This window comes from Apium graveolens, chromosome 10 (assembly GCF_009905375.1).
Source record: "Apium graveolens cultivar Ventura chromosome 10, ASM990537v1, whole genome shotgun sequence".
In the NCBI taxonomy this organism is placed as follows: Eukaryota; Viridiplantae; Streptophyta; class Magnoliopsida; order Apiales; family Apiaceae; genus Apium; species Apium graveolens.
This window is the reverse complement of record NC_133656.1, coordinates 177,560,941-177,633,029: the sequence shown is the minus strand read 5'-3', so window position 1 is coordinate 177,633,029 and position 72,089 is coordinate 177,560,941. Positions and strand designations below refer to the sequence as shown.

The following is a 72,089-nucleotide window of genomic DNA, read 5'->3' as shown; positions in this document are numbered from 1 at the left end:
CTTTGATAGCGCATCTGCTTTAGCATTTTCTTCCCTTGGAATGTGTTCAACATGGCATTCATTAAATTGGGTCATCACAGCCCTTACTAGGCGAACATACTTAGCCATCGTATCATCCCTTGCCTCAAATTCTCCCTTTACCTGGGATATGATCAGCTTCGAGTCTCCACGGACCTTTAAGTTTTTGACTCTAAGTGTCCCAGCTAGACCAAGGCCAGCAATCAGGGCTTCATACTCTGCCTCATTGTTTGTTGTTGGGAAGTCTAGCTTCATGGCATACTCAATTAAGAATCCATCAGGGCTTTGCAAAACCAACCCTGCTCCACTGGAATTTGTTTTTGATGCTCCATCAAAATAGAGAACCCAATATTCTTTCTCCTTGTCCCCATTGTCGACTCCCTTGTCTTGAGGTATGGTATCTTCCTGCCCCCCGACTTCTTGGTTGGGTATGGTACATTCCACCAGGAAGTCAGCTAGTGCCTGGGCTTTTATGGCCGTACGTGGCTTATACTTGAGATCGAACTCTCCCAACTCTATTGCCCACTTAATCAGTCTCCCACTTGCCTTGGGACTGTGAATGATATTTCTCAGTGGCTGATTTGTTAGCACTTCAATTTGGTGAGCTTGAAAATAAGGACGCAGCTTTCTTGAAGCCATTACCAAGGCTAAAGCGAACTTCTCAATGGGTGAATAATTCAACTCAGCACCATGCAAAATTTTGCTGACATAGTATACGGGTTTCTGGACTTTCAGTTCCTCCTTAACCAACACGGCGCTCAAGGCGCTCTCTGAAACAGCCAAGTACAAAAATAAAACTTCATTCAGAACTGGCTTGGCCAACAACGGGGCCTGGCCCATATACTTCTTTAACTCTTCAAATGCCTTCTGATTTTCCTCATTCCATACAAAGTCTTTGATGTTCTTCAGTGACTTGAAAAATGACAAGCACTTGTCTCCTGACTTGGAGATGAATCGTCCTAACGCAGCAACCCTTCCTGTGAGCTTCTGAACATCCTTGACATTTTTGGGGGGTTCCATGTCCAGGATCGCCTTTATTTTATCGGGATTTGCCTCAATTCCCCTCTTCGAGACCATCAATCCCAAGAATTTTCCAGATCCTACTCCGAAAGCACACTTCGTCGGATTCAACATCATCTTGTGGTACCTCAGGACCTCAAAAGCTTCCCTTAAATGGGCTATATGATCAGTCTTTACTAGACTCTTGACTAACATGTCATCAACATAGACTTCCATAGTCTTACCAATAAGATCCTTAAAAATTCTATTCACCAACCTTTGATAGGTGGCTCCTGCATTCTTGAGACCAAACGCCATAACAAGATAACAATAAACACCAAAGTCAGTGATAAATGATACCTTTGGAATGTCATCCTTATGCATTTTGATCTGGTTGTATCCGCTAAACCCATCCATGAAACTCAGCATCTCATGTCCAGCGGTAGCATCAATCAAAGTATCAATTCTAGGCAGCGGAAAACAGTCTTTGGGGCATGCATCATTCAGATCGGTGAAGTCTATACACATCCTCCACTTTCCATTAGCCTTCTTCACCATTACAGGGTTTGCTAACCACTCCGGAAATTGAATCTCCTCAATGAATCCAGCCTCTAAGAGCTTTTCCACTTCCTGCTTTATAGCCTCTTGTCTTTCCGGGGCAAAATTTCTTTTCTTTTGTTTCACTGTCTTCCGGCTTGGATCTACGTTTAGCTTGTGAGTAATTAACTTCGGGTCTATGCCTGGCATATCAGCTGCTGACCATGCAAACACATCACTATTTTCTTGCAAAAATTTCACTAACTTCCCTTTAAGGGGCTCCTCTAATGTGGCTCCAATGAAAGTCGTCCTCTCAGGATTCTCGGGGTATAAAGGAACCGAGACCAATTCTTCTGCTGGCCTTCCTCTATTTTCATCATTTTCTCGAACATCCATATCTTCAATAGGAAGAACCTGCCCCCCAACTCCATCTGCCCTCAAAGAGGCCACATAACAGCTTCTAGCCATTTTTTGATCTCCTCTCTCTTCTCCAATCCCGTTTCGGGTGGGAAACTTCATGACTGAATGGTAGGAAGAGGGGACTGCCTTGAAGGCATGTATCCCTGTTCTCCCCATGATAGCATTATAAGTTGAACTAGCCTTTACCACTACGAAATCCAGCATCTGCGTTGCTTGCCTTGGCTCCGTACCTATGGTGGTTGGCAACTTGATTATCCCTTCCACAGGACATTCTACTCCAGCAAATCCATATATCGGCATGTCGGTTGGTGTTAACTGGGAGTCGTTATACCCCATCCTTAGAAAGGTGTCGTGGAGCAAGATATCCACAGAAGCACCATTATCCACAAGGACCCTCTTAACCGGGCTATTTCCTATTATTGGTGTTATGACCAGCGGGTCGTCGTGGGGAAACTTCACACCCTCTAGGTCGGAATCATCAAAAGCCAATGTTACTTCTGTCCTGGCCCTCTTCGGGGCTTCTCCAATAATATGCATAACCTCTCTAGTATATGCCTTTCTGGAATTTTTGGACAATCCAGCAGCAGTTGGACCTCCAAAGATCGTGTTTATCACAGGCCCTCGAGGTCTCGGCCCTCCATAAATGGTGTTTATAACTGGTCCTCTAGGCTGGGGGTTTCGCCCCTGATCGTCTTGGTCCCTCCTACGATCTTCAAAGTTCTTCCTTCCATTATTATTTCTATCCCCTCCATCTCCAGTATACTTGTTCAATCTTCCTTTTCGAATCAAAAACTCAATTTCATCTTTCAATTGCCTACACTCATTGGTGTCATGGCCAACATCTTTGTGAAACCTGCAATACTTGCCCTTATCTAGCTTGGCGGGATCAGCCTTCAAGGGCTTAGGCCAGCGAATATCTCTGTCTTTCTCAATCTCCATCAAAATCTGACTTCTGGGAGCATTCAACTTAGCGTATTCAGTGAACTTTTGCCCAGGTCCTCCCTTCTTGGGGGTTGAATCAGGGTTTTGTTCGGTTCTAGGATATTTGTCCTTAGCGATATACTCCAAATCAGTTTTTCGTTTCTTGCCTCCAGTGGGCTCATTACTTACTACGGTCTTCCTCATACTTTCTTCAACCTTGATATACTTCCCTGCCCTCTCTTGGAGCTGCAACATGCTCTCAGGGGGTCGTTTGGCCAAAGACATCTTGAAAAACTCATCCCTAGTTCCTTGTTGCAGTGCTATCATGGCTACCTTATCATCAAGGTCTGGGACTTTTAAAGCCTCCTTTGTAAAACGATTCAGGTAATCTCTTAAGGATTCCTTAGCTCCCTGCACAAGACTCATAAGAGATGCTGAACTTTTCTCATGGACTCTTCCACTGATGAATTGCTTAATAAAAGCCTGACTTAATTCTCTGAATGATCCAATAGAATTTGGGGGTAGGCGACTGTACCATCTTTGAGCCATACCCGACAGGGTTTGAGGAAAGGCCCGACATTTTATAGCATCGTTCATGGGTTGCAGCAGCAGTGCATTAGAGAATGTCCTAACATGATTAGCGGGGTCTCCCGTGCCATCATAGTCTTTGATAGTGGGCATCTTGAATTTCCTTGAGATATGGGCATTCATTATCTCTTCTGTGAAGGGTGGAGTTGGATCATCAGGATCTCCAAGGGGAAGGAGATTGCTTGGATCAGTTCTTGGGACAGCAGCCCTTCTTCTTACCGGACCATCCAGGTCTATGATAGGAGGAGGATTTCTCCCCCTAGGAGGTATGTGGGTTCTGGTGGCTTGGTGAGCCTCCAAGTCACGCCTCAGCCTTTGGATTTCAGCCTCATGAGCCCTGATCTTTTCCTGCACTTCTTGGGGATTCGCCCCTGGGGTGCTTTGGGGGCGTTGCCTTCCATCGGCCATTGGCTCTTTTCCAGGACGCCTCCTTCTCGGGGCCACTTCATCATCCGAAGATTCGGAGTCTCTCTCAGTGTATGGACCAGAAAATTCCCGATCCTCAGGGATAGGATCCAAACCTCGTATATAGGGGGGCGACCGCCCTCGTGCTTCGCTTCGCCCAGCATATCCGCTTCCTCCAACCTCAGGATGAAGGGGCATCCCATAAGGGGGGTTAGTAGTAACAATAGTTGAATATTCATACCCGACGGGTCGAGAATTCACAGGTATATGTATTTGTTGAACTTGAGGATTCGTACCTTGAATAGTCGGGGGAGTTGTCCCTTGTGGCTGAGGATGAGTTGCCCCTGTCTGGGCTTCCCCCTGAGTAGATGCATAAGTTGAATGGGGAGGAACCTCCACGGTTGATGAAATCACCTGGGTTGCCTCTAATGGTGTTCCTTCCTCTAGAGCTCCAATTGTTCTCCGTGTTCTCGCCATGGTTGTTGTTGTGTTTCCCACAGACGGCGCCAAATGTTATGGATAAAAAACCAAGGTTATTACTTGCTGTATTTAATACTAAGATTCGGGAGCTCAAGGCCTTTAATGGCTGCTCTCGTGTTTCGTGACTCAATCTGCCTTTACGAGATGCCTACGTATCTCTGTGAATTAGAGAATCAAGCCAAAAAACGTAGTTCTGATTGGTGGGGGTGAGACCCCTTATATAGATGTTGGGAGTCCTTGAATTGGACTTGGTATAGGAGACTTGGTGGGCAAGTCTCATAATTAGAATGGACTTTGGAGTCCTAGATAGTAGGAAACTGATTCCTTATCCTTTTAGGTCCCTTTGAGGCTAATCTCCAAGGATTTATATCCTTATCGGGACTCTTTTCAACATCTGATTTGTCCCTTATTAATTAATTACGAAATTAATTAATAATCAGGGCTTTTGGGCCTTTTTTATTCCATCAGGCCTGATCTGGTCCATCAGGCTTAACCTTTCTGGTCTGAGTATCATATATCTTTTTATTGGGCCTGGCAGCCCACAGTTCGTAAAATTAATACAGTATTTAATTATACAAACATAATTTATTTATCCCTATCAGTACGCTCTTACGAGCAGTGCGCCTAAGCCTGGCCATCTTCTTGCTTAACTGCCATGGTTAGATTAAGACAAAACAAGTGAGTAGAAAACTCAGCAAGTAACTATACAGCAGTTCTACAATATCAATTCTCAATATACTTTGAACAAACTAGGGCATTCTACTTTAGCTAATCTAGGTGGCAGATTTCCATATATTTATTTTTGTTTTCTTTTAGATAAGGAAAGGGTATCTGAAGAATAGTCGGGCTTTCAAGAAACAAAGCTCGAAACAGGACAAAAGCCGACATTCACCACAATTCATTATAGGATCAAAATAGATCTTTCGATAGAGGAAAGCAACAGTATTTCAAGATATAGAATCATTCATATGATCAACAATTTCAGGAATCAGGGTTTTGAGCTTTAAGCTCCACAATAACATAATCAACTCTTTTCAAAACAGTATAAACCATTTTCATTTCCAAAATCAATTTACTGAATAAAAGTTTCAGTTCCCTTTTTAATTAATCATTTAGAACCCTTGATTGGATCACTTATCTTTCCATTTCATTATATATGGGTGATCAGCCCGTATCGACCTCCATTCCGGTCTTTAAGGTACCTTTCGGCATAATTTCAGCCTTAAATTGGACTAGTCCCACTAGCCTCTTACCATGACTGGACTAGTCCCACTAGCCTCTTATGTCCCAATCCAATCCATCAGGAATTCATTTGGAAAACCTTGAGTTGGAAAACAATAGGTTTTCTAAAATTCATTTTATCATTACTAAGCCTTTGAAATCATTCGGACTCTTTCAAGTCGAAACTCATTCTTAATTCAGATTTTTTAAAGAAACAAAGTTCAGGGAGTGAATCAAAGATACGCAAGGTACAATTCTCAAGAATTCTATATCAAGGATAATAAAGTACTAAATTTGAAGGATCAGTAATAGCTTAGGGATCATTAGGGTGATCAAGAAAAACAGGGTATCATTAAACAGAGTTAACCAAGATAATCAATAGGATCAATATGATTCATGGCATTATAGGTAACTTGAACAGAAAGGTCTGGTTATCAATGAGTAAAATCAATAGGCTTATCAATAACAGGTTATAAAGAACAGGGATTCTTCAAATCAATATCAAGGTTTCATAAAGCAAGGGTTTCATACTTTAACAGTTCAATACTCTACATGGTATGAACAACATTTCCTTTACAATCATTTATACAAGTAATCAGAGTTACTTGCCTGAAATTGCTTTCCTGAGGGTTGAACTACTGCCACCTAGTATACTTTTCCCTTTCATAGCCCGAATGCCCTCACGCTCCGAATCTACAATAAAAACCAAAAATCTTAATGAGATTCCCAACTCTCGTTCCCGGAACGATCTCTCTATACGATAACTCGATTATATCTTTGTTAGGTCACACACACACTGTAGAGGGGGTGAATACAGTGTATAGTACACTCAAATCGAACTTTAAGATCTTAAGTAACAGAAAACAAACTTTATTGAAACAATAAACTCTGTTACAGTATAGAACTGTTACCTCTCAGTGATGAACAAATATCACGAGAGCTGCTAGGGTTATAATGAATAATCTTTTCTAATAATGATAACACTTATAGTGTAAACCCTATATCTGTGTTTATATACTACACAGTTACAAGATAATCGCTAATTGATATGGAATATAATTCTGCTTCCTAAAATATATCAATCAGATATCTTTTCTTCCAAGTATTCCATTCTTCACGGAATTCCTTCTTCATGCATATCTCTTCTTATGTTTATCTCGATCTTCTTTTCTTTAATCAGCTACTGTCCTTATCTGATTGTCCTTCAGCACTTAAGTTCTGATATCTATCTTCTGATGATTATCTCCTGATAATATAAGTACTGATATCCTTAAGTCCTGACTTCCAGTATAAGTACTGATCAACAGTTAAGTACTGATTTATCCTGTTCACGTAAGATCTGAAAGCTAAACATAAAACATATTAGCCATGACATTATCAAATATATCTAACAATCTCCCCCAACTTGTAAATTAACAAAATATACAAGTTTAATAGATATTTGATGATGTCAAAAACATTAAGTACAAATGCATGAGAAATAGACTAGATAACTACAACTTACAGTCCTTAAAGTTTTTACCAATTTCAACTTCTGATAACAACTTCAATCTGTATAAATATCAGAATTTAAGCAGTTGTAGATCTTCGACTTGGCTTCTTCATTTTCTGATCTCTCTGATGTCAGGAGTTGTTCTGAGATAGTTCTTCAATAAACATTTCTCAGCATATCTTAGTTCATCAATCATTCTCCTTTTAACACCTTTAAGCTCTGCAGTATCTTCACCAGTTTGAAAGATTGCAGCTCTGAGATCATTAATCTTTGCTTTTCTCAACTCCTGATCTAGTCTTATGACATAAGCTTTGTCAGACTCAAGATTGAATTCAAGTCCCTTAATACCAAGATACGTCCTGATCTGTGCAGTATTAGGCTTCATATCAACAATATCACCATTGTGATCTCTGTACTTTGGAACATATCTGCTGTCAGACTTAACAGAATAAAGCCTTTTCTGTCTCTGAATCTGTTCTTTTAAGTAGTTTGCAGCAGTCTCTGTTATTCTGTCATCCACTTGAAGTAAGAAAAGTACATGCTCCAATTCTTCAAAATACTTCAAAGGAATGGCATTTTGTCTTATATGATAAACCCTACCATCTGTCATGAAATACAACATGATGTATTCTTTCAAGTAGGTATGATAAACCATCTGTACAGATTCCAGTTGATTCAATCTCTTAGGAGTTGCTCCAATACCTGGTTCACTCAAGGAAGTTGGATCATCGGTAGTGTTGTGTACTCTTCTTTCATCAGCACTTCCCAATCCAGTTTTATCTCTAGCTTCCTTTCCAGTAACTACTCTTGCTTCAAAACCACTTGCAGTAGTCTTCAAAGATTGAGTCTGTTTTGCTTTAGTGAATCCTGGTAGGAGTGTCTTTGATCTATTTTCTGATATCAAGTTAACTTGAGCACTGTCAGAGGTTACTTGCTTTTTCTGAATATCAGAACTCACAATTTCTTGACTCTGAACAACTTGAGCCATGTCAGAGGTTGTTTTAAGAACTTTTCTTGAAGTCAGAGCAAGATCATCTTTTCCATCAGTAATTTCTTCTTCCTCAGGAGGTACATAAGGCTTGATAGGTTCACCAACCTTTTCTTTACCCTTGGATCTTGGATCTATCTGTGGTTGTGATCTAGCCAAAGTTGCTTCAGTATGTGTCCTTTCTTTGATCACAATGCCTTTAGGTTTTGGAAGTAACTTTTTACCAGAAGCTTCAGATTTAGATGTGACTCTCTCTGATTTAAGTCTGGCTTCTTCTTCCTTTAAACTTTCCAAGTCCATCCCTGGATTTTCTTGAAGAAATAACTGTCTTGATATTTCCTCATCAAGATCTAGAAGTTCATCAGAACTTATCCTTTTACCAGAAGAACTTATTCTTTTCCCAGTATCAGAACTTGTTCTGTGACTAGCTTGTCTTGATGTAAACCTTCTACCTTGACTATGACCACTACCCATTCTAGAGTTTCCTTGGTCATCTTTTCCATCATCCTTTCCTTGCAGTGTCTTGTTGGTTGTGCATTTGGACTTAATTACCTTCTCCCCCTTTTTAGCATCAGCAGGTAATAAAAGAGAGATAAGTAGTTCCACTGAGGTCTGGATTTCAGTAAGTTGCGATTGCTGAGAAGCTTGATTTGTCAGAATTTGATCAATCCGAGCTTGTTGTTTCTCTTGAGTTTTCTCAATATAAGCAACCCTGTCAATGGTAGGTTGAAAGAACTTTTTCTTATCAATTTTCCAAACTTGTTCCTGTTTAATAAAGTTCTCCTGAATCTTGTGTAGCTCTGCATGAGTATTGGAATGAAGACCTTATAGATGTTTAGTACTCAATGCAGTGACTCTAAGCTGGGTTTTAAAATCATCAGAATTTAACATTTCATCAGCTTTAGTCAAGTGCTCAGCAAGATGTAAAGCATTTGGAACACATGAAACTGAGTTCCATTCCTTAGTCCACTCCTGACCTGCAGGAGTTTCACTCCAAGGCACTGGTGTATCCCTGATAACAAACTCCTTTACCAGTTCAGACTTAGGAAGAGTCGGTGGAGGAGAATGTCCTGAAGGACCTGCTTCATCAGCATGTACAGTTGTAGCAGCTTCACCAGTATCTCCAACATTTACAGCATCAGAACTTAAAGAATCAGTATCTTCTGATAAGACAACAGTGTGAGTAGCAATGGAGGCTTCAGCATCCTCTAATTGCTGATCTGATACTAAGTTCTGATCAACAGCCATATCCTGATGCTCACCTAAAATCTGATCATCAGCATCTTGATGCAGATAAGGTGTTGTTGATAACTCTGGAGTTTGAACAGCATCAGTAACAGGTGTTGTGGAAGGATTATTTGCTGTTGGAGCTTCTAAGAAAAGTATTGCAGGCACAACCAGGTTCTGAATATCAATGTCAGCACTTGTGCCTGGATCAACAAGAGACACAGATGGTGAGTTAGCCTTGTCAGATACAGCTTCCTGAGATGGAGTTGATGGAGAAGAAGTGACTGGAGAAAATTCCTTGCCTTGTGAGATCAGAGATTCCTGATCTCCTTCCTTAGCTGCTTCCTCCTCATCATCTGAAACTGGCCTTTGTGCCCTCTGTTTCTTGTACTTCCTTATTGATTTGGATTCCTTGGGAGTTTCAGGAACTATCATACGTCTAAGCCTCTTGAGAAGCCTAGAACCCCCAATTTCAGAATCCTTCTGAGAAGTTGCTTTCTCAGCTTCAACTACCACAGGTTCTGAAGAAGGAATCTGTTCCTCAGAATCTGATTCATCTCTCAAAGTAAATCTCCTCCTCTTTTGAGGTGTTTGAGGAACAGTCTTTGTTCTCTTTGGCTTAGAGGATGTAGGCTTCACATTAGGTGCTGAAGAAGAAGGTTGAGCAGTCTGTGAAGTGGAGAGATAGGATTTGAGATAAGTTCTGAGGGTAGGTTGAGTAGAATGAGAGGTAGGTACTGAGGTTGATGGATTTTGGATGGTGGGAGGTGGTTGGACATCAGAGTAAACAGATCTATAAGTATCAGGATCAGCATTTACCAGGATCTGTTTTACAGACTTAGGAATCTGTAATGGTCTAACCACTTGCTTCTTAATATCAGCATTTACCAGGTCATTAAAGTATCATTTTGTAACCTTAAAAGGTGGGGTTTGAGTGCTGACTAAATGAGGTTCATCAGTACAGTAAGTGTAAATAAGTTGACAGAATCTATCAAAATAAACAACATCTCGATCCTCTGTCATCCTATCCCCAATAAAACTAATTATTCCAGTTGTAAAATCAAAATGAGTTTGATGGATAATAGCATACCCTATGTGCTGACTCAGAATTGGGATAGCATCAAAATTTGAACATTTGTTCCCAAAAGCTTTGGTGATGCAATCAAAGAAGAAACTCCATTCTCTTCTGATATTAGCCCGTTTCAACTGTCCAAGTTTCGTCAGACTCTTTTCATATCCCAATTCAGCCATTAACTCCCGAAGGGCTGAGTCCTCTGGAACTGAGAAAGTACAATCCTCTGGAAGATGTAAAGCCCTGCGTACTGTACCAGGAGTGACTACAAAAGATGAATCACCCACTTGGAAGATAATACTGGGAGTTTCACGGTTACCACCATCATCAAAAATGCCAGTCCTCCAGAACCTCAGAACTTGTTGACTTGAAAATAATTCAGGCTGAGTTAAGGCGTACCCAACCTCCCTATGTGTAAGAAGATCTTGCACAAAGTGCAATTCAGATGGAGCTTCAGCATGATCAAGAATTGCAGCATAGTTGTTTGGAACAAATTTTGCTCCATCAATGATTAAATCCTTTGGTGCCATGTGAAAAAATTGAGAATTAAGTATGCCTGATAGGTGTTTGATATAATGTCTGTATGAAAATAACGGAAAAAGTAAATTGAAGGAGAGTAAAAGTAAGAAGAGAGATAAAAGATGAAAAAATTAAAAAGATTACAGAAATCTTCTCTCTGCTGTACTTATACAAAAAAAATATTACCGTTGGACACCTGTCAGACATGCAGTAATAACGGATAGTTACTGGGCTCGAGAAAAGAGGAATGATTACTTACCCAGTTGCCTTGTTTCAAGGAAAAACCGTTCCATTATTCAAGAGAAACAGTTTTAATTCAAAATTTAAATCGTTAGCACTGATTGAATTATTTTTCACTGCAACATTAATATTCTGAAAATAAATCATGTTAAAAATGACCGAGATAATTTTGATGAATAAGTGCTGACAGAGAATCAAAACTTAAATAAAAACAAAATTTAAATGGTCATCAGAATATCAATCAGGATTTATCAACAGAAGATAAAATAACTCAGAGACAAAATCTTGAAGTAAAAACAATATTCATTAATATATCAAGTCAATACATTTATGAAATGGAAATTACATCAATACAAGATTTTCCCTAAGCTTCTAATCCTAACGTCAACAGCTTTAGTCCTAGCTAAGAAGCCTGACAAAGCTGATGATGAAGAAGAACAGGAAGAAGACGAGATTAAGTCATCTTCCTCTTCCTATCTTCGACGAAAAAGATGGCGAGTCGAATGATTCGCTCTTGCTGACGGATAGCTTCCCGCCTTTCCTCCTCCAATCGCTCCAGATGGCGATGGTAATCCATATAGAAGAATAGGAGGTGAGTTAGCACCTCCTGTGGGACAGAATCCCAGATCTCCTCAGGAATGGCTGTTACATGCCACTCCTGCTGCCAGTCGGCACAACTTAGCTCCATTGTGAAGGTTTGGTTGTTCAAAAACATGTTGTATCGAACCATTGTGTTTTTGATAGAAGAAGGAGGATAAGTGTGTGAGAAGAATGTGATGGAAAGACTGATGTGAAGTGGTTGCTTATATAGGCAAGAGAATGCTAAGAGACGCAAAGATATTTAATGCTGACAGGTAGAATTAATTCTACCTCGTCTCCCTAGACTTTGAAAAAGAATAACAGTCATTGGAAAGAGGAAGCATGGTCTAGACCGCACAAGACACAAGAAACAGTGGACTGTTCAAGTACAAATACCATTAATCCTAATCACAGTGACTATTAATCTTCCACTTCAATATATTCAAGAACGAACTGAGACTGTTATCAAATTTTATTCATAGATAAGCCAAGTAAGGATTAGACTGAGAAATCAGAACTTAGACCTATACCAGAACTTAACAGTCATCAGAACATAATTTCTTAACTCGAAAAAGGAATGCCCATCTTAGTAAATACTCATACAAGTGCTGAGTTATGGACGTCAGAACTTAATCATCAGAACGTGTAACTTAGAACTTGTCCTCAGAATTTGTGTAATAATGACACAATGACTGTTTATCTAAAATAACATAGACCACCACAGAAATTTTCATCATTCAGATGGAGTGATTAGTGTGTGCATTAAGCTAAAAACAGACAAAGAGTAAAGTCTGATTCACTTCAGTACATCTTAGAAATAAGGCATAACTAAAATTTTGCTAAAGATCTGTCATTGTCCTGAAACCTACTGAAGAATGAGTTTATGCTTGAGTCCACCTCAACAGTTTTGTGCTAATTTTATGCATCTTTTGAAATTCTATTTTACAGTGGCTTCTCAGTGTAAGTGAGTCACGACTGTTTATCAGAATTTATGCTATTTTCAGAGTATTTCTCCAGTAATCATAGAGTGTGAAAAGTCACCAAGAAAATATTTTGCTTTTCTGATGCATATTTACTTAATACCAGCAATGCACTTGGGTCGTCCCTTCCACATTTTTACTCTAGATCTCAAAGGAGTACCTGATTTTAATCTGTGATCTTTTTGCTTTTTCTTTTGATAAGAGAGGTCTATAAGCACTTAGTACATTCAGCAGTTTTACTAGTATCAGAACTTAACAGATGAGTAGCATTAATCTAATTTATGACTTAGTAATAAGATATACAAGGTGAACTTAACTAAGCTCAGTTATCAGAATTTGCTAGTGTCATAAGATTTCCACTGAAATAATTACTTCTTCCATGGAATCATTTGTTTATTGAAGACTACTAGGTCAGTATCTAGCACAGTTATCCTCATAGGATTGAATAGGTACTAGAACAGACATATCACTTATCAGAGTTTAGAAACATATATCAGACAACAGTCAGTACTTAAAGACATTTATCAATTAAGCACAGAATATACAATGAGATTAATTCTGTAAATACTGAGCATAAAGTCTGATAACACAGAACAAGTCTAAGCAGATTTAGAGAAAGAACCTGAAACCATTCCAAGTTCATTTACCAATCTTGTAAAAGTAGCTTCACATAATGGTTTTGTGAAGATATCTGCCAACTGTTGTTCTGTGGGAACAAAATGCAATTCTACTGTACCTTCATCTACATGTTCCCTGATGAAGTGGTACCTAATGCTGATTTGCTTTGTCATTGAGTGTTGAACTGGATTACCTGTCATAGCAATAGCACTTTGATTATCACAGTAAATAGGGATTTTGAAATATGTTAACCCATAATCCAGTAACTGATTCTTCATCCAAAGAATCTGTGCACAACAGCTTCCTGCAGCAATATATTCTGCTTCTGCAGTTGATGTGGAAATTGACTGTTGTTTCTTGCTGTACCAAGAAACCAATCTGCCTCCAAGAAATTGGCAGCTTCCACTTGTGCTTTTCCTGTCAATTTTGCAACCTGCAAAATCTGCATCTGAGTAACCTATTAGTTTAAAATCTGATTCTCTAGGATACCATAATCCCAGAGCAGCTGTCCCTTTAAGATACTTAAAGATTCTTTTTACAGCTGTTAAGTGAGGTTCTCTTGGATCTGCTTGAAATCTTGCACAAAGACAGGTAGCATACATGATATCAGGTCTACTAGCAGTTAGATAGAGTAGAGAGCCAATCATACCTCTGTAGTCAGTGATATCTACTGATTTACCGGTATCCTTATCCAGTTTTGTTGCAGTGGCCATTGGAGTGGATGCACTTGAACAATCTTGCATTCCAAATTTCTTTAGCAAGTTTCTGGTGTACTTGGTTTGACAAATAAAAGTGCCTTCCTCATTCTGCTTGACTTGAAGGCCCAGAAAATAGCTAAGTTCCCCCATCATACTCATCTGATATCTTGACTGCATTAGTTTGGCAAACTTCTTGCAAAGTTTGTCATTTGTAGATCCAAAAATGATATCATCAACATAAATCTGGACCAGAAGTAAGTCCTTTCCATGGTTGAGGTAGAACAGTGTTTTGTCTATTGTCCCTCTGTTGAATCCACTTTCCAGAAGAAACTGAGCTAAAGTCTCATACCATGCTCTAGGAGCTTGCTTAAGTCCATAAAGTGCTTTGTCAAGTCTGTAGACATAGTCTGGATGTTTGGTATCTACAAAACCTGGAGGTTGTTCAACATATACCTCTTCCTCCAATTCTCCATTGAGAAAAGCACTTTTCACATCCATTTGAAAGACAGTAAACTTTTTGTGAGCAGCATAAGCCAAAAATATCCTTATGGCTTCTAACCTAGCAACTGGTGCAAATGTTTCATCATAATCAATTCCCTCCTGTTGAGAATATCCTTTTGCAACCAGCCTTGCCTTATTCCTTGTAATTATACCATCACTGTCAGTTTTGTTTCTGAATACCCACTTTGTACCAACAACAGATCTATTCTTTGGTCTTGGTACTAGGGTCCAGACTTTGTTTCTTTCAAATTCATTCAACTCTTCCTGCATTGCTTGCACCCAATCAGCATCTTGAAGAGCTTCTTCCACTTTCTTTGGCTCAGTCTGAGAGAGAAAAGAATTGTAAAGACACTCATTTGAAGTACCTGTTCTAGTTCTGACACCTGCATCAGGATTTCCAATTATCAAATCAGGTGTATGTGATTTTGTCCACTTCCTTGCAGATGGAAGGTTTTCTCTAGAACTGGATGCTCCCCCATGATCCATGCTATCTTCATTTTCATTTTCTGATGCTCCCCCTGAAACTATGCTCTCTGAGTTGGATTCTTCAGTATTTAGATTTTCAGTACTATCAGAACTTGGCTTATCAGAACTTGACGAATCAGAACTTGAAGAGCCAGATGCATGTTCAGATGTTTCTTGAGATGTGGTAGGATCTTGAGTATGCTCCCCCTGCATAGGTGCATCTTCCTTTAACGTAGTCACCATAGTTTCAATAACATCAGAGTTTAATCCATCAGAGTTTGCAGTATCAGGACTTAGACTGTCAGGATTTTCAGTATCAGAATATGAGTCTTCATTTTCAAATCTCAGTTGATCATGGTCAATGAAATCTTTAAGACCAATGATCTTCTTGTCATCAAAAGAGACATTGATAGATTCCATGACCACTTTTGTTCTCAAATTATAGACTCTGAAGGCTTTTGTGGAAAGTGGATATCCAACAAAGATTCCTTCATCAGCTTTTAGATCAAACTTTGATAGCTGTTCAGGATGAGTCTTGAGAACAAAACACTTGCATCCAAATACATGAAAATATTTCAGATTTGGCTTCTTTTTCTTCACCATCTCATATGGTGTTTTTCCATGCTTGTTAATGAGTGTTGCATTTTGAGTAAAACAAGCAGTCTGCACAGCTTCAGCCCAGAAATAGGTTGGAAGCTTTGCTTCTTCAAGCATTGTACGTGCAACTTCAATGAGAGTTCTATTCTTTCTTTCAACAACTCCATTTTGCTGTGGAGTTCCAGGAGCAGAAAATTCCTGCTTTATTCCATGGCTTTTGCAGAACTCTTCCATTATCAAATTCTTGAACTCAGTGCCATTATCACTCCTTAAAATTTTCACAGAATCTTTGACCATTTTATCCAGCTGTTTGACATGATCAATCAAGATAGATGCAGTTTCACTTTTTGTGTGCAAGAAATACACCCATGTGTATCTGGTGAACTCATCCACTATGACCAACGCATACTTCTTCTTTGCAATAGACATGACATTTACTGGACCAAATAGATCAACATGTATAAGATGATAAGGCTCAAGAATTGATGAATCAGTCTTGCTCTTGAATGACGATTTTCTTTGTTTGGCTTTCTGACATGAATCACAAAGACCATCAGGAGCAAATACTGTGTTTGGAAATCCTCTCACAAGATCTTTCTTGACCAGTTCATTTATATTGTTGAAATTTAAATGAGAGAGTTTCTTATGCCAATTCCAGCTTTCTTCAATTGATGCTCTACTTAACAGACAGATTGCAGAGCCACCAGTACTTGTTGAAAGCTTAGCTTCATAAATGTTACCACGTCTGTATCCTTTCAGAACAACTTTGCATTTAGATTTACTCACAATTTCACAATGTTCTTCAAAGAAATCAACATGATAACCTCTATCACAGATTTGACTTATACTCAGTAGGTTGTGTTTAAGTCCTGAGACCAGAGCTACTTCTTTAATGATGACATTCCCACGATTGATATTGCCATATCCCAATGTTTTTCCAATGTTGCCATCTCCATAAGAAACACTTGGGCCAGCTTTCTCCACAAAGTCTGATAGCAGGGCCCTATTTCCAGTCATATGTCCTGAACATCCACTGTCCAGAACTAGAATATTTTTCCTGTTGCCCTGCAATCACAAAGACCACTAATTATTAGTTTTAAGGACCCAGACTTGCTTGGATCCTTTGGCCTTATTAAGTTTGTTAACATTTGCAGCGGATTTAGCATCAGAGTTTATGTTAACATTTTTCTTATCAGAATTTACACTATCAGACTTTGAATCAGAATTTACACTAGAAGGAACAATGGAAACTTTCTTCAAAGAAGGTTTTATTTGATAATAATCATAGTACAAACTATGATATTCCTTACAAGTATAAATGGAATGCCATAAACTACCACAATGAAAACAAGGATTTTGTGGTTTGTATCTAACAGACTGACTCTTAACTCCTGATTTTGAAGGTAAGAAGTAAATATTCTTATTTTTCCTGCAAAAAAAAGCCAGATGGTTAGAACTTCCACAGTTATGACATGTTTTCCTAGGAGCATCAGGAACAGGTTTATAATCATTGCTTTTATTCACACCTTCCTTTCCATTCCTATTTTTCCTAGGTGATTTTACCTTGTTTGCATTCTTGACATCTTTCAGCTTATGCTTAAGCTACTTCTTTGTCATTAAGCCTATGTTTACTTCAGCTGTCTTTTCCTGTTTTAGTTTGTCAGAAGTTAATTCCTCTTTAACTTCTGATTTCTCATTATCAGACTTTACAGTTACAAACTTAACAGGTTTTAACTTTGGCTTTTGCTTAACAACAGGCTTAATTTCTTCAGTTCCTTTATCATTCTTATTTTCTCCATAACCTAAGCCCTCTTTCCAATTTTCACTACTTAGCAAATTTTGAGTTGTTCTGCCAGAGTTAGTTCAAGTCCTGATTATCTCTCTTTCCTTTTCTAACTCAGTTTTTAGAGATTCATTCATTTTTAGCACTTCATCCCTAACATAAAAAGCATCATCTCTATCCTTCTGAGTTTGATGGAATATAACTAACTCTTTTTCTAAGAAATCATTTCTTTTCTTAAAAGCAAGATTTTCAGAAGTTAATCTTTCACATGTTAAGGTTTGATCTCTATAACTAACAAACATGGTTTTAAGATATCTTCTCAACTCATTAATATCATCAGTATAAAAAGCATAAGTAGTCTGAGGTACCTTTGTTTCAGCAGCTTCAGAACTGCTCTCAGCACTTTCTTTATCAGCATTTGCCATCAATGCATAGTTCTCCTCACTTTCAGAGTCTGAAGTGTCTGTCCAGCTTTTCTGCTTTATGACAAGAGCCTTGCCTCTGTCACCCTTTACCTTCTTGCAGTCAGGAGATATGTGGCCTTTCTTACCACAGTTATAACATTTAACATTGGTGTAATCTCCTCTGCCTTCAGATCTTCTGAAATTCTTCTTATCAGAACTTATGCTTTTCCTAGAAAACTTCTTTCCCTTCCTGAACTTCCTGTATGCAATCTTGGTGATTCCTTTCACCATAAGAGCACACAGCTTCATCATCTCCTCATCAGCATTAGTCTCAGGAAAGCTTTCAGAATCTGAGTCATCATCACTCTCAGAACTTGATGACTCAGTATCAGACTTTATGAAAAGAGCTTTACCCTTGTCTTTCTTTGAGGAAGCTGCTTTGGGGAATTCTTCTTCAGCCTTAAGAGCAACTGTCCTTGACTTTCCTCCTTTCCTCTTGCTTCTTTGTTCCATCTCCAGCTCATGAGTCTTGAGCATTCCATAGATTTCGTCAAGAGTTGTTTCATCAAGATTGTAGTTGTCTCTTATTGTTGTTGCCTTCAGATCCCAGCATTCAGGAAGAGCTAACAGGAACTTAAGGTTTGAATCTTCAAGATCATACTCTTTATCAACCAATGACAAATCATTCAAAAGTTTGACAAATCTATCATATAAATCATTCAATGACTCATTAATTTTTGAGTCAAAGTGTTCATACTCTTGAGTGAGTATTGTCTTCCTGTTCTTCTTAATTGTGTCAGTTCCCTGACACCTTGTTTCCAGAGCATCCCATATCTCCTTAGCAGTCTTGCAGTTGATTACCCTGTTTGACATTACATTATCAATGGCACTATGTAGTAAGTGTCGTACCTTAGCATCCTTAGCAATTGATGCTATGTCCTCAGCAGTATAATCACTCTTCTCCTTTGGTACGGTCATTGCTGATTCACCTGCAACTGCAACAGCGAGTTTGGTTGGTTTGTGAGGACCTTCCTTGATTCTATCCACCTATTCTGGATCTGTTGCTTCCAGGAACATGGTCATCCTTACCTTCCATATGGGATATTCAGATGGTCTCAGTATGGGGACTCTGATGGTCTCATACCGACTCTGAATTTGTGTCTTTGGTGGTTCCTCAGTTGTGGTAGGCTTAGTTGGAGTTTCTGTGTCCGACATGATTGTGTTTGGATCTTTAACTGTATGTAAGTTAACAGATAGGCTCTGATACCAATTGTTAGGTCACACACACACTGTAGAGGGGGTGAATACAGTGTATAGTACACTCAAATCGAACTTTAAGATCTTAAGTAACAGAAAACAAACTTTATTGAAACAATAAACTCTGTTACAGTATAGAACTGTTACCTCTCAGTGATGAACAAATATCACGAGAGCTGCTAGGGTTACAATGAATAATCTTTTCTAATAATGATAACACTTATAGTGTAAACCCTATGTCTGTGTTTATATACTACACAGTTACAAGATAATCGCTAATTGATATGGAATATAATTCTGCTTCCTAAAATATATCAATCAGATATCTTTTCTTCCAAGTATTCCATTCTTCACGGAATTCCTTCTTCATGCATATCTCTTCTTATGTTTATCTCGATCTTCTTTCCTTTAATCAGCTATTGTCCTTATCTGATTGTCCTTCGGCACTTAAGTTCTGATATCTATCTTCTGATGATTATCTCCTGATAATATAAGTACTGATATCCTTAAGTCCTGATTTCCAGTATAAGTACTGATCAACAGTTAAGTACTGATTTATCCTGTTCACGTAAGATTTGAAAGCTAAACATAAAACATATTAGCCATGACATTATCAAATATATCTAACAATCTTTGACTCGAGCATACAAATATAGCTTATACAAATAAGCACACAGCACATAGCACATAGCACATAGCACAATCCTTTCTCATAGTTTTTATATCCTTATATACCTAGCAATCAAAGCATACTCGCTTGACCTAGGCTATTTCTCAAATCACACTAACACGACTCTTTTACGAGTACTAGACCCATTTACAACCAAACATTTACGTGCATACTATCACTTATATCAATCGACTTAATTCCCTTTTCTTTTATTCCTTAATTCGAACCAAACAACAATCCAATCAAGCAGAATCAAAGATTTTCACATATAAACACTCAATCATTCTTTCAATTACCAAAATCAAGTTTTGACCTTTATTTCTTATGGCCTATTCGGCCTTAACACTTATCACAATCAAGAATCAAACATGCAAAGCCCTTAGTTTGACATGCATCAAGTATATCATCCCAAGCTAGTTTAATTTCATTTTTACAACTCATTTAAACTCATAATTCAATCATAATCATGGATGATCACTCAATTTAACATTTAATCCTCTTTTGATCATAAGACCCATTCGGGTTTTCTATAAATCAAACATGCAAGAATAGATTTTGACATGCAAGGTTATATACCACATTTCTCTCTTATTTTAATCCCCTATTAAATCATTTCATTCATTAAGTCACCAAACCATGCATACACTTAATTACCAAATTATCCCCTTTTTAGTTTATTCTCCATTTGGCAAGAATCTAATTCACAACTCAAGGATTAAACATTAACATGCACAACTTGATCTTCTTTAAATTAACATGCAATCATTCTCTAGGTTTTATAAACTTAGTGTTCACCAAGATTAACACACAAAAATCAATTTCCTTTCTTATTAACATAAAATTTGAACCTAAACTTAGCATGCAACAAGAATTTCATTCCTTTTCAAGCTAATAACAATCCATTATTACTTTAAACAAGTTTACTCAAATCAAACAACTTTAAAGATTAAGTCCATTCGGCCTTTTTCAAAAACAAAACATGCAACTTGATATTCTTACTCCTTGAATCACAAATCATCCTATTTCTTAACATCAATTCATTAAATCATGCAATTAACCACAATCAACTTGATTCTTTAAAATTATAATGGCAATTCGGCCTTTTTCAATCAAAACACCACATGCAAACATAAAGAATTGATCTTAAGGTTCTAGAGCTCAGTTTTTAACATCATAGCTCACCACCGGTTCACCGGAGTTCATCACCGGTGGTGGTGGCATCTCGGTGGTGCCCTCATTCGAGGGTGTCCAACCATGAGCCCCCGATTTCTTAACCAAAACCAATGCAACAACACCACATGCAATCTAATTTCAGCACGTTAATCACAGAACATGAACTAATCAAGCAAGCCTTCGGTTCTTGGCTTGAAACCGAACCCAAAACACACACACTTCGGCATGCAAGCACCAATACATACATGCACATACTTCTACCTACACATAAGTGTTTATCATGAAGAATTAAGGATGATTGATGAGTTTGATCAAGGAAAAAGGAAGGATACCGAGAGAAATTGAAGAGAGAGCCGAGAGAGAGTTGTTCGAGTGAGAGAGAGAGAGTGAAAGAAAAGGAGGGGAGAAAAGAGTGAGTGCACGGCAAGAAGAAGAAAATGGGGGGGGGGAAGGAGTGTTTTTTACTCCACCAAATAAGGGTAAAATAGTAATCTACTAACCCCCTTTTTAATTTGCATTTTGTTTCTCTTTTTACTCAAATGTAACGAAATCCAAAGTAAAAAAATATTCCTCTCGCGGAAAGTCAAGAATTATGGAAAATGACATTTTTAACGCGTAGGCCTCGAAATTAGCTTTTTATCCATTACTCATAATAAGAATTCGAGCGAGCGGTTGATTTTATATGAATTTTGCAAACTCGCTTTAATAAATACCTTTTCCACATAAAATCGATTTAAAAATGCAAAGATCAACAATTAAATTCACTTATCATTTTTAAAAAGTCTCTAAGACCTCTACGAAGATAACAGAACAAATCCCATGTTTTTATCCGTCTCAGATGATTTTATAAAAATGCACGAAGGTTAATTAAACCTTTACTTAAATCACATAATTCCTTTAAAATTCACAAAAATCGACACAGAACATATAGTCATGCATACAGTAAAGCAATCACACGCATATAGTCACATAACGACTCAGGTCTGATCATAGAATATATCACTCTTAAATCTTTATCCTCTTTTACGCGTACCGGGTCAAGTTCAGCCTGACGGCCCGACGCTCAGCGTTTCGATTACGCTTCTCATTATCTTGGCCAATCAACACGTCTCTTAAGACAAAATACTTTATTCATTCACTTCACATATAATTCACATTTTATATTATTTAATTTTCATACTAGGACGGGTTCCGTTCTACCTGACGGCCCGAAACCACAGCTCGACTTCTAAGCTGACTCTTTAAATTGGAACGTTTTTATCCACGCTCCTTAACTCTAGTATACAGATAAGACAAATAATCACCACTTAATCACATAATCTCATCACATAACACATACTTTACTTTCTTAATTAAGACGCAAAATTCTCGGTTGTTACAGAAAGTTTTGATGATAGAAAGCATAAGTAATCAGTGAGGAGGAGACCAAAGGATATCCAATAGAAATTAAAGTTAATATGAATGAAAAGAGACCAGAAACACCAACAAAAGTAAGGAGTTTTACCATGGACCGGTTATTATTGAAAATTTGTGCAAGATTTCTCGGAAGTTGCAATACCTTCGACGAAGCTAACCAGGAAAAAAGCAAGAAATTTATACGAAATGGAGAGGGGTAAAGAAATTTTTGCAGAGTTAAAGGAGAGAATGGTTACATCACCTGTTTTATCATTTCGAAAGTATCAAGGAGATATGGTAATTATAGTGATGCTTCTCATAAGGGAGTAGGATGTGTGTTGATGCAGCACAATAAAGTTATTGTATATGCACCCAGACAACCAAAACCTTATGAGCAGAAGTATCCTAATCATAACTGGGACTAATAGTAATAATATTTGTTTTGAAAGATTGGGGGAACATGATATGTACGGAGAAAGATGTAAGATCTATATGGACCATAAGAGGTTGAAGTATGTATTCACGAGGAAAAGTAAATATAGAGGCAAGCAATAAGCAAAATGGAGAAAACGCACATAGAAACTGTACCAGAAGAATTATCTATGAAATTTTAGAAGTTGGAATTAGAAGTCAGGGTTTATAATCCAAAAAGGAGCAAGGATGGATAGTATGACCTTTTAGTCGAAGTTGTTAGGGGAAAGATAAGGAGATGTCAAGAGAAGATAATGGATCACAAAGTTAGCAGTTAGTAAAAGGAAATTTATGCGCCCAGGAGAACGAGCACGATATCCCCAGGTTTTCTTCCAGCACTTGAATGCTACAAGTAAAAGGATTAAGAAATGAGATCCCACAGGGAATTTACAGTATAAAGTATTTAATCTATTGGAGAGATGCCCAGATGTACGGAAATTTAAAGAAAAAAAAATAGTGATAACTAGGTATAAGAAGGAAATTTCAAGATGAATTAGGGAGTGTTTGATATGTCGAAGAATTAAGGTGAAGTATGAGAGGCCTAGTGGATGAGGCAAACCCAGGGAGTGGTTTTACAAGAAGCGAATTGTGAAGTGTATCAATGATGTTAAGGAGAAGAAGGAATGAAATTATGAGAGTATGTATTGATTATCGGGAGTTTAACAAAACAACGAATAAGAATAAGTGACCCCCATAAAGAATTGACTACTTATGAGACCTAATTCAAGAAATGTGATATGTATCAAGGATTAACTTAAGATCCGACCTGAGAACATAACAAAGATTATGACCAAAATGAGTTAAGAGCATTGCAAGATCTGGTGATATTATGTGAAATAACAAGCGTAACAGTTGGCTATAAGGAATTAAGAAATATGTTGTATAAGGAGTACTCAGATAAGTAAATTGTATTTATTAATAACATCCTCAGCCATTCAAGGAATAAGAAAGTATGTGTGGAATACCCAAGGATTTTTCTCCAAAAATCAGAAGGAAAACAACTATGCGTTGAGTTTTCAAGAATGAAATTCTGACTAAGGTTAACAAAAGATTCTGAATTAATCCATTAACAACTACCTAAGTAAAGCAAAGCCATATGGTAGCAGATGCCTCATGCTGACAGAAAGGATTGGATGTAATTAAGACCACCGAGGAGTTAATAAACAAATTGGAAAAAAATGGAATCTGAAGTTCAAATACTTAAAGATGATAATACGTGAATATATGAGATTACTTTTCAGCCTTAACTAATGAAAAGGAGTAAGAAATGTTTAAATGTTTGAAAACCAAGTTGAAAACGAGCACCGCCTAACATCCTTAAACGAAGAGTCAAAGTACGGAAATGGTTCAGGAACTGTAAGATATGTTGAGAGTTTGAGTTTTAAGGAAACATTGGAATGATCATAATTTATCAGTGATGTCAGCTTTGGAATGCCACTTTACCAAGCTTCATATAAACGCAAGTGTAGGTCCCCATTTCTATTAAAATAAAGTGAGAAAAAGAAAGTTATCAAATTCTAAGTTAAATTGGCACACCAAGAGCGTAGTGATATTGATTGAAGCAGCTTGGAGTAGACATAGAAAGAAGGCGACATTGTATTGAGAGAAAGTATGAGTATAGAAATAGGACCAGTAGTGTTAGTAAAAGTGTCGTCTTGAAAAAGACTGGATAAATTTGAATAGAAGGGACAAGCTAAGTCCTAAAATTAGTGAACCATTCGAGGTATTGATAAATATAGATAAAGTTGTTCATAAATGATATGACCGTCACACCTGTGTGTACACCTAATGTATTTTACTTGTCAATGTTACAGTGATAAGTATTGAGTTTGGATTAAATGATTGATCAGGAGCCAATGGGGCTCTTGTTCAAGTTATTCTGCATATAGTGATCAATCCAAATTCTTGATCGTCAAAGGCAAGTCCTTGGAAATGAGTGCATACCTATTGTGAGTACGTTTGAACCCTCGAGTAGAAGGGTCTACTTATGAATTAAAATGAGATATGCTTGACAAATATCCTCACTTGTGTAACTAGACCAGATTCTGAGGACAGAATCTTTTTAAGGGGGGAAGGATATAACAACTCGTGTATTCTTTTTGAATTATTTAATTGTGCAATTATGGAAATTATTAAATAAATAAGATATGTGTGTTGGTTTTGACCGCTATTTGTTGTTTGATTAGAATCCATTTGTGAATTATAGTGTACCGGGTTGTCCGCGTGATTAATTATGGGATCGTATTGAATTGTTTTCACTTTCAAAAGTGGATTTAGTGCAAATTTATTTACATAAATATTGAGAATGTTTCTAAAATTGTTTTTATGATTTTATAATTACAATAATTATTTTTAGGATTTTGTAAAATTGAGAAATCAATATTTCATTAGTTATTTATCTTTAAATAATTTTCTGAGTATGTTTAATGATAAAATTCATATTTAATTCTAAAATTTTTTAAAAATTATGAAACTCAAATTTATTTAAGTTTGGAATATTCTGAAAATTTTAAAATTATTTTGGAAATTTTCGGGATTAATTTCACCCGCACGTTGTTTCGTTTAATTGATAAAAGCGGGTATAAGTGGCGTTTCAAAAATTGTGTTAAAATTATGAAAACTACATTTTTATTTACTTCGGGATATTTATAATATCATAATGTTATTTTTGTGATTTTCTGAAATTGTTATAAGTGCAACTCATTTCCTTAATTGCGAATTTCGAGTACGAGTTACGTTTTAAAAATGCTTTAAAAATGCTTTAAAAATTATGAAAATTTTATTTTATTAGTTTCGGGATTTTTAGAAAATTTTAAGACTGTATCCGTGATTTCCTGAATCTGTTTTAAGTACGACTCGGTTCGCTAAAATTAAATTTCAGATTAAAAATTGGGCTGCCAGAAGTTATATTTATCTTTTAGGCTACGTGTGCAATTTATATGCAATCTGGGCCACGTGTTTTTTGTTTGTGGGTTTAACTGAATGGGGGAATAAACTAAAGTAAAGATAAAAACACATAAACACGCACACGGGGGAGGGGTTATATCCTCTCGCCGGATTATTTCCTCCTCGTGTCTGTAATTCTGATAAGGCAGCCATGCGAGTTCCGATTTCACTTTTTCCAACCTTGTTTCTCCAGTATAGTGTATGTGTATACAGTATATGTGTATGTATATATGCCGCCGTTCTTCTTCATTTTTTCGGCCGCCTGTTGCCGCCGGTTCGCCGGAGAGGCGACGGTGGGAGGATTATTCCGGAATGTGTGCTTATATGCTTTTATTGGTTCACTCGGTGGATTCATAACTGTTTATTTGTGCAATTATATGGGTTGGTGTCGCTGCTGATTTACCCTATCACTGCAATGGTTGTTCGACTGTTCTTTGTTTCTTTTTCCATTTCCGCGCGTGAGGCGCGTATGATTGTGGTTCATATTTTTTATATATTATTTTCTATGCAGGGATGGTTGATTGATTGCGTGAAATAAAATTTACTGTTTTGGTGTGAAATTAATGAATAATCGGCGGAATCGGTCTGGACACCTGAATTATTCGGGCACCGATAGATTTCATCGCCGTCAGCAATGAACATCAATGAGCTGACGGTGGACTATGATGAATTATTCTGAGTCCTAATCTTTTAGACTAAATAAAAATAAAATACGAATAATAATAATCATAATAATTAGTTGATTTAAATCGGTGGTTGAGAAATTGCGGAAGGTAAATTGCGTGATTGGTATGGACTGGATTGATTGGTTGTGTTTTGACGTCGAGTTGTTCGACGGGTAGGCTGATAAACAGAGAAGGTGCTGCCCGAATTTTTGGAAATTAAATTCAGAAATTCGGGGCATACCGTGTAATAATCGGAACGTCGAACGAGTATAAACAAGTATATACATATATTCTGTGCGGAACGTGATTGTATGTGGTGGTGAATGTTCTGTTAAAACCCAATAACCCTAATTTCGTAAAATAATGAGTATACGTATTTTCTGAAAATGAACACCAAACCGATTTCTCGAGAACGTGAACCCTGATTGTTGGGTGTGTTATGGTATTGTAATAATGTACATAATTACGAGTCGGGTTTGAATATCGTTGGGTAAGAATTAGTATCGAGGATATGTCAAGCATACTTAGACGTCTAACGTAGGGTATTTCGACCCTGTAGGTTATAGTCGAGAACCTGAAAGTGGACGATGGACTAAAGATAACCTAGTGATCAATCGACGAGCTCAGTAGAATTTCAACAGGAAGACCTGAGTGTCGAAATTGAATCCAATGGGATCTAGTGGTTGGACGTTAGAGCCTGAACAGCAAAGTCGGCTCAAACTTGATCAGTAATAGTTGTAAAGCCTTGTAAGGCAAGTACTTCCAAACTTTTCTTCAAGATATATTGCAATTATTTTCGAACTGTTTCATAACATGTCATTATTATTTAAAACTTCTTCTGTTTTGTATTGCCAGTGTTTTTAAACTATTTAACCTTGAATCCTGATTTCTCTTGATCTTGAGCCATAAGCCTTGTTCTTTATAATCCGTCCTTAATTGATCCTCAGGCACCAAACCATACAAATATAATACTCCTTCCCAAAGGTATAACTACCAACACCAAACACTGAAAGAGAATGATTTGAAAACACAGAAACTTTCATACTCCAATCATTCTTAATAACATCAAAGAACCATATCTTTAAAAATCATTACTGGTCAAATACCTGACCCCTGTACAAACTGAAAACCATTTCTTATACATACCATGTTATACCCTTGAGATATCCATGAGTTTCCTTACGTTTTTATGCAAATGTTTAACCGTTATTGATTATGATCTTGTTTTATTGAATCATATTGTTATCGTATTGAACTGCTTTAGGATTGGATAGTTTTTATATATGTGGACCAGATTCGTGGTCAGACCATACCAATGGTCAAGTTAGGCCAATGTGTGCCTTGGATCCAGTAATTAGAGCAGTGCTGTGTGCTTGCTCGGGGTTAGTGCGTGACTGATCATCAGCCTAACCTTGGTTTTTAAAACTTAAAATGAATATCCAATTCTAATGATTAGGTAAAAAGAAACTTGATTCATCTGAATCATCTCACTTGATTATTGTTTAACCTCACTTATCGTTATTATGACTTGCTAAGCTAGTTAGCTCACTCTTGCGAATCTTTTTATGTATTCTACAGTTAAAAAGGGGTACGGTTCATAGCGAGGTTTCCCAGTTCAATGTACGAACTAGGATTCCAGATTGAGTTGGTTCGAGCTAGCAGAAGCTTATGGAGGTAGTGAGATAGTAAGATTGTAAGAATAATTTTATTATCAGTTGTAAGTTAAATGAGTTGGGATTTGGTACGTTGTAATAAAAATTAAGGTTATGGCTTGTTTTCATACTTTAACCTGATGCGATCCGTGGTTTCTTGAAGCAGGGTCATTATAATTAATATCTCTTTTACAGAATTATATATTGTGTATATGTTGTGGACCCCAAACTTCTAACCCGGGTTTGGAGGGTGCCACATGTTAGCTACACATCAAAGACGAATAAGCACAACCAAACTAAGAAATCATAAATCACCACATACTAAAGATTTAAAACAATCAACTATTGAAATCCATAAATAAATCCGCTATAATCCCATTACAACGATTAGTTCATGATCGAACGCATCGTCACCATGGGTTCCAATGAAAACATGATACTAAATAAGTTCATAATACTACGAGATAATATATAAGTACTAGGGTTTAGAACAAGAACAAAATAAGCATCAAAAAGTATCGCCTAAATCGATGAATACAAATGTATGAACTAATTCTTCTTCTCCTTAGCCGTCTCGTGTGCTTTAGGTCTTCTTAATGTTCGCCTTGGCTTCCTTGTTATTAAAAATTTCTTCTTTTCATTATATATAAGCCCCTGGATCACCTGGACTCTTTAAATCATCAAATCAGAGTAGAAACAGGATTTTACAGCAGAAGTATGGCATGGGCGCGCGGCTTCCTAGCGTGGGCGCGCTCCTTCCCTGGAAAACATGGTGCGGGCGCGCTCCTTCATAGTGCGGGCGCGCCTGCTCTCTAGAAAATTTCCGCAGCTTCTTTCCTTGGCACTCCAATCTTCGTACAATCTGCCGCAACTCTATTCCTGACCTCTTATTAGCATAAAATCATTGTAAAGCTCAATTCCACCTACGACTAATGCCCTGCAATGACTCAACACAAAACACATCAAAAAAACCAAATACTTGAGTCCAAAACATCAACTTAAGCCAATATGAAGCATTCTAAGTGGATATAAATTCCATTTATCACACCCCCAACTTAAATCGATGCTTGTCCTCAAGCATAAACAAACTCGACTCTAATAATACAACTAATACATGAATGTAACTAATATGAATATACAACGATCCCCTTGAAATAACCATAACCAATCAACAAGCAAATGTCGCTAAAAATGCAATTACTCAAAACAGAGTTCAACCAAATCCCACAAACTAAATTACAAGCCAGAAACGTGCGTGTGTACAATGCTTATCAGATATACTCTCTACACTAGATCAATAATCATATCCTATTTTTTCGCCAAAATAATCACAGTTTTATAAATAGAATAAACGTTAAACACATAATGACTCACAACACCTCATTTTTACTAGAGTTATACATGGATTCATGCTATTATAATGAGGACATAAACACAAATGCTTATTTGACCGTGCAATGAATGAGGTCCCAAAAGATTTATACAATAATACCCATGTAGCGAGCTTTAGGTTAGCGGATCTTAGACTATACAAGCCTTAGGTCACTAGGCACAAAGTCCCCTAGAACTTACTTGCTCGTGTATTAAAGAGCTCACCCTTGGTCAATTCTGCATATACACATAACAACACATATTTTTTTTCTTTTATTTTTTTTATTTTTTTATTTTTTTATTTTTTTCTCTTTTTATTTTTTTTCTTTATTTTTTCAATGATTTTTGAATGAGTGTGTTTCACTCCATCTCATTCAACCCTAGACTACTCATAAAAATATGAGCCGACTACTAGCCATTTGACGCCTAGCTTTATTCACAACTAGCAATGATATCCATGTTTTTTTTCTCTAGTTTAGAAATCAGTGTTCCTGCATCATTACGAGAATAGAAATAATTCTAAATATAACTAAGTGATTAAATTTCAACAACAAACAAGTATGATCATAATCTAGATGAAAAGCAACCTATAAGACTTGTGAACAAAACTTTATTTCTGGGCATGCAAATCAATTTATTAGGACTTAATCATCCCTCTATTCGACATCACTACACTCAAATTATCATCAATCAACCAATCAGAAACAACTCAACCTAAGGCATCATATTATATGCATGCAAATGCAACTAAATGGACTCATATACAAACACAAACAAATATGCAAAAAAAAATGCAATACAAACAACTATATGAACAATCATGTAAAAATATGAATGAACTACACTAAACATGCAATATGAATCTATATGGACACAACACAGACTAATAAACTTTATATTATCACCCACAAACTTAAAATATTTAATGTCCTTATTAAAGGTAATAATAAGGAAACAAGGCATAGCTAGTCATCGGTGGGATCATCCTCCTCGGATGGAGTATCAGGTGGCGGGTACACGATATCAGCTCCAAATACAGGCCAATCGACCTTGACACCAGAGGCCCGGAAAGCAGTACCCAAAGCTTGTGTCAAATCTGCAGCAAAACGATTGTGAATATCCTGCATCGCATTCATGTGCCTAGTCAATCTCCTGTACTAAGCGTCTCCAAGTCCAGAACTATCCCCTGTCTGCTGAGCACGAGAAGATCTAGCGGTTCCACGAGAAGAACTAGTAGCTGCCTAACGTGCCTGAGAAGAACCTATTGCATAAGTCTGATCAGCTAGTCGGCCACCCGATAGATGATCATATGTCTAACCCAAGCCCTTCTCATCGACTTTACCGTCATACCACTCCTGGCTCACCGAAATCATCAAACTATCGATAGGAGCACTCGGCATCTATAACTGCTCATGCTCGGGCCACCAAACACCAACCAAAGCACACAACTTCGTAACAATGGAAGCATGAGAAATCGCCCCTGTGGTACCCACTCGCAGAAAGTGCAACATACTTTGATGAATCATATAGTCGAGATCCACATATTCTTTATTCAAAATCCCCCATAGCAGAATAGCCCGATCCACAGTAACCATGTGTGAATGCGACGATGGCATAATATTAGCACACACAAACAGGTTTCAAGCCCTAGCATACATGTTCATACATGAAGCATGAAAAGTAAGCGGCTCATTCGTGCCCGCCTTGTAATTCCACTCTGTGCCAGGAACACACAACTCAACCATAATATAATCCAAGTCCAAATCCTGCTTAGTCTTCGGCACCCAATCCTCAGCAAACGGAAGTCTCGCAGATTGATTGATAACCCGATGAATAGCATCAAAAATATAATCAAAAGTCAACCTATGAACCACAGAAAACCCATTCTTGTCTGCCTTAGCATTAGCATAAAATTCCCGTACAATGCTCAATGGGACTGCGTCGGGTGTCTCGCAGAAAGTCTGCCAATCCATCCCAACAATCATCTCCAAAAGCTTCTCATCCTTAGCCGTGGGTAAGAAACCCCTCTCTTTTACAACAGGTTTAGACATCAACCGGGTAAACTCTGCCTGTGCTTATGGAGAAGAGAATCTGTTCGTCGTGCCACCCGCAATCGAATCCTCAGTAGATGAGGGATGAGTTCTACTACTCCCCGTGGTTCGTGCTCTTTTGGGTGCCATAACGAACAAGTGAGTGAATTAGGTGTTAGTAGTGTATGTATAGAGGCTAGGGTTTTGTAAGTATATGAGATGGTTGTGTATATAAGAAGAGATGTATATATATAAGAGGTAAAGGGATGGGTGTAGGGGTTAAAAGTGTTTAGGGTGTAGAATTAGGGTAAAAATAGGATAAATTTCGGGTTGGGCTTGGGTTGTGACTGAATTTTTTAATTTTTTTTCTTTTTTTTCCTAAAAAGGTCGCGCGGCTGCCCAGTTTCCGGCGCCCCATGCTTCTGGATAAAATTTCATTTTTTTTACTTTTTTGCTTCTTTTTTTCCGAAGTTACTATACAACAAATCATGGGTTGCCTCCCACGAAGTGCTTGGTTTACGTCGTAAGCTTTACGTGAAACTTCGAAATCAAGTTGTCACAAGAACGACGCTCACCACCTCATGGTTTGCTATATCACCATAGTAATGCTTCAACCTCTGACCATTAACCTTGAACGCTTGGTCCAGATGCTTATCAAAAATCTCCACAGCTCTATATGGAAACACAGTTTTGACAATGAATGGACATGACTACCTCGACTTGAGCTTTTCTGGAAAAAGTCAGAGACGAGAGTTGAACAATAGAACTTGCTGACCAGCCATAAATGACTTGTGCACCAACCTCCTATCATGCCATCTCTTGACCTTCTTCTTGTATAACTTGTTGTTCTCATATGCCTGAGGACGGAATTCGTCAAGTTCATTAAGTTGAAGCATTCTCTTCTCTCCAGCAGCTGACATGTCAAGATTCAATTTCGACTCATTGGCAGTGATCACATCTTAACATTAACTGATGAGCATCTTTAAACAAAGTTGGCCAGAAAATCCCACTTGAAGAATACGGGCAGCTGTCTTCTCTCCACCATAATGACCACCATACACAGTGGCGTGACAATCTTGCAAAATACCCTCCATCTCACTATACGGAATGCATTTCCTGATAATCTGATATGCTCCCTGTCTGAACAAGAATGGCTCATCCCATCGATACTACTTCATCTCATGTAGAAACTTCTTCCTTTGAGCATAAGAGAGTTTTTGGGGAATGACATTACTCACAAGATAGTTCACAATGTCTGCAAACTATGGTTCTTCTTCTTGCACCACAAAAAGTTGCTCATCAGGAAAAGATTCATTGATTAATGTTTTATCGTGTGAATCTTTACCTTGATCTTCCAAATGCGAGAAATGACCCGCTACTTGATTTTCTGTACCTTTCTTGTCTTTGATTTCTAGCTCGAACTCCTGAAGCAATAGAATCCATCGAATCAATCAAGGTTTTGAATCTTTCTTCGAGACGAGATATCGAATAGCAGTATGATCAGTAAAAACTGTCACTTTTGTTCCAAGTAAGTAAGATCAAAATTTCTCGAAACCATAGACAATCGCCAAATGCTCCTTCTCTGTAGTAGTGTAGTTCAGCTGGGCACCATTAAGGGTTTTACTAGCATAGTAAACCACATGGAATATGTTCTTCTTTCTCTGGCCAAGAATAGCTCCAACTGCAAAATCACTAGCATCACACATCATCTCGAAGGGCTCATTCCAATCAGGTGCAGTAATAACAAGTGTTGTAGTCAAACTCTTTTTCAAACTCTCAAAAGCACCCAAACATTCTTCATCAAATTTGAAAGGAACATCCTTCTCCAACAGATTGTACAAGGGTTTAGAGATTTTGGAGAAGTCTTTGATGAATCGCCGATAAAAACCTGCATGACCAAGAAAACTACGGATTCCTTTAACTGAGATTGGAAGAGGAAGATTTTCAATAACCCCCACCTTGGCCTTATTTACTTCAAGACCTTTTCTAGATACCTTGTGCTCAAGAATGATACCCTATTGCACCATAAAGTGACATTTTTTCCATTTGAGCACCAGATTGATCTCAACACATCTTTTTAGCACCAACCCAAGATTATGAAAGCACTCATCATAAGAAGTCCCGAATACAGAAAAATCATCCATGAACACCTCCACATTAGTTCCAATCATGTCAAAGAATATGGCCATCATGCATCTCGGAAAAGTAGCAGGTGCACCACAAAGTTTGAAAGAAACTCGGCGAAAAGCGAAAGTGCCAAAAGGACAAGTAAAAGTGGTCTACTCTTGATCTTCTGGGGCAATACAAATCTGATTATAGCCCGAATACCCATCCAGAAGAAAATAATACTCATGACTAGCCAACTGTCAAGCATTTGGTCAATGAATGGAAGAGGGAAGTGATCCTTCCTGGTGGCATTATTCAGCTTCTGATAGTCCATGCATACTCTCCACCCTGGAAATGTCCGAGTAGGAATGAGCTCGTTCTTCTCATTAGCAACAACTGTAATGCCTTCTTTCTTAGGCACACACTGCACTGGGCTCACCCATGAACTGTCAGAAATCGGATAAATGATCCATGTATCCAGCCATTTAAGAATTTCCTTCTTTACAACCTCTTTCATGATAGGATTGGGTCTTCTCTGATGTTCAACTTTTGGCTTACTTCCCTCCTCAAGCAGAATTTTATGCATGTAATAAGAAGGGTCGATTCCCTTGATATCTGCTATAGTCCATCCAATTGCTGATTTGAACTCTCTCAGAATTCTCAAGAGCTTATCTTCGTCACTACCTGAAAGGTCAGATGCAATAATAACAGGCAAAGTAGATGCATCGCCTAAAAAAGCATACCTCAATTAATCAGGCAGTGGTTTGAGCTCAAGTGTGCAAGCTTCCTCAATAGATAGTTTGAGACGCTCTTGAGAATTTTTCAGCTCTGTTAATCCAAGAGACTCGAATGGCAAATTTAACCTCCTTTTCCAGGGAAAAGCATTCAAATACTGCAGCTGCTCTGCCCCCTCTTCATCTTCACTATCAGATTCCCCTATTGAGGCTCTCTCTAAGGCATCGGTCCTTAGCATATGATCAAGCTCCGAAGTTACTACAGAGTCGACCAACTCTACTTTAAAGTACTCCTCTTTATCAGTAGGGAATTTCATTGCATTGAAGACATTAAAGGTAACGTCATGATCCTGAACCCTCATAGTAAGCTCACCCTTCTGTATATCGATAAGAGTTCGGCCAGTAGCTAAGAATGGTCTCCCTAAGATAATGGGAATCTTCTTATCCTACTCAAAGTCCAGAATGAAAAAATCAGCAGGGAAAATGAGTTTGTCCACCTTAACCAATACATCATCCACTACACCTCGCGGATAAGTGATGGATCGATCAGCTAGTTGTCAGGACATGTTTATAGGTTTTGGTTTAAGAAGACCAAGTTTCTTGAATACTGACAATGGCATCAGATTGATTCTAGCTCCCAAGTCACATAAGCACTTATCAAAGATAAGTTTCTAATAGTGCATGGTATTGTGAAGCGTCCTGGATCTTTAAGCTTAGGAGGAAGTTTCTGTTGCAGCACAATACTGCACTCTTCCGTTAGAGCAATGGTTTCCAACTCCTCAAGTTTTAGCTTCCGAGGTAGAATACCCTTCATGAACTTAGCATAGCTCGACATTTGTTCTAGAGCTTCCGTAAATGGTATGTTAATGTGAAACTTCTTGAAAACCTCAAAAAACTTGGCAAACTGCTTGTCGAATTTCTGCTTCAAAATCTTTTAGGAAATGGGGGAGGCGGATAGACTTGTTTATCCCCTGTATTCAGCTCAGGAGTAGTGTTTTCAGTAGAAATTTTCTTCTTTTTCGCTTCGCCATCCTTCTGATCAACCTTTTTGTCAATTTTTTCTCTTTCTGAAACTGGAAGGGGCGCGGGCATGCTGCTATAGGGCATGGGCGCGCCCTCCTTCCAGAGAAAAAATTTAGAATCTTCGTTTTGATGATTTTGGGGTTCGTGACCTTTCCAGACCTCAGAGTAATTGCCTTAAGCTATTTTTTGACTTCTCTCTATCCTGGATTGGCCTCTGTGTCACTTGGAAGAGTTCCTTGAGGTCGGTTCAATAAGGCGTTAGCAATCTGCCTTATTTGATTCTTCAGAGTCTTGATTGAAACCGCTTGGCTTTTGCACATAAGCCTCAACTCCTCCAATTCATATTTTTTATTCGAGGATGGACTGGAACCTCCGTGAGATTGCTGCTGCATCCCCTGTGGCTGAAATTGCTGCCTTGGTGCAAACTGTTGTTGAAAACTAGGAGGATTGAATTGCTTGTTTCTAAACTGCTGATATGGATGTTACATACCACCCTGATTATTGCTCCAGCTGAAGTTAGGATGGTTGTGGTTGTTATGATGATAAGTAGCAGGTTCAGGTTGCTGCGACCTCTGAAAGTTGCTCACAAACTGAGTTGATTCACTAGATATAACACATTGCTTTATCGTATGAGAACCTGTTCAAAGCTTACAAACACTAGTTATCTGATGAACACCATAGTTGGTCAGAGAATCGACCTTCATAGTCAACGCCTTTAACTGCGTAGCGATAGCCGTAGCCATATCCACTTCCAGAATTCCTGCTACCTTGCCTTGTGGTAGCCTCTGAGTTGGATTCTGATATTCATTCGCAACCATCATCTCAATAAGCTCATAAGCTTCCTCATAGCTCTTGGCTCATAAAGCTCCACCTGATGCTGCATCGAGCATAGGTCTTGACTGTGCTCCCAAACCATTATCAAAGCAATTGATCACCATCTAGTCAGGCATTCCATGATGAGGACACTTCCTAAGTATCTCCTTGTAGCACTCCCAGGCTTCACATAGATTCTCCTGATTGCTGTGCAAAATGAGTAAAAGCATTCCTGATTGCAGCTATCTTTGCTATAGGGAAGAATTTAGTAAGGAATTTCTGAGCAAGATTCTCCCATGTCGCAATAGAACCAGCTGGTAGAGAGTGTAACCAGCTCTTAGCTTTGTCCCTCAGAGAGAATGGGAGAAGTCTCAGTTTCACAGCATCTTCAGAAACATTATTGAACTTGAAGGTGTCGTAGATCTCGATGAAATCCTTAATATGCATATTGGGATCTTCCGTTAGAGTACCCCCAAACTGGACTGAATTCTGCACCATTTGAATCATGCCAGGTTTGATCTCAAAGGTATTAGCTGTGATAGTTGGCCTGACAGTGCTAGATTGAATGTCATTGATCTTTGGTTGAAAATAATCCATCAATGCTTTCGTTGCTGCTGCTGGTTCTCCCATTATAATGATCACTTCTTCTTCTTCAACGTTTTCAACTTCTTCAAAAACTTCTTCTTCCAATTCTTCAACTTCCTTATCTTCTTCAATTATTTCCTTACAAGACTGAGAATGTGTTGGTATACACGCTCTTTAGAGTACCTGAAACACAACAAAGTAACTATAGTAAGTAAAGTAATCTAAGTCATTGAACTTTAACGACCACTGATGTCAAGCACATAAACTAAAAATTAACACCGAGTCCCCGGCAGCGGCGCCAAAAACTTACTCGAAATAAAACACACATGAAAATACACGCAAGCGCACGCGATCACAAGTAGTATAAGATTTAAGTCAAGTTCATTCCCACAGAGACTGGTTTAGGTTAACTTCAGATTATGCACTTATACAACAATATATGATTATCGTATACAGCTAAGACAAGTAACAAATTTGAGTTGATTAACTACTTAAAAGATTATACTAGGATGGATTAACTAAGAGATTATAAGTAAATTACTTATATGAGAATAAAACATGAGATTCTAACTTTATTAAATACTCCATTCAATGTTTATGTCTTTATCAATAGTATGCGATGGTGATGATAACTAATCAGATAACACGAAATTAGTAAACGCTATATTTTGATATAAGTATATTCTACTATTAAACATCCACAATCAAGATAGAAGTTGAGTAGACAACAATTATTCTTAGACCCTATATGCCTATAAGATTTGAAAACATAACGGTTTAAGAACAAGTTATCTATTATGATTATATAGGGTGTGTAAGATGGTTAAAATTATACTACGAATCATGCATGTAAATCCATACATAAACCTATACTAGCATGGCAAGTTCTAAACACTGTCGCTTCTATAGAGATTAATGAACAATCTTAGATGTTAGCTACGCATCAAAGATGAATAAGCACAACCAAACTAGGAAATCATAAATTACCACATACTAAAGATTTAAAACAATCAACTATTGAAATCTAAAAATAAATCCGCTAGAATCCCATGACAACGATTAGTTCATGATCGAACGCATCGTCACCATGGGTTTCAATGAAAACATGATACTAAATAAGTTCAGAACACTACGAGATAATATAGGTACTAGTGTGACGCCCTCCAAACCCGGGGTCTAGATTTGGGGGTCACTAGCCAATAAACCATAATAAAATAATCACAGCGGAATAATATAATAAATATGACCCCTTGCATGCAACTGGATCGATCACATGTATAGTATGGAACAGGCACTAATACAAACCAACTGTTATTATAAACTATAAGTCTAATTAGTTTTACAACTTATTCAAATTTTATTACAAACCTTTATACTATTCAAGCGTCCCAAACTGTCTACCGGGAAAACACACCAAACTATCTACAAGCACACAACCTCTGGTCAGACCTGGAACTTAAGCTTGCCCTGGTCTAGCTGAAAGAATCAGGATATGAAACAAGTATGAGCGAAAGAAATGCTCAGCAAGCAGTAAATAGCTTATGATTTTAAACAACAACAATAATATATCTGATGAACAAAACCAAACCACAATACCTGAACAGTATCAAAACTAATATGTATTTGATAATAGACAACATTTGCAATATATTTTATTTTGGGATTGGAATCCTCGAACGACGGTGTGTTACCGCCGGTGATCAGCCGCGGAGCAACACTGGTATGCCGAAGCATATCCAACTAAACAAAAGGTATCCAAGGCACATATCGGCCTATCAAGGTGTTATATCCCGTATAACACATAGCTCACACTGCACCGCCGCCACGGCCTCTTACACAACCATCCAACCCATAAAAACAATTTTCCGTCAAAAGAGTCGAATTAAATGACATCCTTAACCACATAACTCCCCATTTCTCATGGTCTGGAGTTTTCTCAACAGCCAATGGTGAAATAACCAGAACAATTAGTTATTCGCTAATCTCAATTCAAAGCTTCACTATATAGAGTAAGTTGTAGCGAAATGTAAAAATATTTAACTATTCTGAACTTAGAATAGTAGAGAAATTGAAAGGATAAATTCAGAGTCAATACCACTTGAATGTGATGACATAAAAAATTGCATAGTATGATTCGAAATAAACGTCACTTGAACAATAAGTGAAATTAGGGTACTTGCCTGGTATGCTCGATAATATCTTACTATAACTCTGCTTATAACTGCTGGCTATTATCTCCGTCTAACACTTGACTGCGCTCCTGGCTACTCGATTCTATAAACAAAAGGACTATCTTAATTGACAAAACCAAACTCAATCGACGTAACTATACGTCTTGACATCTACCCGATCGTTTATAACTAGGCATGGCATTTTAAAACTGTAAACAGATAGCATGCATATCATATAGCACGTAATCATGGTATTCGTATAACACGTAATCACATATTTCATGTAACACATAAGTCAGATCATTAAAAGATAGGTCTCAGTGCTTTCAGAATAAAAATCCGGTCAATACTTGCCTTTACCGATCAAATACCGACTCAAACTGATACACAAATTAAATAACATTATGATACAAAAGAAATTAGGACTTAAAAGTATTTTTATTGAAATTGCAATATTTTTCTGAGTCTATACGCGTTCGTTTCGTATTAAACGGACGAACAGTTTAATTATTACGAATAAAATAAGAAATAAATAGATTTAAATCAATTAATAATTTTATTAATTAACTATTAAATATCAAAATATAATTTTTAAAAGTTCAAAAATGATTTTTAGAAATTATTTGAATTAATTATAAATAATTTATATTTATTTAATTATTTATAAATAAAATTAATTGATTAAATAAATTAATCAATTAATTAAATTCATAAATAATTAACTAAAACTAAATTATAAATAATTAAATCAAATTGGGTTTCTGAAATAATAAAAGAAAATAAATTTAGGAATTTAAAATAATTAAGGAAATAATTTTTAGAATCTGAGATAATGATTAAATGAATTTTGAAATTAAATTAAATGATTTTTAAAAGAAAAAGAAATGAATTTTGAAATAAACAAAAAAAGAAAATAACAGAAACATGTTTGTAAACCGGAAAAAGTCTGGGAAAGATCTGAGGGCGGTGGGGTTGAGGAAGATGACCGGAAACCGGTCGAAGGTCGACCGGAATCTGGGTTCATCCCCAGAAACCGGCGACTTCGCCGTTTTTCGGCGACGTCCGGATACCCCATTCGACTCTGTTTCAACCGGTTCTCTTACTGAATCGATCCCAAACCATTCTCCACACCATTTCACCAACCCAGAATCAACAACCATCATCGGAGTTGTAATCTCCGATCAAAACTCAAGTTCTCCGATGAACTAATCGGAAAAATCGAATTCGCTCGTTCCTGAACCAAATAACGCAGTTTATAGCTTAAATCAATCCTCTAAGCATTTACAATCTATCGGTATCATCAATCTCCATCACCAATCCAAGATTAATCAAAAAATCAAATTAAAAAAACTATAAAACCAAGAACTCGATTTTAATGAAATCTTAATCAAAATTAATGAATCAATATACCAAACCGTTCCTTAGGATCCCAGGAACATCAATCAAGCAACCAAAACATCAAACAATCCTTATAAAATCAAAACTGAATTTAAATAACAAAAAAATTAAAAAAATGAAGTTACAGAAGAATCAACCTTAGTTAATGATGTTTATATCAATAGATGGAGCTTGAAGAGAGCTTTAAATCGACTATTTGAGCATCCCGAATGGATCCCGAAATCACCTTCAACTATTGATTTTAATCTCTGCCCTCAAGAACATCCCCACTTATTCTTGATTTTCTTTTTATTATATATATATATATATATTTTTTTTTTCTGAAGTTTTATAAAAATAAAATAAATTTGTTAATCTGATCAGCTATTATATATGTACATATATTAATATCCCAAAATAAATTAAGGGTGTTTTTATCCCCTAATTATATTAATTAGGGCCTCAAAATAATAATTACGGGGAATAATTTTAAAAACGATAAAATACAAAATTAATGTCAAAATTCCCCAAAAATTGCGAATAATTCAAAAATATGAAAATAAAGGGTATTTGAAATATGAATAATTTTATAAAAATGAAAACACGGATTTTGTGGGGTTTGACGTCCCGGTGGGGTCCCGATCCGTTAATTTCTGAAAAACAAAAACGATCCCTAAATTACCAAATAAACCCGAAAATACCTAAAATACACTCAAACGCACATAACTTGAAATAAAACAGATATCTTAATAAAGACGCTAATAAATACGTGTCCTGATTACAGATAAAGTCATATAATTGCAGTTTAAATGTATATTAATCAATCGAAAAATTTTCTGGCCCGCACAGAAACACACATAACAACTATATCATCTAATATCATGGCAATGATCACTTTAAATTTATAAAACACATAATATTTATTTATTTAACACATAATATTCACATAATTTTTCCCGGATATTACATCCTTCCCCCTTTAACAGGATTCTGTCCTCAGAATCAGCTTAGGAAAACAAATGAGGATACTTGGATCGCATTTCACTTTCCAACTCCCAGGTCAACTCTTCAACCTTGGGATTTCTCCACAAGACTCGCACTAAAGATATAGACTTATTCCTAAGCACTCTTTCTTTCTTATCTAAAATCTGCACTGGTTGCTCTACAAAAGATAAATCTGGCTGAATCTCGATTGGCTCATATTCTATCACATGGTTCGAATCAGGCAAATAACGCTTCAACATCGACACATGGACCACATTGTGAATATGCTGCATGTGAGGTGGTAACGCTAACTCGTAAGCAACCTTTCTCACATGCCTCAAAATCTCAAAAGGGCCAACATAACGCGGACTCAGCTTTCCTTTCTTCCCAAATCTTGATAACCCTTTCCAAGGCGAAACCTTCAATAACACTGCTTCTCCAATTTCAAATTCTATATCCTTTCTGGAAGGATCAGCATATTTACGTTGACAATCTTGAGCTGCTACTAATCGTTTTTGAATGAGTTCTATTTTTTCCTTCGTCTGCTGGATCAATTCTGGACCCAAAATCTTTCTCTCACCAACTTCTTCCCAACATATTGGAGATCTGCATCTTCTCCCGTACAAAGCTTCGTAAGGCGGCATCCCAATGCTGGCATGATAGCTGTTGTTATAGGAGAATTCAACTAATGGCAAATGTTCGTCCCAACTTCCCTCAAAATCTAGAGCACATACCCTTAACATATCTTCGATAGTCTGAATCGTCCTTTCACTTTGACCATCTGTCTGCGGATGATACCCGGTACTCATTTTCAGCTTCGTTCCGAGACAATCTTGAAAACTTCTCCAAAATCTTGAATTAAATCGAGGATCTCTGTCTGAAACTATGGATACTGGAATTCCATGTCGGGTCACAATTTCCTTAAGATATAACCGTACCAATTTATCCATTGAGAATCTCTCGCTGATAGGAAGAAAATGCGCAGACTTCGTTAATCTGTCAATAATAACTTAAATAGGATCATGATTTGCCCTGGTCCTCGGTAATCCAACTACAAAATCCATCGCGATATGCTCCCACTTCCATTCTGGAATGTCCAATGGTTGTATTAATCCACTGGGCCTTTGATGTTTCGCTTTGACTCGCTGGAAAGTGTAGCACTTATTTACCCATTCTGCAATTTCCTTCTTCATGCTTGGCCACCAAAAGTTTTCTCTTAAGTCTCTGTAAATCTTCGTACTCCCGGGATGAATTGAATATCTAGAGTTATGAGCGTCTCGAAGAATTTCGTCTTTCAGCTCGGCTACGCTGGGTATCCATATTCTGGAAGAAAATCTTAATATCCCTTTATCATCCTTTTGACTCCTTATCTCTTCTCCTGTCAAACTGTCTCGTTCATGGCTCATTACTTCTTCCTGACATCTTCTTATTTTCTTGAATAGTTCTGGTTGAAAAGACATTGCACACAATACCTCTGTAGACATACTTGGGGTACTGACCTCTATTTCAAATTCCTTGATCAATTCCTCGGATGAAATTATCATGTTTAACCTTTCTTTTCTGCTCAGAGCGTCGGCCACCACATTTGCTTTGCCTGGATGATAGTTGATAGTACGGTCATAATCCTTGATTAGTTTTAACCATCTTCTCTGCCTCATGTTCAATTCCTTCTGGGTGAAGATATACTTCAAACTCTTGTGGTCCGTGTAGATCTCACAATTTTCCCCATAAACATAATGCCTCCAAATCTTCAATGCAAAGCTGCCAATTCCAGATCATGCGTTGGATACTTCTCTTAATGTGGTTTCAACTGTCTTGAAGCATAGGCTATCACTTTGTCGTGTTGCATTAAAACACATCTAATCCTTTGTATGACGTGTCACTGTAGATCACAAAATTTCCTTGTTCATCTCGCAAGACTAGCACTGGAGAAGATATTAATCTATTCTTTAATTCTTGGAAACTCTCCTCGCACTTCTCATCCCATTCAATTCTGGTTGTTCCTGGTGAGCTTTGTCAACGGCATAGCTATTTTTGCAAAATCTTGCACGAATCTTCTGTAGTAACCTGCCAATCTCAAGAAACTTCGTACTTCCGTTGGTATCTTTGGCCTCTCCCAGTTGATTATAGCTTCAATCTTTGCTGGATCCACTTCCACTCCTTTATTGCTAATCACGTGTCCAAGAAATAGTACTTCTTTTAACCAAAATTCACACTTGGAAAACTTTGCGTATAATTTCTCCTATCGCAGTGTCTCCAGAACTATCCTCAAGTGCTCTGCGTGCTCCTCTTCTATTTTAGAATAAATCAAGATGTCGTCTATGAATACGATCACGAATTTATCCAAATACTTCTTGAATACTCGATTCATCAGATCCATGAAAGATGCTGGTGCGTTGGTTAATCCAAATGCCATTACTAGAAACTCATAATGCCCATATCTGGTTCTAAATGCGGTCTTTGGAATATCTTCTGGCTTGATCTTCAGTTGATGATATCCAGATCTTAAATCTATCTTAGAAAACCATACAGCGCCTCTTAATTGGTCAAATAAATCATTGATCCTTGGCAATTGATACTTATTCTTAATGGTAAGCTTATTCAGTTCTCGATAATCAATACACAGTCGCATACTCCTGTCCTTCTTCTTGACAAACAGTACTGGTACGCCCCATGGGGATACACTCGGTCTTATAACTCCTTTCTCCAAAAGATCTTGCAGCTATGTTGCCAATTCTTTCATCTCCACTGGTGCCATCCGGTACGGAGCTTTAAAAACTGGTTCTGTTTCGGGTGCTAGATCAATCGCAAATTCAATTTCTCTATCGGGAGGTAATCTTGGTAGATCGTCTGGAAAGACATCTGGAAATTCGTTGACAACTGGAATCGCTTCTAGTGCTGGAACTTCCTTGCTGGTGTCTATCACATGGGCCAAATATGCTTCACAATTCTGATGCAATAACTTCTTCACTTGAGCTACCGTTAAGAACTTCTTCTCTTGCTTATTTCCTCAAAATACCACCTTCTTCTTACTACCCAATGTTTGAAGTCTTACTTTCCTATTCTTACAATCAATCTGAGCGTTATTTTATGACAACCAATCCATTCCTAAAATAACATCAAATTCTCCCAACTTAAAAGGTATCAAGTTGGCTTAGAAATGATGTCTCCTATCTCAATATCACACCTCGGGCACACTCGGTCGACGGAAACTTGATTCTTATTAGCTAATTCTATCATTAATGCTTGTTCTAACAACTTAACTTTGCAATGCAGTTTATCGACAAAACTTTGAGAAATAAATGACCTTGTAGCTCCAGAATCAAATAGAACTTTAGCATCTACGGAGTTGACTGGAAGCGTACCTGCAACCACGTCAGAGCTTTGAACAGCATCCTTCATAGTCATGTTAAATGTCCTGGCCTTTGGCTGGTCCTTTGCTGGTGGTCCTTCAATTCTTGCCACATTAGCTGCTGGTTCAGTTATCAGGCAGTCCCTGGCAATATGCCCCATTTTTCCATATTTGAAACACATTGTCCCTGATTTCTGGGCTGTAGTCTGACTTCGACACTCATTAGCATAGTGTCCCTTCTGATTACACTTGTAACACAACACATTAGCCTTACAAATCCCAAAGTGCCTTCTACAACAAAACTTGCAATCTGACGCTGGTGGACGATTGGGCCTCTGCTGATTTAAATTCTGGAAACAATTCCCATTCCCTGGCTGTGGTTTCTTGAATCCCACACTCTTGCTATTCTGAAACTCTGGCCTTTTATTGAAACGGCCCTGGAAGTTACCTTGTTGCTGGCCTCCTCTTGAGGTTTCTATTTTCCTTTTATTCCCATCCTTTCCTTTCTGATACATATCACTCTTACTTTCAATCACCATTGCTTTCTGCACCACTGCCACATATGAAGTTAATTCAAACATGGCCACCCTATTCTGAATCCAAAATATTAATCCCTGTTCAAACCTTCTTGCTTTCTTTTCATCTGTGTCAACCTGGTCTGGCACGAACCTCGCTAACTCAGTAAACTTAGCTTCGTACTCAGCGACAGTAAGATCTCCCTGGGTCAGATTCAGGAACTGGATCTCTATTTGATTCTTCATATACCTCGAGAAATACTTCTCGAGAAATACTTCTCGAGAAATAGCTCGGTAAACCTTTCCCAAGTTATAAACTCACCTCCTTCCAATGCTCGCGTGGATTCCCACCAATAGTTCGCCTCACCCTTCAAAAAGTAGCTTATAAACTTGGTCTTCTGTTCAGTCCCTGCTCTGACTAATTCAAAAGCCTTTTCCATTTCCTTGAGCCATGCATTGGCTTCCACAGGATCAGCACTTCCCTTGAACTCAGGTGGCTTCACTGCTTGAAACTGCTTAAAAGTCACTGCAGGTGGTGCTGCTGCTTGCTGCTGTTGTTGTTGTTGTTGTTGCTGTTGTTGCTGCTGTGTAAGATGTAACATCTGCTGCTGCATTAGTCCCAACATATGGACAATCGCTGGATCTGTCCGACCCTCGGTACGATCCTCTCCTGAATTATTCCTTCTCTTTGGTGCCATTATTCTGGTAAGAAACATGCAACATATATAATAATCTGTCAAGCATTGTGTCAAATATGTAGCAATTCCTTAGCATATCAAAATTCTCAAACATTATTCCTTCTCAAAATATCATAAACTTGCTACCATATTAACACAAGCGATATGATTATCACATAATCCTGCTTATTATCTTGAGAATAACAACACAAAGAAAAATCCACGAAGAATTATCCAAACCTTTTAAATCCTTGCTCGAAATCTCAAATAACCAACAAACGGGGGATAGGGTTGCAACACAACCTCCCAACCCCTTTTCCAACACTTCTTACCATTTTCAAAACCAACACAATAACAAAGCAATGGCACAAAAGCCAAGAGCTAAACACAAAATAAGGATCATGAACAACTTAACTATAACCCAACCCAATAACCTAAATTTAATCCTATAACAGCTAAACTACACGCGCCTATCTTATGTGATCTTCCTATGACTCCTCTATGACAATCCTAAGCCTGTTTCAGTAACCATAACCTGTAGCTCTGATACCAACCTGCGACGCCCTCCAAACCCGGGGTCTAGATTTGGGGGTCACTAGCCAATAAACCATAATAAAATAATCACATCGGAATAATATAATAAATATGACCCCTTACATATAACTGGATCGATCATAGGTTATAGTATGGAATAGGCACTAATACAAACCAACTGTTATTACAAACTATAAGTCTAATTAGTTTTACAACTTATTCAAATTTTATTACAAACCTTTATACTATTCAAGTGTCCCAAACTGTCTACAGGGAAAACACAACAAACTATCTACAAGCACACAACCTCTGGTCAGACCTGGAACTTAAGCTTGTCCTGGCCTAGCTGAAAGAATCAGGATATGAAACAAGTATGAGCGAAAGAAATGCTTAGCAAGCAGTAAATAGCTTATGATTTGAACAACAACAACAATATATCTGATGAACAAAACCAAACCACAATACCTAAACAGTATCAAAACTGATATGCATTTGATAATAGACAACATTTACAATATATTTTATTTTTGGATCGGAATCCTCGAATGACGGTGTGTTGCCGCCGGTGATCAGCCGCGGAGCAACACCGGTATGCCGAAGCATATCCAACTAAACAAAAGGTACCCAAGGCACATATTGGCCTAGCAAGGTGTTATATCCCGTATAACACATAGCTCACACTGGACCGCCGCCACGGCCTCTTAAGCAACCATCCAACCCATAAAAATAATTTTCCGTCAAAGGAGTCGAATCAAATGACATCCTTAACCACATAACTCCCCATTTCTCATGGTCCGGAGTTTTCTCAACAACCAATGGCGAAATAACCAGAACAATTAGTTATTCGCTAATCTCATTTCAAAGCTTCACTGTATAGAGTAAGTTGTAGCGAAATATAAAAATATTTAACTATTCTGAACTTAGAATAGTAGAGAAATTGAAAGGTTAAATTCAGAGTCAATACCACTTGAATGATATGTGACGACATAAATAATTGCATAGTATGATTCGAAATAAACGTCACTTGAATGATAAATGAAGTTAGGGTACTTGCCTGGTATGCTCGATAATCTCTTACTATAACTCTACTTATAACTGTTGGCTACTATATCCGTCTAACACTTGACTGCGCTCCTTGCTACTCAATTTTATAAACAAAAGGACTATCTTAATTGACAAAACCAAACTCAATCGACGTAACTATACGTCTTGACATCTACCCGATCGTTTATAACTAAGCATGGCATTTTAAAACTGTAGACAGATAGCATGCATATCATATATCACGTAATCATGGTATTCGTATAACACGTAATCATATATTTCATGTAACACATAAGTCAGATCATTAAAAGATAGGTCTCAGTGCTTTCAGAATGAAAATCAGGTCAATACTAGCCTTTACCGATCAAATACCGACTCAAACTGATACACAAATTAAATAGCATTGTGATACAAAAGAAATTAGGACTTAAAAGTATTTTTATTGAAAGTGCAATATTTTTATGAGTCTATACGCGTTCGTTTCGTATTAAACGGACGAACGGTTTAATTATTACGAATAAAATAAGAAATAAATAGATTTAAATCAATTAATAATAAAATTAATTGACTTTTAAATATCAAAATATAATTTTTAAAAGTTTAAAAATGATTTTTAGAAACTATTTGAATTAATTATAAATAATTTATATTTATTTAACTATTTATAAATAAAATTAATTGATTAAATAAATTAATCAATTAATTAAATTCATAAATAATTAACTTAAACTAAATTATAAATAATTAAATCAAATTGGGTTTCTGAAATAATAAAAGAAAATAAATTTAGGAAATTAAAATAATTAAGGAAATAATTGTTAGAATTTGAGATAATGATTAAATGAATTTTGAAATTAAATTAAATGATTTTTAAAAGAAAAAGAAATGAATTTTGAAATAAACAAAAAAAGGAAATAACAGAAATATGTTTGTAAACCGTAAAAAGTCTGGGAAAGATCTGAGGGCGGTGGGGTTGAGGAAGATAACCAGAAACCGGTCGAAGGTCGACCGAAATCTGGGTTCGTCCCCAGAAACTGGCGACTTCGCTGTTTTCCGGCGACGTCCGGACAGCCCCAATTCGACTCCGTTTCAACCGGTTCTCTTACTGAATCGATCCCAAACCATTCTTCACACCATTTCACCAACCCAGAATCAACAACCATCATCGGAGTTATAATCTCCGATCAAAACTCAAGTTCTCCGATGAACTAATCGGAAAAACCGAATTCGCTCGTTCCTGAACCAAACAACGCAGTTTATAGCTTAAATCAATCCTCTAAGCATTTACAATTTATCGGTATCATCAAACTCCATCACCAATCCAAGATTAATCAAAAAAATCAAATTAAAAAAACTATAAAACCAAGAACTCGATTTTAATGAAATCTTAATCAAAATTAATGAATCAATATACCAAATCGATCCTTAGGATCCCAGGAACATCAATCAAGCAACCAAAACATCAAACAATCCTTCTAAAATCAAAACCGAATTTAAATAACAAAAAAATGAAGAAAACGAAGTTACAGAAGAATCAACCTCAGTTAATGATGTTCATATCAATATATGGAGCTTGAAGAGAGCTTCAAATCGACTATTTGAGCATCCCAAATGGATCCCGGAATCACCTTCAACTATTGATTTTAATTGTTAGGAATATGTGTATTAGTTTGATGATAAGTTAAACAAAACACTTAAGTAGAAATCTAGTGTTTGTAGCCTCAACGGATAAGACCATTCTGGTTATCCGTTGATGGAGTAGCTTTACTTAGAAATAAGTTTAGTATTGTAGCACATTTCAGTTTCTGTATTTAAGTTATAATTCTTAATGTTGTGGGAAATTATAAGTCATGTTGACTACTAATGGATATGCAAATAGGAGGGCTAATTGTAAATATTTCATGCCTTGTAATTTTGTATAAATAAAGTAGTATTAACTGATAGATTAAACGCCTTCAACGGATGAGAAACAAAGCTTCAACGGATGTCTCTAAAGCTTCAACGGATAACATCCATCAACGGATGAGTGCATCAACGGATAAAGCTTCAACTGCTAATGCATCAACGGATAAAGCCATCAACGGATGAAAGCATCAACGGATGCTAAGTTCAATAGTAGTTGACAGTGACAATTCATAAGCTAACAGAGGCACATGGGTTGACAAAGACAATTGGAATGTGGTAGCCTCTTGGAGGAATCAAGAAAATGCAGCATTTCCATTCTGATGCAAACAAGGAAGTATTCAAAGATTCACAGATTATCCTAGATTGCATTGGATAGAGAAATGAAGAAGAAACATGTGAAGAACTTGTTTAATTGTATTTTTATTTTTATCTTCACTTGTAAACTTGGTGATATATAAACCAAGTTGCAGCTAGTAATTAGATGGTGAATTTTTGCAGAGCTGTTTATAAAAATCCAGAGAGAAAATCATCTAGTTTGTACTAGGACGCAGCTGTGATCAATTCTTTGAATCACAGATTTTCTGAAATACACATATCTGGTGGAACAACAAATCCACCAGAAAAGTTTTTAAAGCCTTTGTGTTCTTTACATTTGTGTCTTGAATATATATATGTCTGCACCTGCTGAAAACAATTCACACACAACTGTTCATCAAAACACATAGCCTTTGAAACTTCTCAAAACTTGAAAAAGTTTTGAGATTTACATTCAACCCCCCTTTCTGTAAATCTCATTGTTAGTTCCTTGGGAATAACAATTGGTATCAGAGCAAGCTCTTAACTTACAAAGATTTTAAAGATCTATTCTACTAACATCATGAGTAAGAAGGATATTGGTGTAAAGATTCCAATTTTGGAAAGAGATAATTATCATCACTGGAAAGTGAAGATGCATCTACATCTTCTCTCTTAAGATGAAAGCTACATCAACTACATTGAAAATGGTCCTCATATCCCTCACAAGGTGGCCACAACTGCAACTGCCACAGTTGCTGTTGGACAATCTATTCCCAAGCCAAAAGCAGAATGGACTGATGAAGATATTGAAGAGGTTCACAAGGACAAGAAAGCCATGAATATTCTGTTTAATGCCCTAGATCAAGATATGTTTGATAATGTCATTAACAGCCAAACTGCTAAGGAAATTTGGGATACTGTGCAACTTATCTTTGAAGGTACTGAACAAGTTAGAGAAAACAAAATGCAGCTTCTCATTCAACAGTATGAATACTTTCATTTTGAAAAAGGAGAATCATTGAATGATACCTTCAATAGATTTCAGAAACTGTTGAATGAATTGAAGTTGTATGGCAGAGTGTACCAAGTCAAGGATTCTAACTTAAAATTTCTGAGGTCTCTACTAAAGGAATGGAAACCTATGACTGTTTCACTAAGGAATTCTCAAGATTATAAGGACTTCACACTTGAAAGATTATTTGGGATTTTGAAGACCTATGAACTTGAGATGGAGCAAGATGAGCTGTTGGAAAAGGGAAAGAGAAAAGGTGGATCATTTGCACTTGTAGCTGACAATGAGAAGACTGAAGCCAGGAATGAAGAAAAGACAATGCCAAGTCTCAAAATTGGCACAAGCAAATCAGAATCAAGTAAGGGAAAGGAGCAAGTAGCTGAGGTTGAAGACAATTCCAGTCATGATGACTCTGATGATGTTGATGAACATCTGGCTTTTCTGTCCAGGAGGTTTGCAAAGATGAAATTCAAGAAAAATGCTAGATTCACTAAGCCAAACAAGAACATGGTGGACAAATCTAAGTTCAAATGTTATAACTGTGGCATAAGTGGGGACTTTGCAAATGAGTGCAGAAAGCCAACTTCTGAAAAGAAGAAATTTGAGCAAGTAGATTACAAAAAGAAATATTTCGATTTGCCCAACAAAAGGAAAAAGCTTTTCTGACTCAGGATGACTGGGCAGCGGATGGAGCCAATGAAGATGATGATATGGAATATGTCAACCTTGCCCTGATGGCTAATTCTGATGAAAATGAAACTAGTTCATCATGCAACCAGGTAATTACTACTGACCTCTCTCAACTTTCTAAAAATGAATGCAATGAAGCTATAAATGATATGTCCAATGAATTATATCATTTACGTGTTTCCCTTAAATCACTAGCTAAAGAGAACACAAGAATTAAAGAGAATAATTTATTTTTAAGTGATAGGAATGTTGTTTTATAGGGTAAGGTAATTGAGCTTGAAAAGATTAAAATCAAATGCTTATCTGTTGAGAGTGAACTAGAAGAATCTGTTAAGAAAGTAGAAATTCTTTCTAAGCAATTAGAACGTGAGCAAGATATAATCAAGGCCTGGAAAACATCTAGGGATGTTAGTGCTCAGATTGTCAAGGTTCAGGGAATTGAATCACTCTGTGAGAATGCCTGGAAGAAAAACAAAAAGGAAGTAGAATTAATTGATGGATTGTCAACGGATGATGAAAGTTATCCGTTGAAGAAAGAAAAGGAGCATCCGTTGAAGGCTCATCAATTAAAACATGCAAGTGATTCTAAAAGGGACAATTTGAAAAATCTCAATAAGAAGTTTGGTTCAACTTCCAAGAACTTTGTCAAAGAAGAAGCTAGCACATCTAAAGATGCCAGTAAGGTGAATATAGGACACATGACTTTAGATCAGTTGAAAAATAGGCTTAAGTTGGTTGAGGATAAAAAGGAAACTAAAAGGAAATCTAATAAAAATGGGAAGGTAGGAATTAACAAACACAACAATTACACACCTGATAAGTATGCTCCTAGAAAAAGTTGTGTGCATTGTAAAAGTGTTAATCATCTATCTACTAACTGCAAGTCTGTTAAGAATGCTCTCATGCCTTTAACTCCTTCCATGCCTAACATGTATATGTCACCTCTGCATGCTATGCCTGTTATGTCTCAACAGAATCCTCATGCACATTTTGCAAACATGCCATATGTTAATAATCCTTATTTTGCTGCATTCGGTATGCCTCAAATGCCATACAACATGCCTATGTGGAATAACATGTTTGCACAATCTATGCCTTATCAAATTCAACCAAATGTGATAAATGATTCTATGACTAACCCTACACTTCAACCAACTACATCTGAGACCAAGGTTGACCCAAAGTTACCTAAGTCAAAAGGTGCAGGAAGTATGAAGTCTAGGAAAAAGACTAACAAGGTTGGACCCAAGGAAACTTGGGTACCAAAATCAAATTGATTTGGTTTTGTTGTGTGCAGGAAAAAAGAAGGAATCTATGGTACTTGGACAGTGGCTGTTCAAGGCACATGACAGGAGATTTCACCCTGCTCACAGAGTTCAAGGAGATAGTTGGCCCTAGCATAACCTTTGGAGATGACAACAAAGGGTTCACTATGGGATATGGCTTAATTTCAAAAGAAAATGTCATCATTGATGAAGTTGCATTAGTTGATGGCCTCAAATACAATCTATTGAGCATCAGTCAACTATGTGATAGAGGGAATACTGTTTCCTTCAATTCTGAAGCATGTGTTGTCACAAGTAAAAAGGATAACAAAGTGGTTCTAACTGGAGTTAGAAAAGGGAATGTTATAATAACTCGAATTTTTTAGACCCTGTAAAATGTTTAATGAATAGTAACCCTGACAGACGGGAAAACTTTTGAGCCCACACTATATAGTGCATAAGAAAATGAGTTTCGGAATTGATATTACGACTATACGTACCAAATAAATGTATGTAAATGCTTTTAGTTTTCGAAGAAAATGAACTTTGAAAAATGACCGTAATTACGACTTATCAAGGACTACGAGAATCACAATATAATTACGAGATTAAAATCCTACGGATTTATATTCAATTAGGATAAATAAAAATATAAGGACTAGAAACGAAAAGAATTACATTGCGAACCATTTACGAATAAGTATTGCGGAGAACGTTTAAGTAACCGAGCGAACGCATAAACGATTAATTAAACGTAACGCACTAAGTAAACCATGGTAAGGAAGTAACCATGGTTACTTCATCAAATAGTGAGCTAACCCTAGGATGACCAATCTAGCTAGCAAATAGTGTGCTAAGGAGCTAACCTTGTAGTTTAGCTTGTAAGCTAGCAAGCTATAAAGATTTGTCCATGGATTTGGAGACAAGGAATAAACCTAAGCTATCCTAGGAAGAATAAAGATCAACTTTCAAAGATATCAAGTCACCTTCCAAGAAGCAACCTAGAAATCATCCAAGAGAAGCAACCAAGTGCTATAAATACCCCCCCCCCCACCCCCATTTAGCTCCATTCGGCTATTTTGAAGAAAAAAGGGGAATTGCAATTCAAAACTCCAAGCTCTAGTTCTTGTAAAATCACAAAATTATTACCCAAGCCTCCTAGAAACTAAACTAAGGTAAGAAAAATCTTTCATCTCTTTTTATCAAGGTTTGATGGGTGGAATAAATTCAAGAAACTCACTAGTGAATAGTGTGAATAGTAACCTCTCTTTGGTTTCTTAATTTTAATGGTGGTTTTAGGTTCCAAAAATCATACCAAGCACTTCCAAGCCTCCACCATCCTCAAGAACACATCTCAAGCTTTCAAGAAAGGAAAAAATATTTGGCCTAACTTTATTTAAGGTTCATGTTTAAGATCCATTTAGTGGGTGTTAGTAAACTTAGCTTTTTAAGTGTTGTTGAGGAAATCTTGATGATTAAGTTGAGTAGATTTAAGGTTGGTTGTTGTTGCCTCAAGAACATGATGTTCTTGAGAGGAGTTTGTGTGTTGATGATGATATGATGATTGTTGGTGGTTGTGTTGATAGTTAAGGCGTAAACGAAACCCCGATCGTAAACGTAACTTCTTTAAAACCAATAAACCGTAACTTTAAGTTTCTGCAGAAAGTCTCGAAGTTTTAAACTGTAGATTCTTGAGAAATAACCTTTTTTTAAGATAGACAATGTTATAAGGATCGTTTAGGCGCTTGAATCGCTTAATTCCGATTTACGGATCAAAAGTTATGACCGTTTTAGTAAAAGTATTTTACGCGACAAAAACTGCTACGAATCACGAACTTTGAAAATATAAAGAATAGACTTAAATGTATTCATAAATCATGAAATTTTTACAGAGAGTAACATGTGGAGTTTCCTAACTGTAATAAAAATTTCAAGTGAAAATAATGATTTCTCAATTTTATAAAAATGTCGGAGCCGAGACCGTGCGAGTAGAAACCGTAAGAATCCTTAAGCGTAGCCGACAACGATAATGAGAATGAACTCAAGATACTTAGGAAAATGAAGTGACCATAAAGTGTTTATGACTTAAAAGAAATGATAAGGGTAGTATAAGTTGAGAGGGTGTATAATGAGTAGCACATGAGTGCGAGTTACCGTGAATTAGGACGGAACCTAACGAAATGAAATGTGTTTATGGTTATAGATTTCCGAGCGGAACCTAGAGCATCCTCCACCTCGAGATACCCAGGCAAGTTTACAAACCCAACTCCATTTTACTATTGTGTTGTGAAAGGATTGTTTTACTATCATCGCATAAATACCATGTTTACCATGATACGTAGTTGTTAAATTTTCACATAATATAGCGATGTTGTACGATAAGTATATATCGTGAAATGATTATTTCGCTTTAAGCGTGACGTATTGTATAAGACCGAGGGTCGGTCGGGGATTAAGATAAAACCCGGGAATCGTTCCGGAGATATTATAGGACGGTTATACGTCCATAGTGGTACGTTTTAAAGGGACTCATCGTCCACTTCCGAAACATTAAAACACCTCGAACTTTTAAAATGATTTCCCAATGAGCATATTCCCTCAATTATATTTTATTGATTCGGATATTAAATATTATATACGTATTCCTTTATTATAGGAGTAGTATACTTCAACGTTTATTTATTTCAAACCCGATTAATCATTATAGATTATTAATTATGTAAACACAAACTAGTTGAGGAATACTATTTAAATAAATCTTTTAAAAGAATAACTCATTCGAGGTATGATTAATATCAATTATCATTTAATTATTTATAGACTAATATTTAATTAATGATTATTTATTTAAGGATTGTTATTGATTTAAAGATCATAGATCCTGAGATACCTTTTGATTTAGAAGTATCATTCGAATAATTTCAGATCGTCGGTGAATATTATCCCGACTTATTATTATATTGAATATAGTTTCAAGAAGAAACTTTTCCCCTTATTAATTATCTGTTGACAACGGTCAACACACATCCCTAGTACTTCCTCCGAAATTCTCGGAAGTACGTATATACATATATATACACTTATATTTTAAAAAGATAAACTATCTCTATCAAAAAGCAAAACGCTTGGGGAACTTCGATGTGGTTCAAGTTCCCGAGATTGATTGAATTCTGTTGAAGGACAATGGAGGGGTAGACTCTGGTACTACGTGTGCTGGATGGGCTACCAAAGGTACCGCAGGCGAAGGTACTTTGTGTACTCAGGAACTTGTGAAGTATGTGTATACCCGAAAATGGGACACGTAGCCCGAATACGGCCAGGGTGATACCCGAGAGATGACGGTATTCGTCCTTTTACTAGTAAAGAAAATTACTTTCCGTAGGATGATTGATCATCGTATGCGGTGGATCCTGTGAGATGTCCAAAATCTTCCAATTGGAATTGATATCCAATACCGTAACCCAAGCCTAGGTGCTGGGATTACTATTAAGGTATTCGCAGGTTATAAAACCCCCTTAAAAGAATTATTTTCATAAGAAGGTGTGGGACACCAAGAAATCTACTTTTAAATAAAACATATATATAATATATGATGTTATTATACAGTCATTTTCATACTGTACATTATTATGCTGAGCATCTTAGCTCACACTTGTTTTCTTAAATTGACACAACACAACAGTGAATCAAGATGCCTGCCAGGAGAACCACAGCCAGGAAACGGGTAGGAAATGGCCAGCTGTTCCGTAGATTGTTTGGTGCAGTACCTCAGGTAGTCGGAATAAGCTGGATTAGTTTTCAGTTGTTTATAGTTCGGCTTATTTATAAGTATGGTTTATGTAAAATAAGAAATAAGAAACGTATATTCGGCCGGCGGATTAACCTTACTTAAAGGTCACCCCCGGTAAGACTAATTACATTTGGGTTGTAATAAAATTTCTCTAGTAATGATGGTTCGTTTCCAAGACAATAACCTGTAGTGTGTGTGTGTTCAGTGTGGGGTCGTGAAGCGTGAGTATTTACATATCGTAGTGTGAGTATTGTAAGTTTAGATAGCATGGCTTCCGAGACTCCTGACCCCGGGTTTTGGGGCGCCACAGAAATGGTATCAGAGCCTTAGGTTATCAAATCTTGGAAATGATAGGATATAAAATATGTAGACCTAAGAATAATAAAACGATCAATTAGAGCTCAAGTCGAGTTCGTCGTCGGGCAACACGGGTAGTCTCGACTGTTTTACTCTCAAGGGAATTCCAATTGTAAGTTAGTAACACCTTGCCTATTGTGTTAGGTACCAGTGGAGCCTAGGAGGGAGGTGGACCCTGTTAATGATGTCATGATTCCTGAGCATAACCCTATTCCCGAGCCAGAGAGCCCACCCATTGATGATTCAGACGATGACCCTACTGAGGATGTCCTAGAGGAGGAGACTGAGCTTCCTGTCCCCGTAGCTAATGGCGTAGTATGGAGAGACGTAGAGATATACCCACACCAGGCTATTCGCTCTCCTACACCACCCCCAGAGATCCAGAGCCCTATGTCCTATACTGATGACGATGATGAGGAGGCGATACGCGCACAGTTCCATGAGGTCCATGACATATCCTCTAGCGACCCAGACTCACCTCTACCACCACCGGCGACCATGCATGTAGCCGTACACGACTGGGTAGTGAGTCAGCTTAACGCTGAGATCACAGCGGCGTCTGCCCACATTGCTGAGTTACGCCAGGCACTAACAGCTGAGAGAGCCACCCGACTAGGATACCCCAGAGATTTCAGAGCTGCTTCCCCAGCCATAGCCCGCAGAGAGATTGATGGGATCGAGCTCTGTACCAGGGTTCAGATGAGGATGACATCAGTGGGAGGATACATCCCGGTAGTCGATGCAGAGATGATTATTGCAGGAGCGATGAGGAGGGTGTGTGACCTCACTCGCAGTGATAGTGACTGAGAGATTAGTGACTAGATGTAGACCTTGAAGAAGGCTGAGTGACTTGTCACCAATTTTGATAGGATTGCTAGTAGTAGATAGCGTTCCTAGCCTTTCAGGGTACATGGCTTATGTATTTCCATTCCAGTATTTAGAACTAGCAGTGATAGATTATAACCAGGCATGTATGAACTCGGCTAGTTGTTTCATCCCTAGGATATAACTGGGAGATCTTATGAATATATATCTAAGCAGTTATTAAAGAATTGATGTCTATATTAATGCACTTTATAAAACCTGTTAAGTAATAAATGATATGTTTATATATGAATAAAATAGCCTAACTGTTATAATCATGTGACCAATTTTCCTTATCAGAATAATGCCACCCCGTAGAAGAGGAACCAGGGCACAGCCCGCAGAGTCTGTTAACCAACAACGAGGTGACCCAGTAGTAAATGAGGAAAGTGAAGAAGACATAGACTATAATGAATATGATGAGGAAGAATATGTAGAAGAAGAGGCTGAGGATACCCATCAGGGAGGGAACCCCGTAAATGAATTTATGGAACTGCTGAGAGCAAATCTGAACCAACAGCCTATTCCACCACAGCCCCCTGCTGCCCAACAGACTGCAGCTACTGTCTTTAGAGCCTTCAAATCCCTCAAACCCCCAGAGTTTCTAGGATCTGCTGACCCCATTGAAGCACGGGCCTGGCTCAAAGAGATAGAAAAGTCCTTCGAGATACTAGGAGTTGAGGAACGACATAAGACCATTTTTACTTCTTACATGCTGAAAGGAGAAGCTAACTATTGGTGGGAGTCCAAACAAAACCTAGAAACTGATCTGTGATCCTATGGGATAGATTTACCCGACTGTTCTTAGACAAGTACTTCCCTAGGTTTATGGAAACCCAGATGGAGATTAGGTTTCTGGAGTTGAAACAGGATAAGATGACTGTGGCAGAATATGAGGCCAAATTTACTAAGTTGTCTAGATTTGTGCCTGAGTTTGTGAATACCGAAGAAAAGAAAGCGTGAAGGTTCCAGCTTGGTCTGAAACAATGGATACAGAACCGAGTAGCAGTGTTAGAGCTGACAGACTATGCCACCTTAGTATAGAAAGCCTCGATTGTTGAAGCTGGTAGTAAGCAGACTGTGAAAGAAAAGGAGAATAGGAAGAGGAAGATAGGAAGCCTAGGAATAGGAACCGGAAACAGGAGCCTTTAAAGTAGGTTCATCAGGGGAGCGGTGTCCCAACCTGCAAGAGGCCCCTGATTCAGAAAGGCCCCAAGTAAGAGCGTTGGCCAGGGCGGCGGACAATCTAGGGCAACATTTCATAGCCAACCACGTGCCCCAATACCAGAATGTCAAACCTGTAAGAAGAGGCACCATGGAGTGTGTAACCAGACAAGAGCCACTCTGAGATGTTACCTGTGTGACCAAATCGGGCACCTTGCCAACAGTTGCACCCGTCCCAAAGTAACGTGTTTCTAATATGGGAAGGTAGGACACATGAAGCGGGATTGCCCAACGTTGAAGCCCCCAGCCTCAGGAATGAGTAGAGCTGCATCTAACCGACCTCCAGCCACTAGGACCTTCAATATGACTGTTCAGGATGCTGTCTGAAACACTGACGTGATAGCAGGTACCCTTTTGTTAAATTCTGAACATGCAAATGTCCTATTTGATTCCGGAGAAACCAAGTCTTTTATATCTCAAGATTTTGCTAGCAAGTTAAGACTTAATGCCATACCCTTACGTGAGGTATTACGAGTGGAAATAGCAAATAAAGAAATAATCCCTGTAAATCAAATATACCCTAAGTGCAAGCTGAAATTAGAAGAGAAGTTCTTCAAGGTCGACTTAATACCATTCGCGTTAGGAGAATTTGATGTGATCTTAGGAATGGATTGGTTATCCAGTAACGGAGCGCAAATAGATTGTGAACAGAAGAAAGTTAAGATAAGAGTGCAGAATGATAAAGAGGTAGTGTTTAAAGGTCAACGACAGAACCAGAAATTTTTGACCATGCTTCACGCAAAAAGATTGTTGAGGAATGGTAACGAGGCCTATTTGGCTTATGTGATAGATACCCAGAAGGAGGTCCCCAATATACAAAACATACCCATAGTAAACGAATTCGAGGATGTATTTCCAGAAAACTTACCAGGATTGCCACCTGACAGAGAAATAGAGTTCGCTATAGAGTTGGCACCAGGGACGACACCAGTATCCAAGGCCCCATATAGGTTAGCCCCAGTTGAGATGAAAGAACTAACTTCTCAACTGCAAGAATTATTAGATAACGGAATGATAAGGCCCAGTGTGTCACCATGGGGAGCACCAGTACTATTCGTAAAGAAAAAGGACGGTAGCATGAGATTATGTATAGACTATCGAGAGCTGAATAAGCTGACTATAAAGAATAGGTACCCTCTTCCCAGAATTGACGACCTATTCGACCAACTCAAAGGAGCTGTACATTTTTCCAAAATAGATTTAAGAACAGGATACCACCAGTTGAAAATCAAACCGGAGGATATACCAAAGATTGCTTTTCGCACTAGGTATGGACACTATGAGTTCTTAGTCATGTCATTTGGATTAACCAATGCACCCGCAGCCTTTATGGATTTGATGAACAGAGTGTTCAAAAAGTACCTGGACATATGTGTGATAGTTTTTATAGATGATATTCTGATCTACTCAAAGACAGAGCAAGAACATGCAGAACATTTGAGGATAGTCTTAGAAATCTTGAGGAATGAGAAATTGTATGCAAAATTTCGAAGTGCGAATTTTGGTTGAGAGAAGTTCAGTTTTTAGGACATGTGGTGAGTAGCAAAGGAGTTTTAGTTGACCCTGCCAAGATAGAGGCGGTATCCAATTGGGAAAGACCAGCAACCCCAACAGAGGTTAGGAGTTTCGTGGGTTTAGCAGGATATTACCGAAGATTCGTGCAAGACTTCGCTAAGATAGCCGGTCCACTGACTAGACTTACCCGGAAGGCAGAAAAGTTCGTATGGACGGAAAAGTGTGAGGAGAGTTTTCAAGAACTGAAAAAGAGGCTGGTGTCAGCACCAGTGCTCGCTCTTCCCGATGGAAAGGGAGAGTTTGTGATATACAGCGACGCATCACTTAAAGGATTAGGATGTGTACTAATGCAGCACGGCAAGGTTATAGCGTATGCCTCTCGACAATTGAAGGAATATGAGAGCCGATACCCTACGCATGACCTAGAATTAGCAGGCATAGTATTTGCCCTAAAAATTTGGAGACACTACCTATACGGTGAGAAATGCGAGATCTACACTGACCATAAAAGCCTCAAATATATTTTTACTCAGAAGGAACTAAACATGAGACAGAGGAGATGGTTAGAGTTGATAAAAGACTACGACTGTGAAATTTTGTATCACCCGGGTAAAGCCAATGTGGTGGCTAACGCCCTTAGTAGGAAGGAAAGACTCAAGATGATAATGACATCAGAAGAATTATTAAGGAATTTGAGAAGATGGAAATTGACGTAAGAATGACCGGTAAGGGAACGGAAGGATTATTTGAGATTAAGCTAGTACCAGAACTAACTGCAAAGATACGAGTATGTCAGGAAAAGAAGATGAGTGAGGAAAAAGGGACATTGACCGGTGAAGAAGTGAGATGCGAGAAGGATGAGGAAGGGATCATGAGGTATGCGTCCCGAATTTGGATTCCGAATGTGCAAGAATTAAAGGACGAGCTGTTGCATGAAGGGCACAACTCTAGATATTCAATCCACCCAGGAAGTACAAAAATGTACCGTGACCTTAAGGAATATTATTGGTGTCCTAACATGAAGAGAGAAGTAGCGGAGTGGGTTAGCAAGTGCTTGACATGCCAAAGAGTGAAGGCGGAACACCAGCGACCTAGTGGACTGTTACGACCCCTAGAAATTCCGGAATAGAAATGGGAACACATAGCCATGGATTTTGTGATAGGCTTACCTAGGACAAAGACTAATCACGATGCTATATGGGTTATCATTGATAGACTGACCAAGTCCGCACACTTCCTACCAATCAACGAAAGGTACACCGTAGACAAGTTGGTAGATATTTACTTGAAGGAAATTGTAATAAGACACGGCGTTCCTGTAGCCATAGTGTCAGATAGAGACCCGAGGTTTAATTCCCGATTTTGGAGAAGCTTCAAGGAATGTGTAGGCACCAGACTAAACATGAGTACCGCTTACCACCCCCAGACGGATGGACAAAGCGAAAGGACTATACAGACCCTAGAAGATATGCTGCGAGTATGTGCCATCGACTTCAAAGGAAATTGGGATGATTACTTACCCCTGATAGAATTTTCTTACAATAATAGCTATCACGCTAGCATAGGAATGCCCCCGTATGAAGCTCTTTATGGGAAAAGATGTCGCTCTCCCCTGTGTTGGGATGAAGTTGGAGAACACAAGCTATTAGGACCAGAGTTAGTCCAGCAGACCAGAGAAATGGTAAAACTCATCAGGAAGAGACTGGTAGCAGCCCAGGACAGAGAAAAGAAGTACGCCGATCAGACCAGGAAGGATAGGGAATATGAAGTGGGAGATTCAGTGTTTTTGAAGGTATCTCCGTGGAAAGGAGTGATGAGGTTTGGAAAGAAAGGGAAGCTGAGTCCCAGATTCATAGGACCCTTTGAAATTTTGAGGAGGATGGGACCTCTAGCTTACGAGCTCGCCTTGCCTCCTAATTTGCAACAAGTACACAACGTGTTTCACGTATCCATGTTGAGAAAGTACCATGCCGATGCCCGTCATGTAATAGAGTATGAGCAGGTAGATTTACAACCAGATCTGACCTACATCGAGCTGCCAGTTAGGATAATGGACCAGAAAGAACAAGTGTTGAGGAACAAAACGGTGAAGCTAGTTAGGATCTTGTGGAGAAATCAAAATGTTGAGGAATCAACTTGGGAACTTAAAGACACCATGAGGAATAGATATCCCCACTTATTTTCTAGTTGATTCCGGGACGGAATCCTTGTTAGAGGGGAAGACTGTAATAACTCGAAGTTTTGAGACCCTGTAAAATGTTTAATGAATAGTAACCCTGACAGACGGGAAAACTTTTGAGCCCACACTATATAGTGCATAAGAAAATGAGTTTCGGAATCGATATTACGACTATACGTACCAAATAAGTGTATGTAAATGCTATTAGTTTTCGAAGAAAATGAACTTTGAAAAATGACCGTAATTACGACTTATCAAGGACTACGGGAATCAGAATATAATTACGAGATTAAAATCCTACGGATTTATATTCAATTAGGATAAATAAAAATATAAGGACTAGAAACGAAAAGAATTACATTGTGAACCATTTACAAATAAGTATTGCGGAGAACGTTTAAGTAACCGAGCGAACGCGTAAACGATTAATTAAACGTAACGCACTAACTAAACCATGGTAAGGAAGTTACCATGATTACTTCATCAAATAGTGAGCTAACCCTAGGATGACCAAGCTAGCTAGCAAATAGTGTGCTAAGGAGCTAACCTTGTAGTTTAGCTTGTAAGCTAGCAAGCTACAAAGATTTGTCGATGGATTTGGAGACAAGGAATAAACCTAATCTATCCTAGGAAGAATAAAGATCAAGTTGCAAAGATATCAAGTCACCTTCCAAGAAGCAACCTAGAAATCATCCAAGAGAAGCAACCAAGTGCTATAAATACCCCCCACCCCCATTTAGCTCCATTCGGCTATTTTGAAGAAAAAAGGGGAATTGCAATTCAAAACTCCAAGCTCTAGTTCTTGTAAAATCACACAATTATTTCCCAAGCCTCCTAGCAACTAAACTAAGGTAAGAAAAATCTTTCATCTCTTTTTATCAAGGATTGATGGGTGGAATAAATTCAAGAAACTCACTAGTGAATAGTGTGAATAGTAACCTCTCTTTGGTTTCTTGATTTTAATGGTGGTTTTAGGTTCCAAAAATCATACCAAGCACTTCCAAGACTTCACCATCCTCAAGAAAACATCTCAAGCTTTCAATAAAGGTAAAAATCTTTGGCCTAAATTTATTCAAGGTTCATGTTTAAGATCCATTTAGTGGGTGTTAGTAAACCTAGCTTACTAAGTGTTGTTGATGAAATCTTGATGATTAAGTTGAGTAGATTTAAGGTTGGTTGTTGTTGCCTCAAGAACATGATGTTCTTGAGAGGAGTTTGTGTGTTGATGATGATATGATGATTGTTGGTGGTTGTGTTGATAGTTAAGGCGTAAACGAAACCCCGATCGTAAACGTAACTTCGTTAAAACCAATAAACTGTAACTTTAAGTTTCTGTAGAAAGTCTCGAAGTTGTAAACTGTATATTCTTGAGAAATAACCTTTTTTTAAGATAGACAATGTTATAAGGATCATTTAGGCACTTGAATCGCTTAATTCCGATTTACGGATCAAAAGTTATGATCGTTTTAGTAAAAGTGTTTTACGCGACAAAAACTGCTGCGAATCACGGACTTTGAAAATATAAAGGATAGACTTAAAAGTATTCATAAATCATGAAATTTTTACAGAGAGTAACATGTGGAGTTTCTTAACTGTCATAAAAATTTCAAGTGAAAATAATGATTTCTCAATTTTATAAAAATATCGGAGCCGAGACTATGCGAGTAGAAACCGTAAGAATCCTTAAGCGGAGCCGACAACGATAATGAGAATAAACTCAAGATACTTAGGAAAATGAAGTGACCATAAAGTGTTTATGACTTAAAAGAAATGTTAAGGGTAGTATGAGTTGAGAGGGTGTATAATGAGTAGCACATGAGTGCGAGTTACCGTGAATTAGGACGGAACCTAACGAAATGAAATGTGTTTATGGTTATAGATTTCCGAGCGGAACCTAGAGCATCCTCCACCTCGAGATACCCAGGCAAGTTTACAAACCCAACTCCATTTTACTGTTGTGTTGTGAAAGGATTGTCTTACTATCATCGCATAAATACCATGTTTGTCATGATACGTAGTTGTTGAATTTTCGCATAATATAGGGATGGTGTACGATAAGTATATATCGTGAAATGATTATTTCGCTTTAAGCGTGATGTATTGAATAAGACCGAGGGTCGGTCGGGGATTAAGATAAAACCCGGGAATCGTTCCGGAGATATTATAGAACGGTTATACGTCCATAGTGGTACGTTTTAAAGGGACTCATCGTCCACTTACGAAACATTAAAATACCTCGAACTTTTAAAACGATTTCCCAATGAGCGTATTCCCTTAACTATATTTTATTGATTTGGATATTAAATATTATATACGTATTCCTTTATTATAGGAGTAGTATACTTCAACGTTTATTTATTTCAAACCCGATTAATCATTATAGATTATTAATTATGTAAACACAAACTAGTTGAGGAATACTATTTAAATAAATCTTTTAAAAGAATAACTCATTCGAGGTATGATTAATATCAATTATCATTTAATTATTTATAGACTACTATTTAATTAATGATTATTTATTTAAGGATTGTTATTGATTTAAAGATCATAGATCATGATTTACCTTTTGATTTAGAAGTATCATTCGAATAATTTCAGATCGTCGGTGAATATTATTCCGACTTATTATTATATTGAATATAGTTTCAAGAAGAAACTTTTACCGTTATTAATTATCTGTTGATAACGGTCAACACACATCCCTAGTACTTCCTCCGAAATTCTCGGAAGTACGTATATACATATATATACACTTATATTTTAAAAAGATAAACTATCTCTATCAACAAGCAAAACGCTTGGGGAACTTCGATGTGGTTCAAGTTCCCGAGATTGATAGAATTCTGTTGAAGGACAATGGAGGGGTAGACTCTGGTACTACGTGTGCTGGATGGGCTACCAAAGGTACCGCAGGCGAAGGTACTTTGTGTACTCAGGAACTTGTGAAGTATGTGTATACCCGAAAATGGGACACGTAGCCCGAATGCGGCCAGGGTTATCCCCGAGAGATGACGGTATTCGTCCTTTTACTAGTAAAGAAGGTTACTTTCCGTAGGATGACTGATCATCGTATGCGGTGGCTCCTGTGAGATGTCCAAAATCTTCCAATTGGAATTGATATGCAATACCGTAACCCAAGCCTAGGTGCTGGGATTACTATTAAGGTATTCGCAGGTTATAAAACCCCCTTAAAAGAATTGTTTTCATAAGAAGGTGTGGGACACCAAGAAATCTAATTTTAAATAAAACATATATATAATATATGATGTTATTATACAGTCATTTTCATACTGTACATTATTATGCTGAACATCTTAGCTCACACTTGTTTTCTTAAATTGACACAACACAACAGTGAATCAAGATGCCTGCCATGAGAACCACAGTTAGGAAACGGGTAGGAAATGGCCAGCAGTTCCGTAGATTGTTTGGTGCAGTACCTCAGGTAGTCGGAATAAGCTGGATTAGTTTTCAGTTGTTTATCGTTCAGCTTATTTATAAGTATGGTTTATGTAAAATAATAAATAAGAAACGTATATTCGGCCGGCGGATTAACCTTACTTAAAGGTCACCCCCGGTAAGACTAATTACATTTGGGTTGTAATAAAATTTCTCTAGTAATTATGGTTCGTTTCCAAGACAATAACCTGTAGAATGTGTGTGTTAAGTGTGGGGTCATGAAGCGTGAGTATTTACATATCGTGGTGTGAGTTGTGTAAGTTTAGATAGCGTGGCTTCCGAGACTCCTGACCCCGGGTTTTGGGGCGCCACAAATGTGTACTTGGCTGACTTCAACTCTACAGATGAAGAATCAATTACTTGTCTTTTCAGCAAAGCAAGTCCAGATGAAAGTTGGCTATGGCACAAGAAGCTGTCCCATTTGAATTTCAAGAAAATGAATGATCTAGTCAAAAAGGACTTAGTTAGAGGAATACCTCTAGTGGAATTCTCAAGGGATGAACTGTGTGATACTTGTCAGAAAGGAAAGCAAAGAGAGAGCATCATTCAGTAAGAAGCTTGAATCAGCAATTGATGAATCATTACAACTGTTATACATGGATCTTTTTGGACCAGTCAATGTATTGTCAATTTCAAGGAAAAGATATTGCCTAGTGATTGTAGATGATTTCTCAAAGTTTTCATGGACCTACTTTCTTGGATCAAAGGATGAAGCTAGTGAAATCATTATCAATCACATCAAGCAAGTCAACAATCATCCAGATTTCAAAGTAAGGAATATCAGGAGTGACAATGGAACTGAGTTCAGGAATTCTACCATGAGGTTGTTCAGTGAAGAAAATGGGATCATGCATGAGTTCTCAGCTCCAAGGACTCCACAACAGAATAGTGTGGTGGAAAGGAAGAACAGATCACTAATTGAAGCTGCAAGAACAATGCTTGAAGTGTCAAAACTCCCAACATATTTTTGGGCTGAGGCTGTTAACTGTGCATGTTACACTCAGAATATTTCTCTAATCAATCAGGCAAAAGGCATGACTCCCTATCAATTGTTCAAGAGAAGAAAACCAACCTTAAACTTTCTTCATGTCTTTGGTTGCAAATGCTACATTCTAAGGAACCAACCTGATCACAAAGGAAAGTTTGATGCAAAGGCTGATGAAGGGATATTTGTTGGTTATTCTGCTGGAAAATCATATAGGGTCTACAATCTAAGAACCAACATTGTTATGGAATCTGTGTATGTTGTGTTTGATGATAAAAAGATTGATGGACTAACAGATGAGGGACATCATGAAGGACTCAAATTTGACAACATTGAGATATATTGTGATGATAGTGAAGATGAGAATGATGGAGAAGGCACCTCGAAAAGGATTCAAAATTTTCCTTTAGATAATGCACAAAATGTTGCATCAGTTGAAAGTCATAATTCAACATCTGTTGATAAAAGTAATGCAGCATCTGTTGAAAGACAAAGTGCATCATCCGTTGAAGTACATAATGAAGCATCCGTTGATCATAGTCTATCAACGGATAATCAATTTACTTCATTAGTTGATAGAGCTCCCAGTTCCTTTCAAAGGATCAGTAACTCGGGGGGAGTTTCAACCAATCAACACTCTATCTCACATCATGACAATACCGAGGCAACCTCATCTAGAGCTAATCTACCACCTCAAAGGAAATGGACCAAGAATCATCCTTTTGAATTGATCATTGGTGATGTAACATCTAAGGTGCAGACTAGAAGGGCTACTCAAGATGAATGTCAATACAGTAGTTTTCTATCACAGGAGGAACCTAAGAGAGTGGAAGAAGCTCTATTTGATCCAGATTGGATTTTAGCAATGCAAGAGGAGCTAAACCAATTTGAGAGGAACAAGGAATGAAAGCTGGTACCCAAGCCAAAGAACAAGAGCTCTATTGACACAAAATGGATATTCAGAAACAAGATGGACGAAAATGGCATTGCATAAGGAATAAAGCTAGATTGGTTGCCAAGGGCTATTCTCAACAAGATGGAATATATTTTAATGAGATATTTGCTCCAGTTGCAAGACTTGAAGCCATCAGAATCTTTCTAGCCTATGCAGCCCATGCCAATTTCAAAGTCTATCAAATGAATGTCAAGAGTGCATTTCTGAATGAAGAATTGGAGGAAAAAGTTTATGTAAGCCAATCTCCAGGATTTGAAGATCTAAATTTTCCAGACTATGTGTATTATCTGTTGAAAGCACTCTATGGACTAAAGCAAGCACCTAGAGCCTGGTATGAGATTTTGTCAAAATTTCTCCTAGATGATTACTTTACAAGAGGTACTGTTGACAAAACTCTTTTCTTTAGAAATGTTAATGGCTCTACAATACTTGTTCAAATCTATGTAGATGATATTATATTTGGTTCTACAGATGATAAGCTTTGTAAAAAGTTTGCTAAGTTAATGCAAAGTAAATATAAAATGAGCATGATGGGAGAGCTAACTTATTTTCTTGGTTTACAAGTTAAACAAGTTAGTGGTGGAATTTTCATTAGTCAAACTAAATATATTTATGATCTTTTAAAGAAGTTTGACTTAATGGATTGTTCATCTACACAAACTCCCATGGCCACTGCCACCAAGCTTGAATTAAACAAGGCTGAAAAGTTTATGGACATTACAAGTTATAGAGGCATGGTTGGCTTACTTCTATATTTAACTGCAAGTAGACCTGATATAATGTTTTCTACATGTCTCAGTGCTAGATTTCAAGCTGACCCTAAAGAATCTCACTTAGTGGCTATTAAAAGAATTTTTAGATATCTCAAAGGGACTTCAAATCTAGGAATTTGGTACCCTAGAGAGTCTGATTTTGATCTAATTGGCTACTCAGATGCAGATTATGCAGGTTGCAAAATAGAGAGGAAAAGTAAAACTGGCACCTGTCAATTTCTAGGGAATAAGCTTGTGTCATGGTTCAGCAAGAAGTAAAATTCTGTTTCTACATCAACAGCTGAAGCTGAGTACATTGCTGCTAATAGTTGATGTGCACAGATACTATGGATGAGGAATCAACTATTTGACTATGGGCTAAATGTTGACAAAATTCCAATATTCTGTGACAACACAAGTGCCATTGCCATTATTGAAAATCCAGTGCAGCACTCAAGAACCAAGCACATTGACATCAAGTACCACTTCATAAGGGAACATGTGATGAATGGTACAGTGGAACTTCATTTTGTTCCAAGTGAAAAGCAGATTGCAGACATATTTACCAAGCCACTTGATGAATCAACATTCACAAGATTAGTAAGTGAGCTAGTTATGCTTAATTATTCATAAATTCATGTCCTTATTGTAATCTGTTTTGTAGCCTGAAATGAATTTTTTTCAAGAACAAAGTTGGCTTTAAGTAAAGTTTATTCTATCAATGGATATTCCCTATCTGTTGAAAGCCAAAATTGTTCTATCAACGGATGTTCATTATTCGTTGAAAGACAAATACATTTCTGGTAATTTTATCCTTCAACAGATAAAACTGTGTTAATCTTCAACGAATAACTGTTTACCTCATCCGTTGAAGTGTCACATCAGTTGTTTTAAGTAAGTCACAGCCGTTGATTCTTGTACTTAACCGTTGATACATATATATATATATACACAGTTGTATGTATTTGTATTAAAGGCAGTTTTTAGAATTCATACAGTTTTCTTTATTCTCAAACGGCTGTAATGTACCTAAAAATAGTGTTTAATCATTCTCTTTGTGTTTTAATTTAAAGAAAGTATAAAAGCCCTTTGAATTCTTATTTTCACTTTACGCTTTCTTGCAATTTTTCAAAAGCTTTTACTCTCTTTCTCTCCCAAAACTCTCAACTTTTCTCTGCAACCTCTACCCACTACAATGGCACCAGTAGTAAAGATAATGTCCCATTCTGGATTTGTCTATGAGAAAAATAATTTCGTAGCTTTGGTGGAAAAGAATGAAGCCCACTCAGATTATCACAAAATGATGGAATTCATCAAAAACTGCAAACTAAGCTATGCAATGCTGGAAGCCCCAACTATTTACTGAGGTAATTGAGGAGATTTGGACAACTGCAGAGTTCAACCCCACTGATATGACCATCACTTTCTCTCTCAAAGGTAAAGATTACTGTATTAACTGTGATGATATACAGTCCTATTTCAAACTACCTGAGAACAATACCATGCCACCACACACTGATAATGATGTATCTAGCATGTTAGATTCCATAGGCTATTCTTTTGATTCTGCTAGTTTAGGGAGTATTAGAAGAAAAGGCCTTAGGAAAGAATGGAGTTTTCTTGGTGATGCCTTTATCAAGGTTTTCTCTGGGAAAATTAGTAATTTTGATGCAATAACTTCATCTCTTGTTAATATGCTCTATATGCTAGTTTCTGATAGGTATTTTAATTTTAGCAACTATGTTATGCTAGAATTGGGTACCAGGTTAGGTAACAAAGCTAATAGACCTCATACCATCTACTATGCTAGATTCTTTATGTTATTGGCTAACCATGTTGCTGAAGGTTTGGTCATAACCAATGAGGGTAATAAACTCAAGTGTTGGGCACAAGAAAAAGGGTCCTTGCAGACCTTTTGAGAATTAACCTCAACAATCAGGTGCCACTGGTATATTTACCAATAATGAATGCACCTCAGGTAAGTGAGGTAAATACTTCTTCAACTCCTACTACTTCCAACCCCATTATTTCTTTGCCTTCAAGTGTGGCCATAGATTCTGTGTCTTTGTCCCAACAGATTCCTACCAAGGCCACCAAACCTAAAGTTTCAAAACCAAAGTCAAAGAAAGCCACCTTTGTTGTTTCTCAAAAGACAACAGTTGTAATAACTATCATAAATCCTGAGGGGAGTGAGCAGGGTGTGAGTGGTGAGGGGAGGGGTGAACATCAAGAAACCCCCCAGGATAAGGTAGGAGAGGTGAGTGGCACCCCAGCTATCCAAGCCACAGTTTCTCAAAAGACTGTGGTGGTTGAAAATGATTCAAACTCATCCCTAGTTACATCCTCCCAAAAGGGTGCAGCTATTGAAAATAGTCCCCAACCAGGGACACAGAACAAAAGAGGGAGGGACACTGAAGCCACACACTCACCTATAAAAGCCTTTATAAGAATAAAGAGGGTCAAAACCTTAGTTTCCACACAGGGTGCACACACTGCACAGATACACCCACCTGTATATATGCCTTCTCAAATTCAGCTTGATGTGATTCTGTAATAACCGGGAAAATTATGTGAATATTATATGTTAAATAAATAAATATTATGTGTTTTATAAATTTGAAGTAATTATTTCCATGATATGAGATGTTATGGTTATTATGTGTATTTCTGTGCGGGCCAGAAAAATTTTTCGATTGATCAAAATGTGTTTAAACTGTAATTATATAAATCGTTATGCAATTCGAACTCTTATTTATTCGCATATTTATTAAGGTACTCGCTTTATTTCATTTTACGCATGTTCCAATATATTTTATGTGTTATCGGGATTATTCTGGTAATTTAGGGATCATTTCCGTTTTTCAAAAATCAACGGACCGGGACCCCACCGGGACGTCAAACCCCACAAAATCGATGTTTTTATTTTTATAAAATTATTCGTATTTCAAATACCCTTTATTTTTGTATTTTTGAATTATTCGCAATTTTCGGGGAATTTTGACATTAATTTTGTATTTTATCATTTTTAAAAATTATTCCCGGTAATTATTATTTTGGGGCTTAATTATTGTAATTATAGGATAAAAACATCCTTAATTAATTTCGGGGATATAATTTTATGATTAATATAAATAGCCTATTATTCTTTTTATTTCATTTTAATTTTATTAAAAACAATCACCAAGAACATATTTGGGGGTAAAATTCCTTCAAGAACACAAATCCAATGATTTCGGGAGATTGGTTGATCCTCTGTTGATGCTCTACATACCAAAACAATCCTCTCAACGAGCCCGTCACTTTGGTACCAATTTCATTAAGTAAGATTGATTATTGATTAAAGTCGATTTTTTCAAGTGTATTGTTTGAATTCGTATTTGATTATGGAAGGATTGTTTAATGTTTTTGATGGCGATTTATCGTTCCTGGATTTCTAATAATCGATTTAGTATATTCATATGTTAATTTTGGTTGAGATTTGAGTAAGCTTGAGTTTATGGTTTTATCAATTCGGATTTCTGGAATTGTTATTGGTTCTTG

The 72,089-nt window shown here is 37.4% G+C and overlaps 1 non-coding gene across 1 annotated transcript; it reads left to right on the top strand.

Moving 5' to 3' along the window:
* Positions 1–36,193: 36,193 nt before the first annotated feature.
* LOC141694620 (small nucleolar RNA R71) lies at positions 36,194–36,298 on the top strand. Its single transcript, XR_012563908.1, has one exon. It is a non-coding gene; the product is annotated as a small nucleolar RNA R71 (small nucleolar RNA).
* Positions 36,299–72,089: the final 35,791 nt, after the last annotated feature.